The sequence below is a fragment of the Capricornis sumatraensis genome, chromosome 13 (genome assembly GCF_032405125.1).
Source record: "Capricornis sumatraensis isolate serow.1 chromosome 13, serow.2, whole genome shotgun sequence".
Taxonomy (NCBI): domain Eukaryota; kingdom Metazoa; phylum Chordata; class Mammalia; order Artiodactyla; family Bovidae; genus Capricornis; species Capricornis sumatraensis.
The window spans coordinates 55,972,611-56,044,699 of NC_091081.1; the positions used below are offsets into that span (position 1 = coordinate 55,972,611).

A 72,089-nucleotide genomic window follows, 5' to 3' on the forward strand; every position below is an offset into this window, starting at 1 on the left:
AGACCATCCAGCAGTGAGGAGACCTCAGGAACAGCCACAGTTCTCAACAGATAGGATGGAAGGAAACCTAAACTCCCTGCAGGGCAGCTCAGCAGGCAAAAAGAGGAACTGGGGAGTTGTGTGCCGTGCTAAATCCGTTCACTAGTGTCCGACTCAGCAACCCTTTGGAACGTAGCCCACCAGGCTCCTCTGTCCACGGGGATTCTCCAGGCAAGAATACTGGAGTGGGTTGCCATTCCCTTCTCCAGGGGATCTTCCTGACCCAGGAGTTGAACCTTTGTCTCTTAGCTATGTCTCCTGCATTGGCAGGGTGAGGCGGGGTTTACCATTAGCACCACCTGTACATCTTAAAATGCTCAAGTTCAAAATGTTTCCAAACAATGCTCAAATCAAATGGACAGAACCACAGGCCACAAATGTGCAGCTCCTGGGCATTCAGTTCAGTTCAGTCACTCAGTTGTGTCTGACTCTTTGTGACCCCATGGACAGCAGCACGCTAGGCTTCCCTGTCCATCACCAACTCCCGGAGTCTACTCAAACACATGTCCATTGAGTCAGTGATGTGATCCAACCATCTCACCCTCTGTCATCCCCTTCTCCTCCGGCCTTCAGTCTTTCCTAGCATCAGGGTCTTTTCCAATGAGTTGGCTCTTCGTGTCAGGTGGCTTAAGTATTGGAGCTTCAGCTTCAGCATCAGCACTTCCAATGAATATTCAGGACTGATCTCCTTCAGGATGGACTGGTTGGCTCTCCTTGCAGTCCAAGGGACTCTCAAGAGTCTTCTCCAGCTCCACAGTTCAAAAGCATCAATTCTTCAGCATTCCTAGGCATTAAGTCTTTCAAAAGTGGACATATTGCCTTAAGTTCAAGTCATACCCTAATATGAAGGATTTTAAGACAATGTGAAGCATAGTGTCTTTTAAAAACTAATGCCCCCTTGAAAGTGTGAACTTGGATTGGAATTTCTTAAAACTCGAAATAAACAGCTCTTTAAGTCATATTTTATTACAGAATTTCAATAAAGAATTTGTGTCAAAGTGTAAAGGTAGAAGGCATTAATATTCATTTGAATCTCAGTGACAAGATGATTTTTCTAATATTAATACCTACCTCTACTAAATCAAAACAATAGTTAATAGTTTCAGCCACCCCAGAGATCCATTCTGCTTAAATATTTGGCATGCTGTTAAGTGACTGGATGTTGAAATCCTACTTCCTTTTCCTTTTCTTTCATAGAAGAATATGGGCTGTGCACATCAAAAATCAGTGTCTCTAGGAAGTTGAGGGTTTGAGACAGTCTTCTTGGACACTCAATCCCAAACACATGGAAGGAAGCTATGAGTGCAGCCAAGGCCGTAATACAGTCATCCACCTTTGTGAGTCTCTCTTTTTCTAAATACAAAGAAAATTCACAGACATCCATGTTGAAAGGGTTCTTAACTTCTAGCACAGGCGTGGACACTTGCACCTGAATAAAAAAGATTACAGTCACTACCCTGTGGTACGTAAAATAGCTCAATAACACAATGTGCCTCAATTTAACCATGATACTACAATAAACGCACTTGTTACAACTTAGCATATTTGTAAATATGACAAAACATAACTAAAATAGGCCACCATTCTGCTTCAATATATTGTATTAAATATCAAACCAATGATCACTGACATACTGCATACCTTGTCATTCACGATGACAAAAAGGCTGGAATCCTCCCCAAAAACATCTGGTAGGAGTAAACAAGTGGCTGTCATCTTCATATCTGTCAAAGCAAGTCCACGTAAATGTTGTAAGTAAAGCCAGTATTAAAACGTGTGGGTTTTTTGTTGCTGTTACTTACCTTCTAAAGAACAAATTAGCTTTCTTATATCTTAGTTCCCCTAGTTTTTTTTTTAAAAAAACAACATCCCCTTGTAGTAAACATTCAAGATCTCCTGTTCTGCCCTCCATGTCATAGCCAAGAGGAGGTAAGATTTCTATACTCTCTATCCATCTGCCAGAATGATTTCATTATACTTAACCTGTGGTCTGTAAATTACCTTCTATATGAAATTAACAGGTTACCAGTTTCCTAAATATAATATTATAATATCATATGTACTTTTAAAATCTATTCTTAAGCTCCTTCTACTTAAGAAATTATTTTTTCTTCCTCACATATTTTTTCACTAAATTCTACAAAATATAGCTCTCCTCATTACCCTGAATTATACAGGTAACTGAGACCAGATCACCCTATCCCCCAGGTTTACTAACGTTTCAACATGTCTTCATCTGTGTGCTGTTTCATCTTTTCTTGCAATGCAATATTGATTGGGTTGTCCACCAAAGAAAGAGAAGCCAGTATATTTTCTGAATAGGATTCCAAAATGTGCCTTATTTTCTTATAAATATCTGTTCTTGTAAGAAGTTGGAATTCTCTGAAGAGCTGAAAAAAGAAAAAGATCACAGGAGAAGCTAACCTATGGACTGCAAGGAATTAAATTGCTCTGTAGAATTACAGTAAGCTTTGAAGGCTAGTTTATATACTAGATATTTGATTAGTTTTAGTGGCGAAGTAGACTTAAGACAGAGGAGGAGCAAAGAGTGGAAGCCTGAAGTGAACAGAAAAAGATAAAGAGTGGACATGGCAAATATCTGAGCTTGCAGAACTAAATCTGGATACAGACTCAAGCAAATGAGGGTAACAAAGTAATTGGGGGAAAGAGCAAACAAAAAAGAAATCCCTCCACAATGAATGCAATGAATATTTTGGCTGTCTGTGTTACCCAGCCAAGATTCTAGGATCTTACACTTCTTAACTACGTTGTTATTTTGGCACTCCAGGAAAAGGCACAAGAAGAAATCTATCCGATTTTAGGAAGCAAACCTTGAAAAAAATCCCTAACCCTATTATGCTAAAGGGAAAAGAGCTTTAGAGACATTGTAACATCAGACAGAAATAAAGGATGAAAAACAATCTAAATGTACGAGATTCGACTACGACATGAAAGCAAAACTGGTTAACCTGTATGGAAACCTCTTTACTCAGAATCACTTTTTCCTGCTACTGCCTAAATTCTTCTCTTGGGAGAATTCCACCACCACTCCCTCCCAATTTTTTTTTTTTTTTTTTTTTGACAGAGTGACATTATAAAACTCTTCATCACCCACACTGAAAGGAATTATGTAGTCATCACTTTCCCTAAACCTCTATAAAAAAGTTATATATTACCCACTGAGTCTCATTGCTTCTTGAATGTTTTGGTGGATCATAAATTGCCCAAAGATTAGGTGTGAAAGTTATCAGAAAACTGGAATGCACATCCTTATAAAGGCATAGCAGCTCTGCTATCAGGCAACCTTCAGTGGGCACTAATCTGTATTAATAGCCTAAAAAGAAACTCTCTCAGAGAGCAGGGAGATGTGAAGTGAAACACAAGGAGGGTAGAGAGTCCACTTTCTTGGGTGCAGAACCTAGGAATTTCTTTAACTTTTTTTTAAAAAAAGAATTTCAGGTTGACATTAAAGTTGCAGAAAGAGTAAATAGAGGTCACAAATGGCCTTCATGCAACTTCGCCCAAGGCTAACATTTCTGACTGATTTGAAAATAAGCTGTAGACAGGATGCCCTCTTAACCCTTAATTCTTCATTGCATATTATTATTCCTTGTACTTAAGAAATACAAGAACACTATCCTACATAAGCACAACATAGCTGTCAAAATCAGGAAAATCTAATCCACAGACCCTGTTTAAACTTTACAGTTGTTGCAATCATGCTCTTTACAAATCTCAGATTTAATCTAGGAACACGTGAGATTTAGATGTTTCTTTGGTCTCTTTCAGTCTAAAACAGCATCTCAGTTTTCCTTAAACTCCTCAACTTTTACTTGGGAGAACACCCTCTCATTCCAGGTTTTAGCAAGAATGCTGGCACTTCTCCATCAGGAGGATGGTTGTTGGTCCCATTATTGAAGATAGTAACTGATCACTTGGTTAAAATGGAATCTTCCAGGTTAATTCATATATATATATAATTACTACTAATTAAAATATAGTTGTATGTATTTTATGGGGTGATCCTTGGAGCTGATGTAAATATCTTGTTCTTACTGTAATTTTCATCTGCAAGATTTAGCATTCACCAATGATTCTTGCCTCAATCAACCATCTACTGACTCATTTAGCATTTAAAAAGATCAGTATTTCACTTGTATTTCACACACTGTACTCTGCTAGGTACTTTGGGAACTACCACAATGTTTAGAACATGCTTAGCTTAATTGGTAAAGAATCTGCCTACAATGCAGGAGATCCTGGTTCAATCCCTGGGTCAGGAAGATCCACCAGAGAAGGGATAGGCTACCCATTCTTGGGCTTCCCTTGTGGCTCAGCTGGTAAAGAATTTGTCTGCAATGCGGGAGACCTGGGTTCAGTCCCTGGGTTGGGAAGATCCCCTGGAGAAGGGAAAGGCTACCCATTTCAGTATCCTGGCCTGGAGAATTCCATGGTCTGTATAGTCCATGAGGTCACAAAGAATCAGACATGACTGAGCAGCTTTCACTTTCACTTTCTAACATTTTAGACTATTGGTTTAACAATTTTTGCTTTAAAAGTATATTTTATACATGTGTCAATCTGTCATACTCTTCTAACAGTTATTGCCAGATATTGCCTTTCCTAGCAACTGAAAGAGAATCAAGCAATAAATAAGGTAGGGTTGCTGAAAATGAATTAACTAAAATAATCCATGTAAAGCACTAAGAACATGCCTGCTATGTAATAAACATTCAGATGTTCTCTATAGACATTATTATTAAAATAAAAAATGCAGACAAATTCTTATTTCAGTTTTTTTTTGGGGGGGGGGCGGGGGAGAGAAGAAAAGCCTGTAAAACTTTTCATTTCATTTGGTTTCTTGCACCCATAGCATTCCTTCCTGAAATGCATTCTCAGATAAAACTCTGATGAATCTTTCATTATATACTACAGCCAAAATTACAGTAAAATTATAATAGGACCTTTAATGGCCATCTTAAATAAACTAAATGGAAGGATGTTTGATTTACCCATAAAAACTTCGTATATTTTAAGACCACTTAAAGAATCTATCTGCAATGTGGGAGAACTGTGTTCAATCCCTGGATTGGGAAGATCCCCTGGAGAAGGGAATGGCTACCCACTCCAGTATTCTTGCCTGGAGAATTCCATTGACAGAGGAGCCTGGCAGGCTACAGTCCATGGGATCACAAAGAGTTGGACACAACTGAATGACTTTCACTTTCACTTTATGGAATAATTTGGGATGATAAAGGAAATAGATTGTGAGTAATGCTGCAGGATAACAGCACCCTAATAATGCGTGCAAAGGGAAAATGTTTCCCACTGTCAAAGTCCCCCAAAGCAGGGGCGTGGTGCCTTGGGGCACCACTTGGCGACTCTTCAAATCTGATGACAGCCAGTGCGTGTTATCAGAATGATTCCAGAAATTCTTACCAAGTGCTCCTCATCGTGGCCCCTTGGACCCCACACATTTCTACTGAGATTCACACCCATCATCTTGCTACACAGTCAGTCCTGTTACCACTCCAAGAAGAAAGAGAGAAAAGTCCATCTGAACACACTAATCAGAGTATTATAGGTAAATACAGATACCTGATAAGGGCACTGCAGGAAAGGAAACATTTTAAGAACATCCTTCAGAGGTGTTCTGCCGCCAATCAACTTTCTTCTTATTTCCAAAGTCTGGCTCATCCTCTTATCAATTTCTCTCCAGTCCTTTTCTGTTTTCACATATTCTTGCTGGAACCAGTTAATATGTTCATCTATCTCAGAATCTAAACAAACAGCTTCCTCCTGCAAAATATTTTCAAAATATCATATGTTCCATGTTTCAGGTGGCAGTTTAACACTCCATGAAGACTTGAATTATGAGCTGTTGTTACACACTCAGTAATGCCCTCATACGTAGCATTATGTTTGACCTTGACTAACAAATGCTGTGAACAAATCTTTGATGCTGTGAATAAATCAAATAGTTAATTACCAACTATGGAGTTATAATCTGCTCTCTTGACAGATTTAAGAGCTATTCATTTCCTACACACCCTTTTACATGGATATCTAGATTATCCAGAAGTTTAACATGTAATAAGAATGTCATTTATTCTTATGCATTTAAATTTTAGAAGGCAAAATATTAAGAAGAGATAAGGTTTTTAATGAAGGTTTTGTTATTGTTTGTATTCTTCCTTTTTAAATGCCTATTTGGAGTTATAATACCATGCCATATAATCCAAATTCAAAACAAATACAGTGGGTATACTGTGATACTAAATCATGAAGTTGTCGATTATATTCCCTATACATTTGGGTACCCTGGATTAGGTGGGGTGGCTAAAAGGTACCCCACATATTCTCATTAAAAATCTAAAGTGAAAAAAAGGAAAAATCTAAGGCAGGCGGAACAAGATGGCAGAGGAATAGGTGGACATGTAGTACATCTCTCTCCACGGATACATCAGGAATACAACTTCAGGCACAGAAGTGGATGCAGAACACCAGCTGAGAGCAGACAGGAGTACCTGAGCAGCGGAAAAGAATATGTAGACCCACGCGAAACTTGGTAGGACAAAGGCACTAGGGGGAAAGACAGGACTGTTTCTAGGATGGACCTGCCCTTGGTGGGTGGAGGAACTGATGCAGGGGTCTGATCCCCACATCCAGGCAATTGTCTGAGTCAGAGGAGAAACATTTAAGGCTGTGAGCTGATCTGTGGCAACCTAAATGGGATGAGAATCAGACAGTCCTTGCTGCAGCCATACATACCCCGGACAGGGAGGCAGGTTCCCTAGAAGTGCAGCAGCTGGGAGCTGGAGTTTAGGGATTGTGGAACAATCCCAGGGCGAGGGCTGCTGTTGACTGTGGAGAGACAGATGGAGGGGAGGGGAGGGGAGGGAGGAGACTGTGGTGGGAAATGCCTGTGGAGGAAAGCGAGACAGCCATGGAAGCAAGGTGAGACTGCTGAGTCATGCGTAGGGTTGGAACCATCACCATAGCCTCTCTCTCCCCACACACCAGCATCTGCAGCTGAACAATAGAAAGGCTGGCCCATCAAACGCCTGAGCACTGAACAACAGAGTAGGACCCCACCCAGGGTGCTCCTTTCAGTGACTAATGTGCCAAACTACAGAGTAGGACCCCACCCAGGGTGCCCCTGTAAGTGCCTGATGCGCCAATCTACAGCATAGGACCAAGGCCAGGGAGACCCCTCTATGTACCTGATGCGTGGCACAACAGAGAAGGACCCCAGGCAAGGGAGCCCTCTAAGTACCTGAACAGGAGGAGCTAAAGAAAAAAAACTGGCCAAAGAGGCCTTCTGATCACCAGCTACAAGAGGCTTGAAAAAGACTCTGATAGGGCCATAACTCCTGCGGCGGAGACAGTCCATGTCCCTGCACACTTGGCGCCACCAGGATCCCCACAAGCCAAGCACCTGCGCCACCTTCACCCTCAACCCTCACTGGGTCAGAGCTGCCACAGGCAAAAAACGTTTTGCGTCTGTGCACGCAGGGTTACTCCAGTCGTGTCCAACTCTTTGCAGCCCTGTGGACTGTGAGCTGCCAGGCTTCTCTGTCAGGGGGGTTCTCCAGGCAAGAATACTGGCGTGTATTGGCCAATACTGGTTGCCATGCCCTTCTAGAGCACTATATTTCCTGCTTCCCTAACCGCCAATTCTGCTGAGTACCTGGTGCTGCCAGAACCCATGCAACCCAAGCAGCAGAACCACTTCCACACCTGGCCCTCACTGGGACAGACCCAAGTCTGCCAGGGCAGCCTCAGGAGCAAACCCTAGTGGACCACTCACATGCAGAGGTGGAAATAAAACCACAATTGAAACCCAGGAGCAGTGTGGCTAAGGAAGAAGACCCAAAACCTTCCCACTAGCTGTACAAGCTGCAGATTAAATCCACACGATCAACTAGGCGGCCTCTGTGTCTATGGAATACATAAAAGGACATTGAGAGCTCCCACAAAAGAAAATGCACTAGTTCTAATAGCTGTGGACATTGAAGGTAAGGACGCACAAGAGTAGGACAAATTAGAATCTGAGCTGCCCCCACAGCAGGTCCAGAAACCAGCACAGATTTGGAAGGCATCCTAGGGATGTAAGGTGGACTGTGACTCCCAGCGAGGAAAACCACTCTGACAGCAGTGACTCAAGAAAAACATTTATTATTCTTATGTTTTGACCTGTACTGTGGACTCTTTTGGATTTTTTTTTTTTTACTTTTTTCTTTTTTTCCCCTTTGCCCCCTGCTCTGTTGTCGTTGTTGATTTTATTGGCACTATGAAGTCTAATTAAGCTCTTGATTGTTGTTTTTTTTCCTCAGTCACAATTTTTATTGTTGTTATAAACCTCTGCTTTTATATTGGGCTTTTGCACTTCTATGAAGTTTTCCTTTTTTTCTCTTTTTAATTTTAATTTTTAAGCCTATTATTTTCTACATTTATTCCTTTGTTTGCTTTTCCTACTGTTCTTTTCTCCTTTGCAATTAATCTTTAATGTATATAAATGTTCTTCATCTACCTTTATTTAACTTTGCATATCTATTCTTTCTTTCTTTCCTTTCCTCTCAACATATTGGTTAGTTTTGTTTTCATTGCTTTATTCCCCACTTGGCACCTTGCTTTAGTTTTATCTTCCAGTTTGTGCTTTAGTTAGTGTTGTTCTTAACTGGTAGATATAATTTTTGATTTCCTTTGTTTGCTGGGTCAATCTACTGTACTTTATTGGACTCTTTTGATTTTGCTTATTTTACAGTCATCAAGACAGTATGGTACTGGCACAAAAACAGAAATATAGACCAATGGAACAAGATAGAAAGCCCAGAAATAAACCCATGCACCTATGGGTACCTTATTTTTCACAAAGGAGGCAAGAATATACAATGGGGCAAAAACTGCCTCTTCAATAAATGGTGCTAGGAAAACTGGACAGCTAAATGTAAAAGAATGACATTAGAACACTTCCTAATATCATACATAAAGATAAACTCAAAATGGATAAAACCCTAAATGTAAGACCAGAAACTATAAAACTCTTAGAGGAAAACATAGGCAGAACACTAGATGACCTAAATCAAAAAGATCCTCTATGACCCACCTCCTGGAGTAATGGAAATATAAACAAGTAAACAAGTGGGACCTGATTAAACTTAAAAGCTTTTGCACAGCACAGAAAACTATAAGCAAGGTGAAAAGACAGCCCTCAGAATGGGAGAAAATAATAGCAAGTGAAACAACTGACAAAGAATTAATTTCCAAAATATACAAGCAGCTCATACCACTCCATACCGAAAAAACAAACAACCCAATCAAAAAGCGGGAAAAGTACCTAAACAGACATTTCTCCGAAGAAGACATACAGATGGGTAACAAACACATGAAAAGATGCTCAACATTGCTCATTATTAGAAAAACGCAAACCAAAACTACCATGAAATATCACCTCACACCAGTCAGAATGGCCATCATCAAAAAGTCTACAAACAATAAGTGCTGGAGAAGATGTGGAGAAAAGGTAACACTCTTGCACTGTTGGTGGGAATGTAAATTGATACAGCTACTATGGAAGATGGTATAGAGATTCCTTAAAAAGCTAGGAATAAAACCAACGTATGATCCAGCAATCCCACTCCTAGGCATATACCCTGAGGAAAGCAAAATTGAAAAAGACACATGTATCCCATAGTTCATTGCAGCACTATTTACAATAGCTAGAACATGGAAGCAATCTAGATGTCCATCGACAGATGAATGGATCAAGAAGTTGTGGTACATATACACAATGGAATATTACACAGTCATAAAAAGGAATGCATTTGAGTCGGTTCAAATGAGGCAGATGAAACTAGAACCTATTATACAGAGTGAAGTAAGTCAGAAAGAGAAAGATAAATATTGTATTCTAATGCATATATACGGAATCAAGAAAAATGGTACTGAAGAATTTATTTACAGGGCAATAATGGAGAAACAGACAGAATAGACTTATGGACATGGGGAGAGGGGAGGAGAGGGTGAGATGTATGGAAAAAGTAACATGGAAACTTACATTACCATATATAAAATAGATAGCCAATGGGAATTTGCTGTATGGCTCAGGAAACTCAAACAGGGCCTCTGCATCAACCTAGAGCGGTGGGATGGGGCGGGAGATGGAAGCGAGTTTCAAAAGGGAGTGGATATATGTATACCTATGGCTGATTCATGTTGAGGTTTAACAGAAAACGACAAAATTCTGTAAAGCAATTATCCTTCAATTAAAAAATAAATAACAACAACAAAAATCTAAGGCAATCAGGGAATTCCCTGGTAGTCCAATGGTGAGGATTCTTTCACTGTTGAGACCCAAAGTTTAACCTCTGATTGGGGAAATATGATCCTGCAAGCCTCACAGCTCAGCCAGAAAAACAAACAAAGAAACAAAAAACCCTAAGGCAATCAACAGGCTCTGCTGCTGCTGTTGAGTCACTTCAGTCGTGTCTGACTGTGTGACCCCATAGACGGCAGCCCACCAGGCTCCTCTGTCCCTGGGATTCTCCAGGCAAGAATACTGGAGTGGGTTGCCATTTCCTTCTCCAATGCATGAAAGTGAAAAGTGAAAGTGAAGTCACTCAGTCATGCCCAACTCTTAGTGACCCCATGGACTACAGCCTACCAGGCTTCTCCATCCATGGGATTTTCCAGGCAAGAGTACTGGAGTGGGGTGCCATTGCCTTCTCCGAACAGGCTGTGAGGAGACAACAAAAAAACTCTTTCTCGAAAAATTAGTTGAGAGGACACGTGGCTGAACTACACTTGAATCAACAAGTTGACATACTGTCATCTGACTAAAATGTGAACAGAAAGTGAAAGTGAAGTCGCTCAGTCGTGTCCGACTCTTTGCGACCCCGTGGACTGTAGCCCACCAAGCTCCTCTGTCCATGGGATTCTCCAGGCAAGAGTACTGGAGTGGGTTGCCATTTCCTTCTCCAGGGGATCTTCCCAACCCAGGGATCGAACCCAGGTCTCCTGCATTGTAGACAGACGCTTTAACCTCTGAGCCACCAGGGAAGCCCAATGTTACCTATAAAAGATGGGAAAAATGAGGACTTTTACAAGTATATTAGGAAAGCGTTAGGTAGATCCACTATCTGTGAACATACGATGATTAGCAAGACACAGAACAAGTGAACAAATCTCTAGAAAAAAATGTAACATACCAGCAGGTCGAAAAGAAATTCCTACAACCTTATATAAGTTTAGTTAGAAAATAAAAGTCTTTCCACAAAGAAAATACCAAGACCTGAAGGTTTCACAGTTAAATTTTACTAAACTTTCAAAACAGAGTGTGTACCAAATTTACATAAATTCTTTCAAGGAGTCAAAGAAAAAAAAGAATTCTATGAAGTATTCCAGTCCACTCTACGAAGGCCTGTATGAAGCCTCTGTGATTCCTAAACCTGAAAGAACTGTATGAGAGAAGATAATTACAGGTCAATCTCATTTCTGGACAAAGTTGCACACATTAGGAACAAGGAAAAACTAGCTTGGATTTACCCCAGAAATGCAACAAGGGTTTGACATGAGTAAGCGGTCATGAGTCCTGCTAACTATGGTGTATACTGGAGAGTGTCGTTTAACACTTTAATTCCTCTAAGGTCATCGTCCACTCTAGAGTCATTGGCCACATGTGGCTATAGAGCGCTTGAATTGTGGCTAGACCAAATTAATACATATGATGGAAACACTGGATTTCAAAGACTTAGTATGCAAAAAAAGAATGTAAAACATCTCATTAACAAATTTTCATAATGATTACATGCTGAAATGATAATATTGGGTTAAGTAAAATATAGTTTTAATATTATAATTCCACCTGCTTTGTTTCACTTTTCTTGAATGTGACTACTAGAAAATGTTACATCATATCTTTGGTGCATATTATATTTCTATTGGAGAGTGCTATGTTAGATGGTAGGGTTTTCTTCATACCAAATTCCAGTCACCCCTGTTTTTACTTCTATTGTCATCAAAGTGACTTTGAAAACGATGCTTCCTTGTGTAACTTGAGCAGTTTTTTTCCTTAACATACAGTCATGTGTCTTAGTCAGCAGGGAAAGGGCTTTGACTTTGCCCCATGTTTCCAAGTGCACAGTTCAGTTCAGTCACTCAGTCATGTCCGACTCTTTGCGACCCCATGAATCGCAGCACGCCAGGCCTCCCTGTTCATCACCAACTCCCAGAGTTCACTCAGACTCACATCCATCGAGTCCGTGATGCCATCCAGCCATCTCATCCTCAGTCGTCCCCTTTTCCACCTGCCCCCAATCCCTCCCGCCCCTAATCCCTCCCAGCATCAGAGTCTTGTCCAATGAGTCAACTCTTCGCATCAGGTGGCCAAAGTACTGGAGTTTCAGCTTTAGCATCATTCCCTCCAAAGAAATCCCAGGGTTGATCTCCTTCAGAATGGAATGGTTGGAGCTCCCTGCAGTCCAAGGGACTCTCAAGAGTCTTCTCCAACACCACAGTTCAAAAGCATCAATTCTTCGGCGCTTAGCCTTCTTCACAGTCCAACTCTCACATCCATACATGACCACAGGAAAAACCATAGCCTTGACTAGATGGACCTTAGTCAGCAAAGTAATGTCTGGTTTTGAATATACTATCTAGGTTGGTCATAACTTTTCTTCCAAGGAGTAAGCATCTTTTAATTTCATGGCTGCAGTCACCATCTGCAGTGATTTTGGAGCCCCCCAAAATAAAGTCTGACACAGTTTCCACTGTTTCCCATGAAGTGATGGGACCAGATGCCATGATCTTCATTTTCTGAATGTTGAGCTTTAAGCCAACTTTTTCACTCTCCTCTTTCACTTTCATCAAGAGGCTTTTTAGTTCCTCTTCACTTTCTGCCATAAGGGTGGTGTCATCTGTATATCTGAGGTGATTGATATTTCTCCCCACAATCTTGATTCCAGCTTGTGTTTCTTCCAGTCCAGCGTTTCTCATGAAGTACTCTGCATAGACGTTAAATAAGCAGGGTGACAATATACAGCCTTGACGTACTCCTTTTCCTATTTGGAACCAGTCTGTGTTCCATGTCCAGTTCTAACTGTTGCTTCCTGACCTGCATACAGATTTCTCAAGAGGCAGGTTAGGTGGTCTGGTATTCCCATCTCTTTCAGAATTTTCCACAGTTGATTGTGATCCACACAGTCAAAGGCATTGGCATAGTCAATAAAGCAGAAATAGATGTTTTTCTGGAACTCTCTTGCTTTTTCCATGATCCCGCGGATGTTGGCAATTTGATCTCTGGTTCCTCTGCCTTTTCTAAAACCAGCTTGAACATCAGGGACTTCACGGTTCACGTATTGCTAAAGCCTGGCTTAGAGAATTTTGAGCATTACTTTACTAGCATGTGAGATGAGTGCAATTGTGCAGTAGTTTGAGCATTCTTTGGCATTGCCTTTCTTTGGAATTGGAATCAATACTGACCTTTTCCATTCCTGTGGCCACTGCTGAGTTTTCCAAATTTGCTGGCATATTGAGTGCAGCACTTTCACAGCATCATCTTTCAGGATTTGAAACAGCTCCACTGGAATTCCATCACTTCCACTAGCTTTGTTCATAGTGATGCTTTCTAAGGCCCACTTGACTTAACTTTCCAAGATGTCTGGCTCTAGATTAGCGATCAGATCATCATGATTATCTGGGTTGTGAAGATCTTTTTTGTACAGTTCTTCCGTGTATTCTTGCCACCTCTTCTTAGTATCTTCTGCTTCTGTTAGGTCCATACCATTTCTGTCCTTTATCGAACCCATCTTTGCCTGAAATGTTCCCTTGGTATCTCTAATTTTCTTGAAGAGATCTCTAGTCTTTCCCATTCTGTTCTTTTCCTCTATTTCTTTGCACTGATTGCTGAAGAAGGCTTTCTTATCTCTTCTTGCTATTCTTTGGAACTCTGCATTCAGATGCTTATATCTTTCCTTTTCTCCTTTGCTTTTCACCTCTCTTCTTTTCACAGCCATTTTGTAAGGCCTCCCCAGACAGCCATTTTGCTTTTTTGCATTTGTTTTCCATGGGGATGGTCTTGATCCCTGTCTCCTGTACAATGTCACGAACCTCATTCCATAGTTCATCAGGCACTCTATCTATCAGATCTAGACCCTTAAATCTATTTCTCACTTCCACTGTATAATCATAAGGGGTTTTATTTAGGTCATACCTGAATGGTCTAGCGGTTTTCCCTACTTTCTTCAATTTAAGTCTGAATTTGGCAATAAGGAGTTCATGATCTGAGCCACAGTCTCACTTGTAAACCTTCACAGTATTAGTAAATGTGCCACCTGCTGATGGCAGTAATTGCATTATATCCAGAATGCAATTAACTGTCAACGTTTTTCTTCAACTTTTGCTATCTTGTTCAGTTTTGCACCATGAGAGAAACAACTGTGGAAAAGGCTATAAAAATGATTAGAATATTATACATGTGTCAGGTGCAGTAAGAAGCAAACAGTAAATGCCCTAAAAGAAATTCAAAGGAACCTAGTAGATGTCCGTAGCATTTGACTCTCTAAGCAGTTTTTTCATAGCTTTCAAATCCATTTGATTTCTAAGCCAAGGAAAGCTAACACAGAGAACTACTAGTGACTTTCAAAGTCATGGGGTACATATTCTCCCAAATAAATAGAAAAATAAAATGTTTTAAGAGAAATGAATTATAGTATCCCCTCCTTATATGCAGGGGATATGTTCAAAGAACCCCAAAGGAAGCCTAAAACTGCAGATGGTATTGAACCCTAGGTACAGACTTTTTTCCCTTAACATAGACCTATGATAAAATTTAATTTATAAATTAGGCACAGTTAGTAACTAACAACAATAACTAAAAATAAAATAGAAAAATTATAATGATATACTATAATAAAATTTATGTGAATGTGGTCTTTCTCAATTTAAAACTTATGAATTCTTTATTTCTAGAATTTTTCATTTAATATTTTCAGAATAAAGTCCACCATGGGTAAGTGAAATCTCAGACAACTCAGACAACGAATCTCTATAAGTATAGTGCTTGTAATTTAACACCTAGCAGTTAGTTAGTTAGCTAGCTAGCTTCTTTATCTATTTAACTAATTTTTGGAGGACTTTGTATGCAAGGGCACCCCACAATCATCTATTAAATCCTTGTGTTGCTGTCCTAGATACAGCATAAGTTTTTTTAAAAAGCACCAATTAACCTCTCTATGGAAACTTCTGTGACATTCCCAGTATATTTTGATATTGCAAATCAGAATTGGGCAAAATATTAGCTTGTATTTTTCATACTCTGAGAAAAGTCCTTAGAACTCCATCACTTGATGAAGCTTGCCAGGAGCAGAAGAATCACTGAGATGTGGATCCAAAGCCTGACATGCCAAGCTTGGAGCTACTGGTACTTTTCAGGATAGGCAAGATGCTGCTGCTCTACCTAACAACCCCCAGATGTTAGCACAACAGAAGTTTACCTCTCATGGGACAGGCCCATCTCTTCATCCTCCTCATCCAAAAAATCTGGCTTTACCATCTAGAAAGTCAGTCACCACCGCGAAAGAAAGGGAGAAGATGGAGCACCGCATACTGGATCTTCAACTGTCTTGACACTCCTTCTCACATTTCGCTGGTCAGAGTCAGTCTCGTGGCCACATCTCACTTCAAGGGAGTGGAGAAGAACAGTCCTGCTGGTGGTCTGGAGGAGCCGAGCTGAGTAACTTGGTGAGCAGAAATCATATCCACACTCATCTTCCTCTGGATTTCATATTATGTGACACCATAGCTCTCCTTATCATTTTAGCCAATTTCAGGCAGTGTTGTCTGTTATTTACGGCCAAAACCATGATAACTGAATACTGCAGCTGCTGCAGCTGCTAAGTCTCTTCAGTCATGTCCAACTTTGCGTGACCCCATGGACTGCAGCCCACCAGGCTCCCCCATCCCTGGGATTCTCCAGGCAAGAACACTGGAGTAGGTTGCCATTTCCTTCTCCAATGCATGAAAGTGAAAAGTGAAACTGAAGTTGCTCAGTCGTGTCCAACTCTTAGGGACCCCATGGACTACAGCCCACCAGGCTCCTCCGTCCATGGGATTTTCTGGGCAAGAACACTGGAGTGGGGTGCCATTGCCTTCTCCGAACTGAATGCTAGAACACCCAAATCTCAAACCAGAAAAAAATCCCCTATATAAATTTTACATCCAGCAAAACATCCTTCAGATATGAAGGAGAGATTTAAGACATTCTCAGATAAATAAAAACTGAGAGAATTGGTCACTAGCAGATCCGCCCTACCAGAAATTCTAAAGGTGGTCTTGCAAGCTAAAATGAAATAACATGGACTATAACTCCAATCAACATGAAAAAATAGAGCACTGGTAAAGGTCACAACATAGGTAAATATAAAAGAGAATTTAAATCAATTTTCTGGTTGTAACTCTCCCATCTTGTTGGTTGTAACAACTGCATGAAACAATAGTTATAAATTCTGTGTTGAGGGACATACAATGTATAAAATTTAACTAACAGCACAAAAGGGAAGAAGAGTGTTGTTATACAGGGGCAAAGTTTTTATATGCTATTACAATTAAAAGGGTATGAATCCAAACTAGATTATTATAAATCAAGGTATTAGCTGTAATCTCCAGGGCAACCACTAAAGAAAGAACTAAAAATGTTTATTTACTAAGAGAACAAAACGGGGAATAACATTAATATACTAGGAAATATCTCCTTTAACACAAGGAAGGCAGTAATTGAGGGATAAGGGATAAAGTAAGAAGAGATGACATATATTAATAGAAAACAAATAGTAAACATAATTCCTACCTTATCAGTAGTCATATGAGGTAATTGACAGAATGGATCTAAAAAAAAGTATCCAACTATATACTGTCTGCTAGAGACATACTTTAGATTCAAAGTCATAAGTAGGTTGAAGGTAAAAAGATGGGAAAATATATATTATGCTAGCAGTAACCAAAAGAGAGAAAGAATAGCTATACTAATATGAGACAAAATAAACAACACAAAAATTGTTCCTAGAGACAAAGGAGGATCTTTTATAATGGGAAGAGGGCCAATCCATTAAGAAGATATAACAATTATCAACGTACACACACTTAACAACAGCCCAAATGTCATGTGGCAAAAACTGACAGAAGGAAGCTAGAGACAGTAATAGTAGTTGGAGATTTTAATGTCACTTTCAATAATGAATAGAACCACTAAACATGTGATAAACAAGCAGTTGGAAGACTAGAGTGACTGTTATTCCTGGAGAAGACAACAGGGATTGTAGGAATCTGGAGCTGGGTAAGGGCTTCTTGGCTGGCAAGAGTGGTAAAGAATCTGCCTGACAATGCAGGAGACAATAAGAGATGCAGGTTCAGGCCCCAGGTCAGAAGACCCCCTGGAGGAGGGAACGGCAACCCACTCCAGTACTCTTGCCTAGAAAATCCAATGGACAGAGGAGCCTGGCAGGCTACAGTCCACAGGGTCATACAGAGTTGAACAGACTGAAGTGACTTGGCATGAATAAAAATCATGCATAAAATGAAAACCTCCAAGAAAATATAATCAAAAGGACTTTTGAAGAAACAGATAGGATTAACTTACTTAAAATTCTAAAAAAATTAAAGTATAGATTAAATTAGCTGATAAAGATAAAATAATCTGTGCATTTAAAGATCACAGTAATAGCCTCCAAACTGAGAGAAGGTCATTGCAACTAGGAAAAAAAAAAAATAGAAAAGAAAAAGCCTTTGTGGGAAATTCAAAGTCCTTCCTGTACTGCTTCAAGAAACCAAAATAAATTTTCACCAGATATGCAATTCAGAGTTCATTTACTCCATAAAGACAGAGGAGAATCTTTTCAAAGTGGATGAAAATATCAGGTGCAGATATGAAGAACTGGACACATGAAAGATTCAAGCCAAGTTTTTTCAGAAAATCTTGAAGGAAGCAATGACTATTATCAAAGTCAGCTTATATCCCATGAGTAACAAGTTTATGGTAATAAGTTGAAGGCTTTACTGGCTGTAAGAAATCTCAATAATTTAAGAAAAGAAAATGTGTGTACTTTAGCCAAAAGAGCATTTCAAAAGTATATTTAGATCCTGATGTTTCAAATGAGGCATTTGGCAGAAACCCAAGAGGACCACCAATGAATCCTCGGGATGAAGAGATTCCCAGGAAAGGATGTGCGTCAGGCTGTCTCAATGTGAAATGCAGGATTCCTCCATACACCATCTTCATCTTGTCACAGCAGGCTCTTCATGAGCCAAGACAGAACTTATCCTAGTGTCCTTGCTCTGGCAGATTCTCAAAACCTTCCTTTGGTCCTACATCCACTTGCCCTCCCACCTCAGTACCCCTAGCCCAGGCTCTAGTTCTCTGTAAGAAGTCAAGTGCTACAAAAGAGTCCCAGGGACAAGTTCTTGAGAAAAGGAACCACTGTCCTTCTCCATATTCCAGAAAATGAGAGTGACCTGCCCCAGAAATGTCTATACACTAAGTGCTAAGTGATACTAAGTAATAAACATTAAGTAATCAAATGAATTATGGCAATGGCATTAAGGATAGACTGATAGACCAATGGAATAAGAGTGAGTGCCCAGAACACACTCAAGTCTTTTGGGGGGAAGTTAACATACAATTAAATTGCCACCATAAGCCAGAGAAAAAAATAATTGGTTGTAAGAGCAATAATTCTATGGAGATCCTTACCTAATGGCATATACAAAAATAGACTCCAGATGACTTAAAGATCTAATCATGAAAGTGCAAACTATAAACTTAATAAAAGAAAGAGTAGAATATCTTTGTGACTTACAGTATGGGAAGTACTGCTTCCTACAAATTAAGAAGAAAAAGATGCCAACCCATTAAAAATGGGGCAATGGAACTAAAGAGGTAATTTTCTGAAAGAAGGAGTACAAAACTCTAACAAACACATGGAGAGATGCTCAGACTCATTAGTTATCCAGGGAAATGCAAATCACAAGACTGAGATTACAGTTTATACCTATTAGTCTTGGCAAAACTCACAAGGCTGGTTAAGGCCAAGTACTGGCAGGAAGATCAAGATATGCAGTACTATGGGACTGAGACTAACAAAATCATTCTAGGAAGCAATTAGTCAAATTAAGTACCCATGCCGGTCCCATCAGTTCCACTTCTGGGTGGACAAGCCACAGAAATAACAGAACAGCTTCATCCATAACCAGCCAGGTATAATGGTGTTCTCTGTAGTACCATTCATTGTGGGAAGGAAGGGGTTGAAGCAAGGGCTTGTAAAAATTGCTACAAACATGGGGTAGAAATACACATGGTAACATAAATGAGACTTAAAAGTGTCAGTGAAAAAGTGAAATACAAATGAGGTAGAGAATGGCATTTGTGTGTGTTCTCAGTCATGTCTGATTCTCTGCGACCCCATGGACTATAGCCCATCAGGCTCCTCTGTCCATGCAATCTTTCAGGCAAGAATACTGGAGTGGATTGCCATTTCCTCCTCCAGGGCATCTTCCCCATCCAGGGATTGAACCCCTATCTCTTGTATCTCCTGCATTGGCAGGCAGGTTCTTTACTACTGCACCACTTGGGAAGCCCAGAATATCATCTACATTGAGTCAAATATATATAAACCCAAAATGATAGTACACATTTTAGAACACCTCACAAACAAAAAGATACAGATGAAACACATTAGAAGGGCTGCCCAAGAGCAGAGGTGGGAAAAGGGCATAGAAGAATGAGCACATGGGAATTCCTTGGTGGTCCAGGGATTAGGACTCCGGGGGCTCACTACGGAGGGCCCACGTTCAATCACTGGTTGGGGAACTAAGATCCCACAACCCACATAGCATAACAAAAAATAAAATTAAAATTAACAATAAGAGGACTCTCATACTTAAAAAAAATGAATGAGCACAAAAAGAAATGAATACAACAACAGAGAGGCCTGACACAGAACAATGATGATAATGTGCCATGAGGTGAGAGTTTGAGTCACTCGACTTTAACACCTTAGGTTTTCCACAAGAAAATATTACAGTACAAAGTTAATTCCACTACACTGCTGCTGCTGCTAAGCCAGGTCAGTCGTGCCCGACTCTGTGAGACCCATAGACGGCAGCCCATCAGGCTCCTCTGTCCCTGGGATTCTCCAGGCAAGAACACTGGAGTGGGGTGCCATTGCCTTCTCTGTCCACTATTACTGCATACATACAATTCCTATAAGCTTTTAATACCAACGTGTCTTCATCATTTAAACAGGATAATATTGTCAGCAACTTAAGAAATTACTCAGTTAAAACACAGACAGAAATAGACTCACAAACATAGAAAACAAATTGAAGGTTATCAAAGGGGCAAAGGGGTGAAGGAGGGATAAATGAGGAGTTTAACATATACATATTACTGTATATAAAATGCACAACAACTAAGGACCTACTATATACACAGGGAAATATAGTCAATAACTTGTAACAACCTATAATGGAAAAGAATCTGAAGAAGAATATGTATAACTGAATCACTGCTAAAACCTGAAACATTGTAAATCAACTATGAAAGTGAAAGTTGGTTAGCTGTATCTGACTCTTTGTAACCCCATGGGCTGTACAGTCTATGGAATTCTCCAGGCCAGAATACTGGAGTGAGTAGCCTTTCCCTTCTCCAGGGGATCTTTCCAACCCAGGGATCGAACCCAGGTCTCCCTCATTGCACGCAGATTCTTTACCAGATGAGCCACAAGGGAGCCCAAGAATACTGGAGTGGGTAGCCTATCCCTTCTCCAGCAGATCTTCCTGACCCAGGAACTGAACCAGGGTCTCCTGCATTGCAGGTGGATTCTCTACCAACTGAGCTATCAAGGAAGCCCTAAATCAACTATATTTCAATAAAAAAATATATTGCTCAGCTAATTCTACTGTTTTGAGAATCTACTTGTATCTGTTTATAAGTACTCTAAAAAGTATAATAAAAGGCAATTAAGCAAGTGAAACAGATTTATCAATTCACAGGGCTACAAGTTGCTTGGACCTAAAGCTAAAACTCAGATGCCTAAGAAACGGTGTTGCTTATGCTGCATTTGATTGAATGTACAACCAGCAGTGACAGGGGGTCGTGAGGTTGGCAAAAGATTTTTAAACATCACATTTAAATCCAGTATTTTTGGAGGATTGATCTAGAAACATAGCCTGGGATTCTGACAAGTATAGCTCTGCATACCATGGTTATAATTCCTTTTAGTAGCAGAATGTAAGGAACCCAGGCATTTTTAAGACTCATGGTGGATGCTTGAAGCTGCTGAAGCTTTGGGTTTTATAGGGGCTTCCCCAGTGGCTCATCTGGTAAACAATCTGCCTGCCAATGCAGGAGATGCAAGAGATGTGCTGGATCCGTGGGTTGGGAAATACCTTAGAGGAGGAACTGGAAACCCACTCCAGTATTCTTATCTGGAGAATCCCATGGACAGAGGAGCCTGGCAAGCTACAGTTTGTGGAGTTGCAAAGAGCTGGACATGACTGAGAATGTGTGCATGTGCACATGCTTGCACACGCACACACATACACAGAACATAGCTTAGGCAGTGCCCCGCTGACCTCGGAGATTAAGGGAGGAGGAGGGGTGTGGACAAAAGATCTGTGACCTCAGACTCATACAAATTCTGCAGCTGCTTAGTCATCTTCAGAAGCCCACATGACAGGAGTAAGAAACGCGCTGTCCTTCACTGAGGCATCTACCACCAATATTTTGGTAAAGTCCTTCTAACCACCGACGAAAAACAACAGAAACAGAACAAGTGAAAAACTCTGCTCCTTCCTTACTTATTCCCAAAACTTTTCTCCAGTTTAGCGAAACCCACTTCCCTGCCCTTGAGGGGATGGCCTGCCTCCTGGCTTGTTGCCCACATCAGCATTTCCCATCTCTCTAGCACAAAGGGTAACATTTTTTTCTATATTATGGAAATGCTGTTGTCAAAGTATATCTTAATCCGACTATCTTTAATCTTCAGAAATCATGAAGACGCTTATAAAGAGCTACAAGAAATTCCAAATGCACACTGGAAATAATTTAGGCAACTCATCTGAAGTCTAAAATCCCATGAGATAAGTGGTGTATTCACTGAACTTGTCCCTCTACTCTTCTTAGTGGTTTTCCATTTGCTTAGTCACTATGGAGGGTACAAAATACAGAAATACATTGTTTCTGTAATATTCTAGTGTAAACTTTTTTCCATCCTTTGAAGTATTTGGCTTTACAGAACATTAGGTCATAAACAGAGACATGACAGTGTTTAAAGAACCAGCAATGTGTAGCTCCATTTGTAAGAGGGAGAAAAGTAAATTTTTACCAATTAGATTTGCTTGGAAGGAAAAATGTTGCTGCCTCTTCAGGTGCTAACAATGACCCCTTTTTGCCCCAGCTAGCAGGAAGGTCAAAACTAAATTCTGTTGCAACTTAACTCATCTTGGGCCCTGATACATTCAATCCCTCTTCTTTTTGTAGCAAAGACCCCCTGCATGGGCTTTAGTAGGATTCAATTTAAGATGCAGGCATGTCTAGGAGACTCCAAGATAGGAACCACAAAGGGCACACTTACACAATGAACTGAGGTGGTTCTGAGAAAGAATAGAAAGATGACTGTACAGGCTGGGTCAATGATGGCTCAACACAAGAGAGGAGCTGCCATTTAGCCTGTGTCTCTCAGGGTGACCTCTGACCCTGTGGGCTTACCCTTGCTGGGGACAAAGACTGCTTTTCCAATTTTACTGTTCATCCCACTCCAGTGAATTTTGGTGGAACATGCATCAGAGGGAAAGAAATAAAACTGAATTTGTAAAATATTAATTCATTTATAAAGGAACTCCATTTGTAGTATGAGGAAAATCACATATTTTGAGAATACTTATGCATAATGTAATTATGTTCCTTTACAAAGTGGCTCTTTATTTTAAGAATATAAAATATATTTTTAAACAAATCTAATTCTATCTTATGATTTTAGTTTAAAATTGGAATATTGCAGTTGAAGTTTCTATAAAATCACATCTTTTAATTTATGTACCTTTCATCTGTCTTGTCTTTTCATCAAAGAGCAGATATAAAGTTGTATTACCTTAACTGGACTGTCATTTTGAAAACACTTTGAAATTTACATAATAAGATATTTAAAAATACATCTTGATCTAAAATTTTTCTTATGTAAAATATGTTTAAAATATGTTTAAAAAAATACTCCCATCCCCTGGGACTTATAAGTAGTGACAATAAAATTGAGATAATCTGATAGGCTGCTCTATTAATATTAAATAATTATACTAGCTGAAAAAGAAAACAGAATATTTACACCGCGTACATTCACTAGCATTACTGTGCCTATAGTGAAAAGTTAGATTTACATATTCATGTTGTGCTGTGTGAGCATTAGGTTGCTTCAGTCATGTCTGGCTCTTTGTGACCCTGTAGACTGTAGCCTGCCAGGCTTCTCTGTCCATGGGATTCTCCAGGCAAGACTCCTGGAGTGGGTTGCCATGCTTTCCTCCAAGAGATCTGCCCAACCCAGGGATCAAAACTGTGGCTCTTGCAGCTCCTGTACTATAGGTGGATCTTTTACCACTGAGCCACCAGGGAAGCCCACTCATTCATATTGGATTGAGGGAAAAATAGTATTTCGGGGGACATGAGATTTAGCTTCTTGAACTTGATAGTTAGGCCATCCTTCCTAAGGAGCTCAGTCTATTTTATTAGCAGGGGACGTTTTTGTTTCTGAGAGCATCTGGGGGCCATGAAGTAGATAATAGCTATAGAACCGCAGGTACTTAGGACCCACATCAACATTACGGTACAGCAAACCCACTGTAGAGCAGGGAATCTCCAGACCCTGCCAGGGGCCCTTGGCCTGAAGTTCCTCTCGGCCGCCTCTGTACAAAGCAAGAACACTGTGGCGTTTTATACCCATGTGTGTGGATTATGTTCCTCCCCGAACCTTGAAACCAGAGGCTACTTGACCCTTGCAATATGAGTATTAAAAACTTTCTGTAGTAATAAGAACAGTGAGAACATAGGACACATTTTAGAATGAGAGGTAAAGAAATTATTCAAAGATCCAGAACTTACGAGTTTCTCCAAGTCTTTTGAAGATTGTGAAAGAATGAACTTGAGATGTTCAATAAACCCTCTGCTCAGGTTTTTGGAAACCCTCTTCTGGAAGTATTCTCATCACAAAAGCAAAACAGATTTTCTTGGTTTCTGACCCACATGTTAAATTTTCGAAAGGATATTTTGTTTTGCTTTATTTTAGTATTTGTTATTCCTTAATCAGTCAACCAATAAGTTGTCAGAACAATTAAAGATTCAATCTTACTTTTATCTGGACAGTGTCAATTTCATTAACTCTTCTATCAGCAAGAGATTTCCTTGTCTGGCCTCTTCGGTGTCCAAATTTACACTTATTTCTCATCACTTGTTCATCATCTTCTATGGGTCTTCGAACATATTTAAAGCGATCTTTGAGAGCTCGTTTCCATAAAAACTGTGTAAAATTATAAAACAGGGCAGTTAATATTCAAAGAGGTTTGAATAAGCCTATATAAACAATAAAATTGTTGTCTATCACCTTTGGGCTTGAAAATATCTTCCCATCACAAATATTGGCCAGACTGAGAAATCTTGATCTAGTTAAAAGGTATATGGGTGTTCACCGTAACAGTCTTTCAACTTCTGTTGTAAATTTGAAAATTTTTGAAATAAAAAATTGTGACTATCAAAAGCTTGTAACAATCTATAATAGAAAATAATCTGGAAAAATTATATATATATATACACATACATATATAATCGAATCATTTTGCTGTACACCTAAAACTAATACAGTATTATAAATCAATTATATTTAAATTTTTAAAAGTTAAGAATAAAACTAGTCCTAAAAAGAACCAAATGCTTCCTCGCTTGTGTGCTTTCTCTCTTACATTAATATTCTAAGAAATTTTCTGCATCATCCACTGTTATATTAGAAACACAATGTCACATACACTTGTGGGGAGAGTTTGAGTAAACACCTACCATGCCCCAAAGTCTCCCCTTTCGCTGTATGTGTACAAACCTGGACCATAGTGTGCTAAGCAGTTTTGCAGGTCTCTTAACATTGAACTATCTTTAGTTAACATAGCTGGGAAAAGATGTGGGTAAAAAGCACACAGATCAAAATAAGCATTATTCATAACTTTCTGTTTGTCTCATTTGATAACCACAGAACTAAAGGTCAAAATGTAAGTAGATAGATATGTATTTGCTTCTATATATGCAAAGATTCTCTGGGAGGAAACTTTAATAATACTGGTTATTGGATGATTGGAGGATAGAGGTGGGAGGGAGATGTTCCCATTTATATCCTTTTATAGCTTTTGAACTCCATGAAAGTATAACTTACTGAAACAGCAAATTTAGACTCTTTCTTTAAAACACAACTAACTCTATAAACAGTAACACTAATTTTTGGCAAATGTTATATCTTAATAATAGAAGGAATTCATGTCATGTCAGGTAATTATCAATACTAGGACCCCAGGTTTGTTTGTTTGTTGAGAAAATTTGGTTTACTTTTTTTTTTTAACTTTTATTTTTTTACTTTACAATACTGTATTGGTTTTGCCATACATTGACTTGAATCCACCACAGGTGTACATGAGTTTCCAACCCTGAACCCCCCTCCCATCACCCTTCCCATATCATCTCTCTGGGTCATCCCAGCGCACCAGCCCCAAGCATCCTGTATCCTGTATCGAACCTAGACTAGCGATTCATTTCTTACATGATAGTATACATGTTTCATAGTGTGCTTCTGTACACAACAGAATATTTTAGAGAGGATATCATACTAGAAGCAAGGGTAGCTGAATACCAGTCTGACTTCAAAGTTACTGGTTCTAGATATGTCTTTTCTGAGTCTGGGTGGTAAAAAATAATCTTTAAGGCCCTCTCCCACTCAGGAAATTCTATGATTCTATCCATATATAATGAACTTTTTCCAAGAAAGAAAGAGAGAAAGAAAGACAAAAGCAAAGCAAGGGCGGGAAGAAAGAAAACAGAGGCCTTAAATATTATGTTCACAGATAGTGATATTTATTATTTGTTATTCAGATTGGAACTGATTGCTTAAATTCCACATCTTCAAGAAAGTACAGCAAAAAGTTTTTCTCACAGATGTCTGTGAAAATAAAGTACAAAGGACATTCATCTTATTTAGATACAACTACCAATGTATGCATGTCACCTAGAGATATAAGAACTAATAGGCATTATAGCTTTAGGTATAAAAGCTATAATTCTCCACAATTGTCCCTTAAGTCATACAGTTCCAGCGTCACAATGCACTCAAGTTTTTTTAACCACCTTGACTTTTTTAAGTGTACAGTTAAGGAGAGTTGAGTATGTTTACATTGTTGGGCAATGGAGATCCCCGACTTTTAAAGCCAAGGGACTTGCAGATCCAGAGAGCAAAGCTTATACGGAAACCTCTAGAACAGTGTTTCTCAACACTGGTTGCACATTAGAATCATCTGGGGTCCTTTTAAAGATGCAAAGCTTTTCTCTTCAGATCAACTAAATCAGCATCTCTGGGGATCCTGATGTGCAGCCAGAGTTGAGAACTGCTGCCCCAGAACACCACCAGGATCTTTTTTTGTCAGAACAGCAGAGCCGTGAGAGAATCAGGTGAGGCTGTGGGTTAAGCCCTCAAAACTATACAACTTCTGCTTGGTTCTAAACAGAAAGGCAAGAACCACTCTAGTGATGTGAAAGCATGAATGTAGGTACAGTCACAGCTTCTCTTTCTGGTATGGCATCTCTTGAAGATCCTTCCTAGAGACTCACGGTTAAACATGAGCTTCCAGATAGCTTTGAGAGAGAGATTCTGATCATCTTTCTAGAGGATAACATAGAGAGAGAAAGAAGACCAAGGAGGAAGCTGGGGAGGGATGAACAGGTGGAGCACAGAGGATTTTTAGCACAGTGAAAATACTATATATGATACAATAATCATGGATACATCTGTCTAAACACGCATAGACTGCACAATGCCAAGAGTGAACCTTAATGTAACCTATAGGCTCTGGGTGATTATGATGTGTCAGTGTGGGTTCATCAGTTGTAATGAATTACCTCTCTGTGGGGGATGTTGATAACGAGGGATGTTAGGGATGTGTAGGGGCAAGGGCTATTTGGGAAATCTCTGTATCTTCCTCTCAATTTTCCTGTGAACTTAAAACTGCTCTAAAAAATAAATCTTTTTTTTAAAGAAGACATAGAAACACATAGAAATCATCAAAAAGAACAGAGCAGAGACAGAAAGACCAAAACTAAGAACAAAATGGGGACGGAGAGCAAGAGACAGAAGAGATGGTCAAGGGAATGGAATTAGAGAGACCAGACAGAAAATGACAGAGAAAGAGAAACAGATAGAGCTAGATAAACAGGGAGAGAGACTGGGGAAAAGGGAGTGAGGCCTGAAATTAGTGGACAGCACAAGGCTCTTATTTTAAGGAGGGTTGAGAGTAACCGAATGGTGCCATGTGGTCACTTACAAAGCCACAGCCGTCCTCATCCAGGAAAGGGTGGGCCTGCAGTAGGGCACTGACCACGTCGTTATACTGCTGGGTGGTGGGGTACCTGTTCAGCGTGACAGGGAGGACATTTTTCAGTTCAAGAAGCCCGTGTTCCACCACATTACATTCACTTTTCTTCAAGTCTTTTATGTGATGATGTAGACACTCAAATCAGGGCTTTCCTGAGGGCTCAGTGGTAAAGATTCCGTCAGTAATGACGGAGATATAGGAGACCTGGGTTTGGTCCCTGGGTTGGGAAGATCCCCTCGAGGAGGAAATGGCAACCCACTCCAGTATTCTCGCCTGGAGAATCCCACAGACAGAGGAGCCTGGTGGGCTACAGTCCATGGGGTAACAGAAGAGTCAGACACAACTGAGCATAGCACATACATTCAAATATTGGGCAATGTTGGCCTTATTACCGATCTGTCATGCAAAATCTGAAGAGAATGGGTTCCAAATGATTTCAAGTCTATTCTGAAAACACGCCCTCTCCCAAGGCAGCAAGTCTGCTCTGTTATTACTCACAGTGAGCCTTCCAGATACTTGGTCATGTCTGCCTGGAGGAACTCAATGATCCTTATCCTCATGCTGTGATCGGGACACTTCTGTTCTGCTAGCATGCACTTGACATCATAAGGAAACTCTGGTAAGACGTAGGACTTAGTCCATTGTAAGGCTTTATTCCTTGCTAGAATGTGTCTCACGTTCCTTCTGTGAAATAAAAAACACAAAGAGTGAAATTCTATTTCAAATATATGCAACTTATTAATTCTCTGTACCCTGAGAGAATGGCTGGATGGCATCACCGACTCAATGGACATGAGTTTGAGTAAACTCCAGGAGTTGGTGATGGACAGGGAAGCCTGGTGTGCTGCAGTCCATGGGGTGGCAAAGAGTCAGACACAACTGAACGACTGAACTGAACTGAACTGATACCCTGAGAACTGATGATAGAAACCACATTCTTGAGATCTAAATATATGGACGTCATCAACCCATCTTCCATCCAGTCATCTATGTGCAAATGTTTAAAGGTTCATCAAGTATCTCGTTTTCTTTCCCTTTGCACACACACAAATACTTGTCATTCTGGAAAAAATATCATAACAACATAGGCTATAGAAGACAGTCTGAAGTTGGGAAGAATGTTGATCCATGTATCTTGAGGAGGCAATAGGTAACGCATAGCTTAAAACTGAACAAGATATCTAACTAAAAGACAGTAAATTGCAATTCAGCAAAGCAAATGAGGCATGTGATAAAGTCTTACTTAGCATCTGATTCAGAACCTTCTAATTAGCTGGCTGCAAAAGTTAACTCATTAATTCTAATTAATGTGTTATTATTTATTTCACTACAATAAATAATATTGTAGTGAAGTACAAGAGTCACTTAATGAGTCACTTTAGTTGTTCTTGGCTATTTTAATAAGGTAAACTTGGTCTCTAAATTTAAAATAAGTATTAGATATTCTGATCCTCTCAAATGAAGTTTCTACAAAAGGCTACAGAAAATGATAGCTACAGAAACCAGATCAGTGGTTGCCTGGGGCTGGGGGTGGGAGAGGAGACTGACTGAAAAAAGGACACCAGGGAGTTTTTTAGGGTGATGAAAGCGTTCCAAAATGGATTGTGACAATGGCTGCACACCGGCATAAATTTGCTAAAATTAACCGAGCTGTATACTTTAAACAGGTGAATTTTATGTCATGAAAGTTAAATCTCAGTACGTTTGTTTATAAAATTAAATATCGGAACCACTTTAAAGCCTTAAAATCAGTGACTGATCCAGTGTGTAAAAACTAAAATTTTCAAGCAAATTACCAGAGGCAAGAGGTAGCGTTCAGTCCATTTCAATAATAGGATTGACTGGGAAGGAAGTGAAGTAATAGAAGCAAGTCAAGCTGAAGACAAAGAAAGATTTCCTAAATTAACCTAAGTAGGTTAATCTTCTGGCACAAGCATGGACTACTTAGTAGCCCAAACAAAATTCAGATGAGCTTTGAAAGACCAGGTTTCCTTTAGAATTTTAGGTCATATTTTGTAAGAATGCAAGAGATATAACAAAACATGAGGAATAAAGGAAATTGGAGAAAGAATTCTGCTTCTGCTCTCTTTTCGTGATAAGATCTTTCTCCTTTTTTCCCCTTTGGCAATAACTATATTGGTGGTGAAAACACATCCCGGCTAAAACAAGCACACTGATAATTCAACACTTGATTCAATACAGCAACAGACAATTCCCAGAAGAAATTTGTGCCTCAGCCCAAACTATTCTCCAATATGTTCCCCTCTTATTTCATTCATTCATTCAAGCAAATATTTATTGGGAAGGTACTAGGAGGCAATTACTTATCTACAATCCCTATTTCCTTTCTTAGTCTCTTATTTCTTTCTCCCATGATCTCTCCTTTATCTACTTAGACCAAGATTCTAAAGTAATGGCAAGTTTCACTGGCTGTATTTTGTGCCTTCCCAAGATTTTGAAAGGTGCTATAACTGTGCAGGCATTAAATTTGGTTTCAGTACAACATTTTAACATCTAACTCCTTTCCCTATGAATTTCAAGTCTATTTAACTGCATGACCCCTTTAGACTTTTGAGGTTGCTAGTCTATACTATATATAGTATATATAGTATCTCATCAATGAATAACTTCTACATTCCAATGCTATAAAATAGGTCTTGAGGCAATTTTTATCTTCTTAGTCTATATATGTCTTTTCTCTTCAACATCAGGGTAAGAACTATATATATAGCATGTTTTTATTTCTGTCAAATGCCTAGAATGTGACTAGACACATATAGGCTCAATCAAAGCCAGACAGTCCATCTTGCTCCTAATTAGACAAAATCAGAGGCAACAAATTTTCCTTTTCTTACATTAAAACAACTTAACAAGATATTTTGGAAGTGAACAGAATACAAAGTATGCTAACTAACACAAGTCAAAACTAATATTATACAGAATACTAGAATCAGAAATTAAAAACACATTCTAATTGAGTGCAGATAACTGCAGGCACAATCACCACCCATTCATAAAACTATTAAAATTCAATATTTGCATTGTATTTTAAAAATCTTTACTCTGAGGTTATGATTATTCATATCATTATTGAGGTAGAGTTGAGCAGAACACTGTAGAAGTCAGCTCAAAGTAAGAACATGGAGCAGAAAACAGTCGCAAACTAAGAGGATGCTGATATTTCTGTTTCCACTTCAGAGTCAGTGCCCTTTAACAAGATAATATCAGAAAACAAAGATCTTTAATTCAATGGGTCACAACCCTGGGTTCACAGTACAATCATCTGGTAAGCTTTTAAAACATGTTAATGGCTAGGACTGATTCCCAGTCTATCTGAATCAGAGTCTACTGCACTAAATACTCAGTGTCTATGTAGACTTTATATTTGTCATAAAATGAAACTAACAATAAACTTAAGCTGACACATTTGATAATTATCAATATTATTACTGCAATATGTGCCAATTTAAAAAATTATGAGGGACTTTCCTGTTGGTCCAGTGGCCAAGACTCTGTGCTCCCAGTGTTTGGGGGCCGGGTTCGATCCCTGGATAAGAAACTAGATTCCACATGCCTCAATCAAGAGCTCGCAAGCTGCAAACAAAAGATCCACATGATGTAAGGGAGATCAAAGATCCTGCATACCTCAACTAAGGCCTGATGCAGCCAAATAAATAAATAAAGGTTTTTAAAAACTCATGAGATAGAGGTTCTCAGGAAGAAGCTCACTGACTGTAAAACTTTAACTTTAATAAGAATGAAAAATCATCAATTATTTTTACTCCTAAGAAACAGAAAATATGGGCCTCACCTAGGATAAGGGAGATGGCCCTATGCAGAAAAGGGCCAGTGGAGTTCCAGCCTGTTAAGGAAAAATCTCAAATACAGAAAACAGAAGTTGAGCCTTGGTAGGGATCAGGAGAGACATACATGTGGGCAAGGACTACTTGTTTTATCGCCAGGGTATATAACTTCTTCAGTAATTAGGACAGCTCATAATATAGTCCAATTTTGTGTGCCATTTTATTATCAGCTAGTATCCAATGTTTTTTCTCAGATCCAGCCAAGATTCAAGCCTTCTAAATCTCCAGGACACACTACGCATGTGCCAACAGTTGTTTCTCTCACCCCAAATGCCTTGTTTCCTTCATTCTTCTAGGTTCATCTTAGGTCTTCTCCCCAGGCAGATTCTCTTCCCCTCTCTCCTGGCTCTCTGGTGGTCTTCCTTGTCTAAATCCCCCACATGGCCTGGTCCAGCACTGGCCCCATGGGTACTCAACTATGTCTTGCTTTCTTACCTGTTCTGATTTCCCTAATGCCATTGTCGAATGAAACAGTTGTTCTACAGTTCTATAACAGTTATTTAACAGTTCTAGAACTATTCCTGCTATATAGTTATTTAGGAACAGTTCTATAACAAAAATGTTATGTAAAGTTTCAGGAACAAATATTAAATATAACATTCTATGACAGATAAACAAAGACAGTCATAAGTTGCTTAAACTTGTGTTTTCACACATGAAATTGACAACTTTTAAAAAGGGGAGTTCTATTATATTAAAAACAACCCACCCATGATAAAGGAATAGGAAGGCATCAAGCTGATGTGCTAGCGGAGAGAAGTGTGATATCACTAAGTCCTCAAGTTGGAGATATGAAAATGTGTGGGACCCAAATGTAAGAGAGGCAGATCTGGGGATTGGAGTAGAGTCCTCTGTATACACAAAAGATACCTAAGAATTAGACTGTGGCTTTGCAAACTTCATAATAATCAACCACCACTGAGAAAACCCTCCCAAAGAAGTTTTCTCACCAGGCTTTAGCTACATCCCATGTGGCTTCTTTATAGAACCAAGGGCAGACTTCACGTCATACTCAACTGAATCCTGGTTGACTTTTGGCATCATAGTCATGAATTAGGTCTGCTGCTGCTGCTGCTAAGTCGCTTCAGTCATGTCCGACTCTGTGCGACCCCACAGACGGCAGCCCACCAGGCTCCCCCGTCCCTGGGATTCTCCAGGCAAGAACACTGGAGTGGGTTGCCATTTCCTTCTCCAATGCATGAAAGTGAAAAGTGAAAGGGAAGTCGCTTAGTCGTGTCCGACTCTTCACAACTCCATAGACAGCAGCCTACCAGGCTCCTCCGTCCATAGGATTTTCCAGGCAAGAGTACTGGAGTGGGGTGCCGTTGTGTCTACTTTCCTAAGATTTGGGCCACAAATGACACTTTTCTCTGGGGGTCCCCTGCGTGGAGATAATCTGTTATCTTGAGGGACTGTGATGCTTTTCTAGTCTTGTAAAATGGTATTGCTTTCCGGTCCTTAAGGAAGAAGAGCATGAGGCAAGTGGAAGTCTTTGCTGTGAAGAACAGCCATTCTCACTGCCAGGCTTGGTCTTCACATGTAAAGACCCACCTCTATCAGCAGTAGCATTCCCAGCATCAAAAGAAAAAGCAGTGACAAATACTGTGCTCTCCAGGGACTTAATGGAAAGACTGTGTTCCACAAGCCTACATTCATTTTATTCTTTTCCACACAGAAACTTGCAGACTCTATACACTGAAAATGGTATATATATTGGGGTGCCCAGTTCTCTATTATCAACTCTGAAACGAAATGCCATGTAACCACATCTAAAAGCTTGTGTTTTGGGAACACAGAAGAGAATGGAGTCAAGTAAGAGAAGGTATAGACATCTGTTTAAAGAACTTGCTGTCATCTAACTGTAGGACATGAAAGGACCTTATAATACACATCCTCAAAGCAGGGATGGAAGTTCACCAAACTACAAAGCTCAACAGAAATGTTGCCTCTGTGTTATTAGGCCATACTCTGTGAATCACCTGCTTTGTTTTACCTGGGCAAGACTTCCACTGCTAAGAAAACAAAGTAAACAAGAAGTTTTTGAAAAGCCCAATAAAAGATATATGTCAATGAGCTAGGTGAGATGCCACCTCTGAAAATATAGAACGATGTCACAGCAAGATATGCACGGACTATGAAGGAAATGCTGTTCTGTTGTTGCAGCCATGAGTAATTCAGAAAATGTTTGCACTGCAACCACCAGTAATTCAGAAAATGTTTGCCCCACATTCTCATCATTTGATGTGTGCTTTTAATTTGTGTTTTATAGCCCTGGGCTATCACAGCTGCCATTTAATCTATGAAATTTCCAGAGGAATTTAGTTTCTGAAAGGCATGTGTGAACACGTAATCAAGCAGAAAGTAGAGGTAGAGATGTGGCTGGCATCAGGCACTGTGCTGTAACACAGACAGACAGAGAGTCACCTCTCACATCCTCCCTGTCCTTGGTTGCCAGTGAGAGATTCAAGGAGCCAGGAACTTTTGGGGTCTTGACTAATCAAGAAAAGAAGCATAAAATAAATACATCTTTTATTTCCCTGTTCCCCAATTCTTCTTGGTATTGACAGATGGACAAAGACCCAGAAATGTGACCTTACCCTCAATATTTATACTTATTAGCAGGGCAGTCACAAAAACAGATCTCATAGAGCTATCATGTCTGTGTCCCTCTTTTTCTTTTTTATTTCTCATTCATAAAAAAGAAAAAGTAATGAGACATTACCTATGCAGTTGTTGCAAAATGTTCAGTACTACAATTTTGTAGTTCATAATTATCAAAATCGGGTGGTTCAGGGCAGTTTTTTTATTAATCCACCTGTATACTACTATGTTTTTGAACCTTGACCTCATGTGAACAGTTTATATCCTCAGAGCATCTGCTGAATAGGGATGAGCCTGGAAAAATTCACTTTTCAAATCTGGCCCACAGTGCTGGTTTTATGTGACTTTTGGGGCCAAAAAAAGAGACTGACTTAGTCTTGTCCCAACTGTGTGCCATCTAGGCTGTGACTTGCCAGTTCCTCAACCATGCAGCTTCATAGAAATAAATTTTCCTATTTCTAAGGATTCAAGCAACTTGATTTATACCAAAGTACTATTAAACCGGGTGGCGTAAGGGGCTTCCCAGGTGGCATAGTGGTAAAGAACCTGCCTGCCAATGCAGGAGACGTGGGAAATGCAGTTTCGATCCCTGGTTTGAGATGATTCCGTGGAGCAGCAAATTGCAAACCACTCCAGTAATCTTGCCTGGAAAATCTCATGGACAGAGGAGCCTGTCCATGGAAAATTTCAGGAAAATGTCCAGGAAACTTTCATGGACAGGCTACAGTTCAAGGGGTTGCAAAGAGTCAGATACATGTCAGATATGTAGTCGATCTTACTGAGCAACTACACATACACACACGGGTGGCTTCAAGAACAAACATTAATTTATTATGGTTACAGAGGTTGGATGTTCCAGATCAGGGTGCCAGCAAAGCTGGATTCTTGGCAAATGTGCTCTTCCTGGTTTACAGAAGACCATCTTCCTACTGTGTCCCTACATGCCAGAAAGAGAGCAAGCTAGCTCTCTGTTCTCTTTCCTTTTTATAAAAAAAATACTATTTTTTTGGCCATGACCCACAGCAAGTAGGATCTTAGTTCCCTGACCAGGGATTGAACCTACACCCCCTTGCAATGGAAGCATGCAGTCCTAACCACTGCACCACCAGGGAAGTCCTGTTGGCCTCTTAGCCTCTAATAGGGACACTAATTCCATCCATATGGAGTCCATCCTCAGGGCCTAATTACTTCCTCAAAGCCCCTCCCTCCAAATACCATCATATTGGGATTAGGGTTTCAACATATGAATTTTGGAGAGGCACAAGCGTTTAATCTATTGTACACCCAGAAAAGCCTTGCTGTTACTGCAAAGGATAGTCGTAAGAGAACACTAGTATCACTTAGGGCACCTGTTAGAAGTGCTGGATCTCAGGTCCCACTCCTGACTTACTAAATTAGAACTTGCATTCTGATAAGATTCATGGATGATTTTTAATTGTGGTGGAGCTTGAGAAGCACTGGTATAGGGCCCTGATAGATTTCATTTAAGTCCTCCAGGAAATTCTAATGTACAGTCACAGTTATAGAGCACTGTCTTGTCCATTGGCACAGCACAGGGTCTTCTTGCCTCCTTATAACCACCCCTCTTCATTTCCAGCAAGTCCATTTTCTCTGCCTCTATCTCTCACATTCCAAAAGCACATATTCCAAATAGAATGTCCTATTCCATTTCAGGTGCCTGTACCTTTGCACATGCTGTTTGCTTTTCTGGGAATGTTCTTTCTTCTCCTGCTCCATTTTTCTTCAGATGAAATTCAAATTATGTTTCAAATCCTCCACCACCCCCCCCACCCCCCTCGCCACCTTCCATTTTTGAGAAGACTTCCCCCAGGGGCCTTCTCCATACTTACTTCCCTAAAAGTCTCATTTATCTTTCTTTCTGTGCTATGTCTATACCCTGTGCATTTCTATTTCTGTCTCTTTCTCAATATTGCAGTTATTAACTTCTGTATCTTTCTTGTCAGAATCTGAGTTCCCCTAGGCAAGGACAAAATTGCCCCCACTTCAGCCACTGTCTATATAATATCTAGTTCATGGTGTATACTCAGTAACTTTTGGACTGAACAAAAGGGAAGAAGAGACTAAAAATCAAGTTTACTTTGATCTCTCTGAAGACTTCTTATTAGTTAATAAGAATGAGCATGAGGCAGTGAGTTATTTATCAGTCACAGCAGCCTAGTTTTCCCTGCAATTCCTGTTTGGCTGTGTCCAGATATCCTCCACTGAAGGGAATTTGTGTTCTAACTTGATGAGCCAGTGTTCCTCGTTTCATTTCATTTGGGTCTCTGCTCAAGCAACCTCTAGTCAAAAGTCGAAAGACTGCCCCCAAAACCCTCCTGAAGCTAACACACACATGCACTTACACACACCATTTCCTCTATTTCCCCCTTTCTTCTTCACCTTATTGGCCTTCATAGCACTTAAATGTATTTACAATGTAATATCATAGGTATTTATTATTTCCTCACTATTTTAGAATGAGAACTCTGTGAGTGTGGAGGCTTGGTCTGCTCTGCTCCCCAGTGTATCCTCTGTGCCTCCCAGGGCCTGGCATCCAGTAAGCACTAAGTAAATGTTTACTATGGAATGAATGAAAGGACCCTGACTCAGGTAAGAAATCATTAAGTCAGCAGTTCCTAAGGTGGGTCCTGTGATGTTAATAGATGTTCCACAGAGAAAGAATTCTGGGCCAGACAGAGTGAAATGGGTTTTCTTACAGCGGGACGCTTTATAGCATTTACTATATCACTGTACAGACTCTTGAGAGTCCCCTGGACTGCAAGGCGATCCAACCAGTCCATCCTAAAGGAGATCAGTCCTGGGTGTTCATTGGAAGGAATGATGCTGAAGCTGAAACTCCAATACTTTGGCCACCTTATGTGAAGAGTTGACTCATTGGGAAAGACCCTGATGCTGGGAGGGATTGGGGGCAGGAGGAGAAGGGGACGACAGAGGATGAGATGGCTGGATGGCATCACTGACTTGATGGACATGAGTTTGGGTAAACTCTGGGAGTTGGTGATGGACAGGGAGGCCTGGCGTGCTGCGATTCATGGGGTCGCAAAGAGTCAGACAGGACTGAGCAACTGAACTGAACTGAACTGAACTGTACATCGGGAATCTCCAGTCAGGGAGTAGACTTGGAAGGTAATACGTCCAAAACACACAAAACTTAGGCATGGGTGTTCCATACACCTGTAGGCTAGGAGATGAGGGATGTAGCGCTGCACTCTTGTTTCACTGACCTGGGATTCAGCATCTAAATGTGACAATGTACCAGCTGGGTGGACTTGGTGTATTCTGAACCTCCCCTTATTATGTGATGGGTAAGATACACACACAAGGGTGCTGCTCCTTATTTCAGTTGTGTATATGGCATTGCCTACAAACAGTATGTCAAGTGTGGAACTACTGACATTTGCCCTCTTGAGCATAGGCAAGTGGGTAAGATCATTCTACAGTATTTTATAGTAGTAGCCAGACCCAGAAAAAAAGTCATCATTAAAATAATTTTAAAATATGCATGGAATTGTGACTAATTTATAATTATACCCAAAGGCTGAAGCAAAACATCTGCACACACATATATTTAAAGTTCAGGCCAAGTGTTTTTAAAGTGGCATTTAGGAAACCTCTACGTGTTTATCTGATTTCATGCCTTATTAGTTACCAAAAGGGAAACAAACAGTTTTAAACAGTGTAGAGGAAAAATAAAGAACGGCATTGTAAAAGAAAAAATATCTTTCTAAAGGATCGCCAACACATGCTGAGGATAGGACCTTATAAGCTTTCCATCAAGAAAGGGCATTTAAGCAATTCAGTAAAGAGCATGGGATCACCTATCACCAAAGAAAGCTGCTTCATGTCACAGCAGCGTGTGTTTCCTTGGAATTTGGAATTCATCCACTGGGACACACACATCGTTTCAAGAGTCAAAGTCACGTGAATGTCCTGCCTCTAGAGCCTTCTTTTACTTCTTTGCAAATGATCTGGATGGAAAACACATGTTCCTTTTAGGGAACATAGGAAAAATTATCACAAGAATAATGACAGCCACCTTGTATGGGATTATAACAGCTGCCAGGTACCTTCACTGTTATCGCACCTGCAGGTGGGGGGTCCCATCACACAATGTGCGGAGACCCACTGGACAACAAGTAACAGTCCGATTCCCACCCCAGGTGTGTGAGATCCCAATCCTGGCACTCGATCCACCACCCTTTCCCACCTCATTAAAGCACATGGCTTTGTGAAAGCCCTGTAGCCAAACACCAACTTGCTAGCCTGTTATGTATGAGTGGCCCATAAACTCCTGGGGTTGAATTCTGTTCAAAAAATGAGCATATTTAGCAGGAATTGTATCAAAAATGTCTAAAGAGAAATTGATGCTATTCAAATATTTATGCTGTCTTGTAAAGGTGTGTTCAGTCTTTCATTGGACCATACATCCTCATTTCAAAGAAAAACTCCTATTTAGCCTCTGTTTACCAGGTACTATGCCAAATGCTCTGCTCACAAGTGGAAAAAGGTATGGTTTTTGCCCAGGTAGCACTTCTATGGAGGGAATACAGACTTTAAAGTGATCAGTTCCATTATCTAGTCTTATAAGTAAAGAAAGGGGTACGTAGAGGATGCTACACAGTAGAAAAAGGGCTCCTTGCCTGAGCTGGAATATCAGTGGCAGGGGGTGGGTGGTGGGGGTTCCTTCAGAAAGAGGGATTTTTGAGCAGAATCTTCAATGATCAGCAGGTAGAGAAGAGAAGGGAAGAACACAGCCTGACACAGGAACAGTGCAATAGGCTCTTAAATCAACACCTGCTGAATGAATAGCACCCTGGGCAGAAGGGCAGGACATAGGTGATTTTTAGAAAATATTTGCTTATCTGGCTGTGCCAGGTCTTGGTTCTTAATTGTGGCATGCAGGATCCTTGATACTTGTTGCCACATGAGGATTTCTTTTTGTGGTTGTGGCATATGAACTCTGTTGCAGCATGTGAAATCCAGGTCTCCAACCAGGGATCGGATTTTAACTCACATGGCTGGATGACGGAGCCACTCTCTGAGATAGGATGTGGGAGGGGAGAAAATCTTCTATCCCTCCCCATTCCATAGCCCTGAATAAATGGCAGAACCAGAGCAAAACTATCTAAAACAGATACCTCTGCTTTGTCCTCATCTGCCCACACATAGCTGACTGCCCAGAAGGGGACATCTGATCTGCACTGGAACCCCCCTAGTTCCTCTTCTCCAGATACTGAAAGGATGAGTCTGTTACCTGGAATGATCTGAGCTCTTTTCATGGAGAATGTCCTGGAGGCAGTGCTGTGGTGAGCTTGCCATAGGCCAGCCAGTCTGAATGGAACAGAGTGTACATGAATAGTAGGATAAATCCATCCTCAAAGGAAGAAGCAAGGGCATGAGGCAGACGAAGGAAGCAAAAGAGAGATGGAGATGGCCGTCATGTGGCTCCATGAGAGTGAGGGACAGCTTGACCCCTGGCTTTCCAGCACCAGTGTCTCTACCCCTGTCACTGGGTTCTAGTGAATTTGTATTTCTTACACTTAAATATACACTAAAGCAAGAAACATGAGTTCAGTTTTTGGACATGTTTAACTGTAGTGCTTGTGATGAGCAGCCGGTTGGCACATAGATTAGAAGACATTTTATGATTAGAAGAAAGATATGAGACTCTGGTTTCCAAACTCTCCTATTTTTCTCCATTTCTAACACAATTCTGTTTTTTTTTTTTTTTCCTCCTCCATGACAGACACTATAAAGAATGAGAAATACCCCGAAGCACTGGTTGTGCTTTTGATCAGCCATGTGAAAAAACAGGCATAATAATCTGACTCAGCCAGCATTGCAGGACCATATAAGAATGGAATATCATCAGAGGGCTTAGGAAAAAGAAAGGACCCAGAGAACCTGTAGAAAGGGGCATCCTTGTCTCCCACTGGCAGCAAGAAGGAAGAGGAAAGAGGTCCTCAGCAAAGTGAGCTTTCTACCTGGAGCCATGCTGAGTAGACTGTGGGACTCTGAGTGCTTTCCAGGGCTTCCTGTGCTTAGCACTGAGCAGGTGTTATCTATCTTTAGATAATGGTCCTCACAGGAGCCCTGTGACAGAAGTATTTGTGGTTATTATTCCCGTTTTTCGGTTTGAATACTGATTCACAGTGGTGTCAGGGTTGGACCACTGGGGCTAATCGTCGCTCTTCCTGTCTCTACCGAACAATCAGAGAAGGGACTGGCAACATTTGGCAGCTTCCTGAAGGAGTAGTTGAAGACCCCCGACTGACTCCTCACACCTGGAACCACATCAAAGAATGGCACTGGGAATCAACAAGCACCGGTGAACAGAAAGGAGGTGAAGGAAGCCACCATTGAAACGTATTTACATCTTCTGAACCACAGTTCAAACCAGCAAGACCCCGGGGACCAAGCCCTACCTAGGATATTGTCTCTACCTCCTCGTTCATCACCCCCAAGTGGGAGCCAATGGTGTGAAGGAAGGTGGATTCTACCACTTGAAGAGCTGGAGCCTTTGAGCCCAGGGATGACAGTGCAAGGTTGCAGGTGGTGGAGAAAGAAAGAGAGCCCGGAGGCGAAGCCCGTTTGCAAGAGCTTCTGATCAAAGGTGCTGTTTCCTTGCACTCACTCACGGGGCTGCTGGGGCTGGGCGGCCGGGGGCTAAGGCTGCTGCCTTTGGTCCCCTGAACTCCCATGCTGATGGCAGTATATTCAGTGCTGAGGTGAGAACAGCCCATTTGGGAAACTAGATAGAAGCCCCTTGACTTTTCTAAATTTCAGTTTAACTCAATTCATAAGAAAGAGAGAATAATACTGACCTGACAGGACTGCTGCGTGGACTAGATGAGATGATAATGGAAAGTGAAACTCTAAAGGATGACACTCTGGCTTGACTATCACCTGATTATATGGTGCCAGCTGTCATCTCTCCTTTCCATGACAGTACACTTAAAGAAAAGCATTTGCTCAGCAGCTGCTGAAAATAATCGCCTGAATTGCACAGGGCAGGTGGCTGGGAAATCCTAGAATGACTACCATGACTCTTGGACCGTATCTTCCCTACAGTCCCCCTCAGGACGTTTAGTGCCACGTTCCTGGGTCTGTTTCTCTAGATATATAGTTTTCCTCTGTTCCAGTGTAGCCCATATGTTGAAATACTACAGCTCATAAAACCCAGTGTAGGGATATAAGGAAACATTTAACAAAGTAGTGCCTCCATCAGGAATGGTCAAGACTGTTAATTCAAATTAAAAAAAAAAAGACTCCACAAAAAGCTAATTCTTTAAGACACTATTTGCAGAACAAATTCCATCTTTGTGGCTACTGCCAATTACTCTGGACAGTTTATGACAGAAAAATCATCTTTTTCCTTAACAATATGCCCTTGAAAGATGCATAATATCATCTCAAAACTTAACTTGTTCAATGCAGAGATTTAAAAAAATTGACCTTCATCTCTTACCAAATATCTTCATCACTTGATTTACAAAAATCCCTTCCAGAAAAACAGATAGTTTCCACTTAGAAATACATTTAAACATGAAACCTCATAATAGATAAAGACAAATATTATCCATTGGCTTTAAGATGTTTAGAAGTTGTCCATCCCACCTCTGTTTCAGTACTCTGTGATCAATTAATCCATTATCAAGGTTGTCAGCTGGATAGAAAGATGGCATCTGCTCCTCACCACTGGCTGGACTGGAGGACTGTTCATCCCTGTCACCAAGAAAGAAAAGGTGGGTCTAGGGTATTCAACTGTTGCTGTCATGGTGACTCTGAAGGTATAAATCAGCCCAGAGTAAACACTATGATCTGTGTCCATTCCAAGCTCCACATTAGAGTCATGACTGAGAGGACTGAAAGAAAAACCCTCTGGGCCATCTCACTCACTACCAGTTAATACATGCCGGGAGGTGGATGATGCCAGTTCACTGTGCTGTTTTCACCCATCTATCACATTTAAAAATGGTATTATTGATAATCCTTTCCTTTATGAAACAATGGTAATAACAATATACCTTTGTTGATTAACATTATTATTTGGCAAAAAAAAAAAAATGAAACTCTATATCAGATCCTTTCTCTCTTCCCTGCCATCTAGGGGGACCTTTTATTATTTGTGGAATTTCATGATCTTTGAATCACTCTTCACTAACTCCCTCATCTTCTAAGTGATACAACTGAAAGGAAGGCAACTTGCTTACCTCCACAGGCTACTCAGTAACAGCACCCATTACCTCAGTTTTCCAACTTTCCAACTTCCTGTCCAGTGATTTTTCTACTAGCTTCAACAATAGCAACACAAAAGCAACTGGATATACTCCTGCCTGTTATATATTCCTGTCATTTGCCTAAGTCTGAGTTGGAGGCCAAGTATCCTGTCCATATGTGGCCTCTAAATTTTTTTTCAAAGTAACATACCAGGCAACTGTTAGCCACTAAATGAAATTTACACTCAAGTTGGAACCCATCTGTAAACTCTGATCTAGGCTGCCACTTTATAAACTCTTTAGAGGGAGTCCTAAGCATCATTTATTCTACCCACTTCATTTTACAGTTGAAACTAAGAAAAGTCAAGCAGATCTCCAAGGTTAGATGAGTAGCTAATATCAGAACAGAGATTCGTAATCCAGTTTTAATACCTAGCTTCTGGGTTCTTTTTACTACCCTAAATTTCCTATCTTTATTAAGAACTTATTAAAATTATTTAACTAAATAAATAGCACATTCTTATACATTTTTTCTATTACTATGACTCCCACATGACAATATATTTGTCAAGTGCCTACATATTTGACAATAAGCAAATATAGCCAATAAACATTTTAACTAACTATAACCTATAAACCTACTTGAAACTGCGATTTTGCACCAGAATAATTGAATCTGAATGTAAAACAACACAAACCTTAGAGTCAGCTATTTACTGGGTAGAATGACGTGTCCCCACTCAGCCCCTGGAAAACCAGTGTTCTAAGTCATGGTTACATTTCAAAATGGCTTTATAAACCACATTAATAATGCTTAATATTTAACAAAAAACTATATTTTAGTGTGGGAGAAGGAGGAGATATTTTCTCAAAGATTATGATACTCTGAACATCAGTGTGATTAACTTTGGAAGTATGTATTATTTTTCACAGCCTAGAGATGAAGCAAAAGGAGTGTCAACATTTAATGCAATCAATCCAAGTCAGTGGTAGGACCAGGAATGATGCCCAGACTTCCTGGCAGTCCAGTTAGTTCTCATTTACTAGAGAACATTATAAACTGCTTTGCAGTGGAAAAAAAGGCTGTCAGTTTTCTTCCAAGCTGTGTCTAAGGCAACATCAAGATTCCAGTCACCTGAGGGGAACTTCCAGCTCAAGAGTCCAACTCATCCAAGAATGCTGGGAAATTACTTTGAGCTCTGTATGAGGTTTACTCCCTCCCTGTGCTGCAAAGGAGTAAAGGCATACAATGGGAACTGCATCAAAAGTCACATATCTTTTGCACAAATGTATCAAAACAACATTTAGAAGAAATTCCTCAAATAAATCAAATGGTAGACTCTCCAGACCAAATGTGGGCCATTCCTTCAAGCTGACCTATCCCCCTCCTTGTCCCAAATATCCAAATTCTCTAGAAATCAAATTACCTCAAATTAACTAAGTTAGAGCTCTCTAACATTGCATTGCTTATAAAAAAGCAAGACAGAAACAGAGTTTTACAGATATACTGAAAAAAAAAAAACTAAAGTAAAACATGGAATGGATTTCATCAAACATCATAACCTTATTTAAAAAATTAATGAATGATCAGAATGCAGTAGTTATTTAAATTTAGAAATCTGGCAAAAAGTTTCAAATATCAAAAAAACAAATCAGAATGCCTAAATGATCCTGGGGAATATATTATAAAGTGAAATTTTTAATTTTATAATTTTTGTTATCATTCCTTTTTATGGCAGAAGTCAATGATTTTAAAAAAATAACATCAAAACCTCAAAACCATCACAAATTTTTCTACAAGACTTCTCTGGGATGCTACCACGGCATTCAGTGCTCCAAGAACACTCTTGAAATCCAGTGTAGCAAAAATCTTTAGCAAATCATATTATGAAGGCCTCTAGAAGAGAATATAAATTAGTTACTATAAGGAATCCTGGGCAAACAAGTAAATACACACATAAATAGCTTTGGGGAAAGTAAAGAAGCAGAAAAAGATGCCTTCTTCAAGTCCTAACTTTAAGACCTAAGCTCAGGAGTTCATTTCTGCTTGTGTTAAATTTTAACTGCTTGTTACAGAGATTTCTATACAGTAACTTCAGGCTTATAAGTCTTCCCTAACAAATGGAGTTGGAGTTTAAAAACCTGGTGCATTAAAAGAAAAAGTATCTTGATTCATAAAACTTTGCAAATAGTGTTACTGTACACACAAGCTGAAAATGGTCACAATTTTCAACAAAGTTTAAACTCCATATGCCATGCTACAGCCATCTTAGGGAAAGCACAGAATCAAAAATAAGGCCATTCATGAACACTTACTCTGCTTGTGTGACCGGGGCTGTTTCTCCAGGGGACTTCAGCTCTTGACTCTTCTGCTTGTATTTTTTAATTAAATCCATTAGAACAGCCTGGTGCCCAATTTTCTTTACCAATTGCTGAACCATCCGATCATTAAGTGCTAGGAGAGCAGCCCCACTTACTTCTTCCTCTGGGAAAAAGAGAAAAAATCTCTACCTGTCTGTTGGGTAAAATACTGTAAAGCACGGCACCCTGAGCAGGCAGAATTATTTCTCATGTTAAAAGGAGCATCTAAACTTGTGCTCTGCAGTTATAAAAATTATTTGTGTTTTTGCAAAAATAGAACACTAATATTGCATAATTCCAAATGTATGTCTGCTCCTAAGAAAGTACTGCAACATGGAGTCATAATAAAATTTTTTACATCCACATTAATGCTCCCCCTCTTCTGATTCTACCATTGTTTTCATAAGGAAAAAAATTCTTTTTGGAAGAGTATTCTTAGTGTACCTCACAGGCAATAAACAATGCTTGTAAATCCAACATTATACAAAGCTGCCTAAAAATGCACATCCTGGACAAAAGCAATATCAAATGTATATATCAAATATTTATTTTAAGTAACCCAAGATTTATTTTGAGTTCTTTTTGAAATAATTAGATTTTCTCATGGATACTAGGTCAAATGCAAACTCTGCTACAGTCGGTAAAGAAATGAAAGTTTCCTACTGTAGCAACTCCACATCAATGTTCACATGCATTAGGAGAAAAGAAATCAATGACAGAGGACACTCAATATCTCTACTGCTCAATTAACATTTTTGAAAGTATAAGCAACTCACCTTGAAACCTATGTACTAGCTCTCCTAAGTTTTTCTCCACCAGCCAACTGCAGACCTGATCAACTGACCAAGTTTCCATGGCTGTATCCTGTAAATACACCTGTAGAATAAAAAGAGGAGTCTTCAGTGTTTCTTTCTGACTGTTGTTCTGTTTAATTTTAGCAATCAGCAGTCTAAGCCTTTCCTTTGCAGACTCTTTGAGACTCTCAATACTAGGCTTCTTTAAAATTATTGTTTTCCGAATACACATCTAAAAGTTGCTAATAAAACAAATACCCGTTTTGAAAATGAGACCAGTTTGAACCTATTTCTTAGTCTCATTTTTCAAATTTCTTCACCTTCTCCTACTTTTTTTCCACAGGCATCCCTCAGGTTTACTAACAGGCAGCTAGAGACATACAGTGGTACTCAATCCTGTACCATTAACACCGTTTTCTTCACAAAGAAAAGAAAGGTGTGAAATTCACCACTACTAGGCTTATCAGGAAGTGGTTGACATTTACAAAAGGGGTGGGCAGGGGAGGAAGGGAGGAAGGATGGAAGGATCAGATAAAAGCCTGACAGAGATACTTAGTAAACCCAGACTGATTAACCCCTTGCAGCTCCCAATTCAGGAGAGAGAGCTTGTAACTGTTTCTGATTGCTTCCTTTTAGCAAGAGGACCAAGTAGGAGCCAGATTCTCAAGAGTCTGAATGTTTCCTTCCTTTCAATAATATTCTTACATATTCCACTCAGTTTTAGAACTTTATTGAAGACCATTATGATTCATAAAATAACTAGTATGAAATAGCACATTGAAAACCTAAAAAAAATTAGTTGGTAGATTCAAAATGGGAAAATGATTCAATATGTCAATAATTCTAAGTGAAAGAGGTATATTGTTTGTAAGATATATTCTTTATTCAGTTATACTGTCACTATTCTTTTCTAACCATCTGAAAACTTAAAACAAGTATGCCTATTGCAATAATTTTTCTAATTTCCCTTAGGCAGCCCATCTTGTTTTTTGTTTTTGTTTTTTAATAGTCCAATCCAAATGACTTAATGGACTGGAGAGAAACTGAAAACACTTAAAACATTTAAATTTTTTAACATTACTTTCGATTTCATCTTTCAAACCAGACGATATAAATTTCTTTGTACAGTAAGATACTGACTCTCCTATCAAAACAGAGGGAAAAGCTAATCTTACAGAAATGGAATCCCAAGAAAACATAAAAAGAGTCATTAAATCATGTATTTAAACTTTATTGCTAGAAGTTCTCCAAATAAATATTATTGTATTTTTCATTTTTGTGTATTTGAATAAGTTACAATTTCCAGCAGTTAGAATGGTGGCAAGGGAGAACCTGATTCCCTTTCATTCTTGGCAATCTGAAAAGATAACAGACTTCAAAAATAATTTTCTAAAAAACAAGGACACTTCAAAGGAATAAATCACATTCCCATAAGTATTCATGAATACCAAGTTAGAAAATTGAAAACAAGGGTTAAATGTAGAAGAACGTCTTTCCAAATTACAGCAGTGGATTTAATTTGCTACGACAACAGTAGCCACAGAACTCCTCCCCTAGGCTAAGCAGCAATAGCAGGGTGTGAAAAGTCATTATTTGCAAGACTCTGGTGTAAATTAAAAATCACACCTTCCTGTCACACTTCTGGCTTCCTTGTGAAGAGTAGGACTTAGGGAAAAAAAAATAGAAGAGAAACAAAAAAGACAGCAATTCTCTAAACTTCAAGATTAAAAGATATGCAGAGCAGAAGATACTGCCCTGCAGCCATCGATGGATAAAAGGCAATTTGAAAATAGAATGAATCCTTGAAACCCCCTCATATTTTTAAATTCCTAGATTCTGCAAAATCTATTTCTGGGAAAAACAGAACAGTTATCAGATTATAACCTCATACAAAATAATAAGATTAAAATTAGTATAGTATAACTCATTTGTTTTTCTGAACGTTTCATAAAATATACTATCACTGCCTAGACAATGTAACATTTTTAAGTACAAATCTTACGACTTCCTCTCACATAAATAATGGATATATTCTTTATGATCTTATGCATCATAAAGGAATAAAAGATATGTCAAAGGAGAAAAGACATATCCAGCAGCTTTATTGCATGTCCAGTATTTTCAGAAACATCTGAATATTTTGAAACATGAGGGCAAGTATGATCATTTTATAAGACACAATAGTAAAAAAGAAAATTAATAATAGCATTCTGTTGGGATACTCCTGCCAAATAATTCTCATGATTTGATTATATTATATTTCAATTAAATAAATTGGTATTAAATATTAAAGAATCTCATCTAACTAAAGCCAGGAAGAAGTAAGACTTAAGCTAAAGCAACCTAAATGTGGGCAAGTGTTATTTAATAAACTTGTTAAAACTCCAGAGGAAAATAATACTGCAAACCATGGATGTGGTTTATAATCTTCAAGAGCAATGTAACATATAACAATATCAGCCACAAATAAATACTTTTTTAGAAAATGCAAAAACATTTGTCTCTTTCCTTTCTGTTTGCATTTTTACTTTTATTTTCCCAGAGTTAAAAAACTGAGAAAACAAAAAGATTGTTAAAAGCTTTGATGGCAGCATCTGCCCTCTCTTGAATCAAGGCATCATCCTGCTCTGGGAAAGGACATCTCCTGCCATGGTTAGATTTGAAAGAACCAACCATTTAGCATAAATTTGGTCCTGATAGTAAAAAAGAAGGAAAACCAAGAATCAAAAATAAGGATGTGGCTGTCATATGGAGCAATGTCCAGGCAGTTCTGTTGGGCAGCAGCCTTGCTTTGACACAAGCAATGATATCATTGAACTCCACTGGAGCATAATATCTCATCTGCTTTAGACTGCCATCTATTGCAACCATCACCAGACAAGGAGGAATGAAAACTGGAATAGTCAATTAGAAAACCTTGCATACCTTAGTAATCAAAATATTTACTGCCTAGATATCTCAGAGATAAGTAACTAAAGATAGACCAAAGAAATTAGGTGCCCTACCAAGAAGATAAGACATGTACATAACCAGAATATAGAGTCAGTTATGATGGATGCAATAAATAGAGAGCTTCCCAGGTGGCTCAGTGGTAAAGAATCCACCTGGTAATGCAGGAGATGCAGGTTCAATCCCTGGGTCAGGAAGATTGCCTGGAGAAGGAAATGGCAACCCACTCCAATATTCTTACCTGGAAAATTCCATGTACTGAGGACCCAAGTAGGCTACAGTCCATGGGGTCGCATAGAGTTGGACATGACTGAGCATGTTCGCATGGTATAAATAGCACTAGGGGCTGAATTTTCCCATTCCCCTGGAAAGGAATGTATCTTGATTTAGAATCTGAATGAAAGACAAACTTTAGATGACAGTGAAGAAGGCTGAAGAAATTAGATCAATCGAATGAACCAAAAGTAACATGGCAGAAATAAGCAAGTTATGTTTTGGGACCTGAAAGTGACCACTCTTCCTAGAATGGTGAATATATTGTAGGGAGTAACAAAAGAGAGAATTGGAAAGATCACTGGAGAATTAGAACACTGAATTCCGAGTTTATAGATACAAGCTTTGCGGAAAAGGTCATTGTGTTTTAGAAAGATTGTTTACATAGCTAAGCCAGATGAATTACAGGAAAAGGTGTTTTTTAAGTAAATTGTATATGAGAATGAATGCTTTAACTTTTACTAAACATTCATAAAGGCTTCCCTGGTGGCTCAGAAAAAGAATCTGCCTGTAATGTGGGAGACCTTGGTTTGATCCCTGGGTTGGGAAGATCTCCTGGAGGAGGGCATGGCAACTCACTCCAGTATTCTTGCCTGGAGAATCCCCAGAGACTAATTTTTCTTCATTTTAGAAAGATAGATGTTTATGTTTATATTTATCTTTCTAAAAATTATGGAAATAAAACTTTAATTTTTTCATGTCTTGAGCAAAAGAGGAGTGAGATGTACAAAGCTGGCCAATACCAAGCAAGTGAAACACACCAAAAGGAACTGTCAGTATACATTAAGTTATTTCCTATAGAATCTGGAACTGCATCACCTTAGGTCAAACAATGAACAAGGAGGGAGCACAGCAGCACCCATCAGAAGACAATTGGATTAATGATTTACTGAGCATGGCCCTGTCCACTAGAGCAAGACCCATTTTTTTCCCACTTCCAGTCCCTCCCATCAATTGATGGTTTTGAACTGTGGTGTTGGAGAAGACTCTTGAGAGTCCTTGGACTACAAGGAGATCCAACCAGTCCATCCTAAAGGACATCAGTCCTGGGTGTTCATTGGTAAGACTGATGTTGAAGCTGAAACTCCAATAGTTCAGCCACCTCATGCAAAGAGCTGACTCATTTGAAAAGACCCTGATGCTGGGAAAGATTGAGGGCAGGAGGAGAAGGGGATGATGAGGATAAGATGGTTGGATGGCATCACTGACTCAACGGACATGGGTTTGGGTGGACTCTGGGGGTTGGTGATGGACAGGGAGGCCTGGCATGCTGCAGTTCATGGGGTGGCAAAGAGTCGGACATGACTGAGTGACTGAACTGAACTGAACTGAAGTCCCTCCCATCAGGAAGCTTGCACAAGACTCTATTCTCATCCATCACAAGGCAAACAGAAGAAGCAAGAACTACAATCCCACAGCCTTCAGAATGAGAACCATAATCACAGTAAGCTAACCAAAATGATCACATGGATTACAGCCTTGTCATGGCAAAGGGGCTTGCATAACTCAGTGAAGTTATGAGCATTATCATGCAGGGCCACTCAGGGTGGAGGGGGTCATGGTGGAGAGTTCTGACAAAACATGATCCACTGGAGAAGAGAATAACAAACCACTCCAGTGTTCTTGCTTTGAGAACCCCAAACATTAAGCAAAGCCAGATGAAATTGCCATTTCAAAAATATAAATTTATTTATTTGGCTGCACCAGGTCTAGTTGAAGCATGTGGGATCTTTAGTTGCAGCATGTGTAATCTAATTCCCTGGCCAGGGATCAAACCCAGGACCACAGCACTGGGAGCATGGAATCTTAGCCACTGGACAACCAGGGAAGTCCCAAAATGTCATTTTTGTACATACAAGAATCTAAGATCAATAATTCCTTATAGTGGAACGTATAGGTTGAATTTTGATTTTGTGAAAACTATTAGTAAGTGTTGGTTGATTCCTTTTGTTCAGCAAGACTTATCAGAGGTCTCTGTGATTCATACCACCTCTGAACTTTGAAAGAGAGAAGTGGTGAGCACAATAATAGTCACCTTAATTTTTTATTTTTACACTTATAACGAAACTAAACAGAAATGTACCTGGGAGATTTAATTAAATTAATGAACAAAAATAGCAATGAGCCAGAGTTAGAGGTCTTTGGAGATGTCTGGGTGACAAACACCCAGTCTTTTGGATTTTGAGTCAGACTTCTGGGGCATCCTTGCCTCTGGTTAGCTGACTGTCAAAGCTGATGATCAACAACATGAACTACATTATCTGGATTCTTGCCAGAGGTGGTAGCTGTGAGCTGCATTGTCAACTTCTATCAAAATCTGAATTTGTAACTGAGAAGATTTGATAGATGTCAACCCTTCCAGAATTAATCTATAAATTCCAATTAATATTTAAATGTGTTTTTGTTTTAACTTACTATGGTTCTGTACTGTATAAATACACAAAAGAGCTAGAAATGCTTGGCAAAGGGACTTGTACTCTCAGATATTCAAAAGTAACTTTAAATTATAATAAGTATAAAAGCATGGTATTGGAGCAAAAGAGGACAGATCACTGAAACAGAATAGAAACCTGGAAACAGAAATATATGGAAGTATTAAAAAGATGTTTTTTTTTCAAATTGGTGGTGAAAGAAGTGACCGTTCCACAAATTTTGTTAGAACACTATCTTGTATCACCTACAAAATAAATTCCTCAGATGAGATAAATAATTATTTCAAGCATATTTTCTGATCACAATGTAGTAGGATTAGATGTCAACCATCTAATAGTTTTATAGTTTTTTTAAAAAAACTATTAAAAATACAAACTAAACAACATGCTTATGAATAACCAACAGATCACAGAAGAAATAAAAAAGGAAATCAAGATATGCATAGAAACAAATGAAAATGAAAACACAACAACCCAAAACCTATGGGATTCAGTAAAAGCAGTGCTAAGAGGGAGGTTCATAGCAATACAAGCCTACCTCAAGAAACAAGAGAAACATCAAATAAACAACCTAACTTTATACCTAAAGCATCTAGAAAAAGAAGAAAAAAAGAACCCCAAAGTTAGTAGAAGGAAAGACATAAAAATCAAGCAGAAATAAATGAAAAATAAATGAAGGGGACTATAGCAAAAATCGACAAAAGTAAAAGCTGGTTCTTTGAGAAGATAATAAAATTGACAAACCGTTAGCCAGACTCATCAATAAAAAAAAAAAGAAGAATGAAATCAATAAAATTAGAAATGAAAATGGAGAAATCACAACAGACAACACAGAAATACAAAAGAACATAAGAGACTACTATGAGCAATTATATGCCAATAAAATGGACAATTTGGAAGAAATGGACAAATTTTTAGAAAAGCATAACCTTCCAAAACTGAACCAGGAAGAAATAAAAAATCTTAACAGACCCATCACAAGCACAGAAATCAAAGCTGTAATCAAAAATCTTCCAACAAAAAAAAACCCAGGACCAGATGGCTTCACAGGTGAATTCTACCAAAAATTTAGAGATGAGCTAACACTTATCCTACTCGAACTCTTCCAGAAAATTTCAGAGGAAGGTAAACTCCCAAATTCATTCTATGAGGCCACCATTACCCTAATACCAAAACCAAAGATGCCACACAAAAAAAAAAAACTACAAGCCAATATCACTGATGAACATAGAAGCAAAACTCCTCAACAAAATTCTAGTGAACAGAATCCAACAACATATTAAAAATATCATACATCATGACCAAGTGGGCTTTATCCCAGGGATGCAAGGATTCTTCAATATTTACAAATCAATCTCTGTGATACACCATATTAACAAATTGAAAGATAAAAACCAATAGATGCAGAGAAAGCCTCTGACAAAATTCAACACCCATTTGTGATAAAAACTCTCCAGAAAGCAGGCATAGAAGGAACCTATCTCAACATAATAAAAACCATATATGACAAACCCACAGCAAACATTTTCCTCAATGGCGAAAAACTGAAAGCACGTCCTCTAAAATCAGGAACAAGATAAGGGTGGCCACTCTCACCACTATTATTCAACATAGTTTTGGAAGTCCTAGCCAGAGCAGTCAGAGAAAAACAAGAAATAAAAGGGATCCAGGTTGGAAAAGGAGAAGTAAAACTCTCACTGTTTGCAGATGACATGATGCTCTACATAGAAAACCATAAAGACACCACCAGAAAATTACTAGAGCTAATCAATGAATATAGTAAAAGTGTAGGATTTACAATTAATACACAGAAATCCCTTTCATTACTATACAGTAACAATGAAAAAACAGAAAGATAAATTAAGGAAAAATCCCATTCATTATTGCAATGAAAAGAATAAAATATTTAGGAATAAATTTACCTAAAGAAATTAAAACCTATATATAGAAAACTATAAAATAGTGATAAAAGAAATGAAAGATGACACAAATAGATGGAGAAATATACCATGTTCGTTGACTGGAAGAATCAATACAGTGAAAATGAGTATACTACCCAAAGCAACCTATAGATTCAAAGCAATCCCTATCAAGCAACCAATGGTATTTTTCACAGAACTAGAACAACTAATTTGTATGGAAACACAAAAACCTCTGATAGCCAAAGCAATCTTGAGAAAGAAGAATGGAATTGAAAGAATCAACCCACTTGACTTCAGACCATACTACAAAGCTACAGTCCTCAATACAGTATGGTACTGGCACAAAGACTGACATATAGATCAATGGAACAAAATAGAAAGCCCAGAGATAAATCTACACACTTTATCTTTGACAAAGGAATCAAAAATACAAAATGGAGAAAAGACAATCTCTTTAAAAAGTGGTGCTGGGAAAACTGGTCAACCACTTGTAAAAGAATGAAACTAAAACACTTTCTAACACCATACACAAAAATAAATTCAAAATGGATTAAAGATATAAATGTAATATCAGAAACTATAAAACTTTTAGAGGAAAACATAAGCAGAACACTCTGACATAAATCACAGCAGGATCCTCTATGACCCACCTTCCAGGGTAATGGAAATAAAAACAAAAATAAACAAATGGGGCCTAATAAAACTTAAAAGCAAACTATAAGCAAGGTGAAAGGTAGCTTTCAGAATAGGAGAAAATAATAGCAAATAAAACAACTGACAAAGAATTAATCTCCAAAATATACAAGCAGCTCCTGCAGCTCAACACCAGGAAAATAAACAACCCAATTAAAAAGTGGGCCAAAGAATTAAACAGACATTTCTCCAAAGAAGACATACAGATGGCTAACAAACACATGAAAAGATGCTCAACATCACTCATAATCAGAGAAATGCAAATCAAAACCACAATGAGGTACCATTTCACTCTGTTCATAATAGCTGCCATCAAAAAGTCTATAAACAACAAATGCTGGAGAGGGTGTGGAGAAAAGGGAACCCTCTTACACTGTTGGTGGGAAGGCAAACTAGTACAGCCATTATGGAGAACAGTGTGAAGAGTTCTTAAAAACTTGGAAATAGAACTGCCACATGACCCAGCAATCCCACTGCTGGGCATACACACCAAGGAAACCAGAATTGAAAGAGACACATGTACCCCAATATTCACTGCAGCATTGTTCACAATAGCTAGGACATGGAAGCAGCCTAGATGCCCATTGGCAGACGAATAGATAAGAAAGTTGTGGTACACATACACAATGGAATATTACTCAGCAATAAAAAGAACACATTTGAGTCAGTTCTAATGAGGTGGATGAAACTGGAACCTATTATACAGAGTGAAGTAAGTCAGAAAGAGAAACACCAATACAGTATATTAATGCATATGTATGGAATTTAGAAAGATAGTAATGATGACCCGATATGCAAGACAGCAAAAGAAACTCAGATGCAAAGGACAGACTTTTGGACTCTGTGGAAGGAGAGGGTGGGATGATTGGAGAAAATAGCAATTAAACATATATATTACCATATGTAAAATAGATGACCAGTTCAAGTTCAATGCATGAAGCAGGGCACTCAAAGCTGTGCTCTGGGACAACCCAGAGGGATGGGGTGGGGAGAGAGTTGGGAGGGGAGTTCAGGATGAGAGGACACATGTACACCCATGGCTGATTCATGTCAATGTATGGCAAAACCCACCACAGTACTGAAAGTAATTAGCCTCCAATTAAAATAAATAAATACATTCTTCAAAAATAAGAAAAAAGAAAAAAATTAATTTTAAGTTAATAGAAAACTAAGTTAAAGAATTAAATGAATTTAAAGTAAGAATGTACAATAAAAATAGAGAATGATCTCAGTTCAATTCAGTTCAGACACTCAGTTGTCTGACTTTTTGTGACCCCATGAACTGCAGCACACCAGGCCTCCCTGTCCATCACCAACTCCCGGAGTCCACCCAAACCCATGTCCATTGAGTTGGTGATGCCATCCAACCATCTCATCCTCTGTCGTCCCCTTCTCCTTCTGCCCTCAATCTTTCCCAGCATCAGGGTCTTTTCAAATGAGTCAGCTCTTCCCATCAGGTGGCCAAAGTATTGGAGTTTCAGCTTCAACATCAGTTCTTCCAATGAACACCCAGGAATGATCTCCTTTAGAATGATCTATTTGACCACAAAAACTAAAACATGTAGACATACATATATGTTATATGAAGTTTTAAGTAACATAATAATATTTAAAACAATACAAAGATAAATATAGCTTAAATACTGATAAATGTTACTAATACACATGAAAAATCTTCAAAATATTCTTGTACTTTGGCCCCAAAATAACATTTCTAAGAATTTGCCCTAAGGATATTCACAGAATGTGCACAAAGATGTTTACAACGCAATAGCTAGAATTGCAAAGAAATCAGGCAAACTAAATTTCAGCAATAGGAATTGGCCAATGAATTGTGGTCTTTAAAGTTTAAAACAAAATACTATGTAGTGATGAACCACTGTGTTTTAGAGAAATAGTTGTGAAATACATATAAGTGAAAATAGGTTTAAAATAGTATGATTCAGTTTGTACAAAGCAAATAAAATCAGAACAACACACAAAGGTAACATAAAGACTGGGGGAACATACCTGAAGGTAAAAGTGATTCTCTCAGTTTGGTGCATTTTTGGTGCTTTTTTTTTGTTTGTTTTTTTTTTTGATTGCTACTCTCAAAATTGTTTCCATTAAAGAATGTTATTGTTATTTTCAGGAAAGTTAAGGTTTTAAAAATAAAAGGAAAAAAGTGGCTATTTATAGATCATTGCTGGAGTGGCCTCAGTCCATCTGTTTTCACACCAGAAAATTAAAAGAGAGAGCACTGGACCAGATCCAGCCTACTGAAGTAGTTTTAGTTCCTTTACTTTATTTTAAAAATGAATGATTTCACCTATAAATCTGGAATCTTGGCTTCTCTTGAAAAATTGGGAGTTCTTGCAACACTGAATTCATATTTCTGAACAGTAACTATTCAGGTCAATGCTGCTTCCTTAAAAGAAAAGTAAAACAGTCTGAGATGTGTTGTAGAGTATAGGAAGCATAGAGCAAGTTTGAAACAAGCTGAATTTTGGATAGCTAATGTCTGTTAACTCTTGAAAGAAGGAGATTTTGAGAAGAGTGATAAATATCTGTGTATACATGTATATGTATATGGGCTTTCCCCATGACTCAGTGGTAAAGAGATGCAGGAGACAGGGATTCCACCTCTGAGTGGAAAAGATCCCCTGGAGGAGGGCATGGCAACCCATTACAGTATTCTTGCTTGAAAGATCCCATGGACAGAAGAGCCTGGTGGGCAATAGTCCATTGGGTCACAAAGAGTTGTACACACAGAAGCAATTGAGCATGGCATACATGTATATACATATATTTGTGGGCGTACAATAATTATCTTTGAATACACTTAGTTCTTAACTAACTTTTTGTTATGTCCTAAAAGAAATAATATCTATCAGAAAAACATTTGCCATGCTTAAGGCAGATATAATAATAAGTATATTAGAATTTAGGTCTTAAATCAAAGGCAAGGACTCAAAGCTTTGAGTCAGAAAGCCCTAGTGTGTTGGGGCTTTCATTTTCCTGATGGCTCAGCAGTAAAGAATCTGCCTGCAATGCAGGAGCCACATGAGATGCAGGTCCAGTCCTTGGGTTAGGAAGATCCCCTGGAGGAGGAAATGGCAACCCACTCCAGTATTCTTGTCTGGAGAATCTCATGGACAGAAGATTCTGGCAGCTACCGTCCATGAGTTCACAAAGAATTGGACATGACTGAAGTAACTTAGTGCACACACCCTCATGAAGTAAAAGGTACATTTACTGATCACAGACACTGGCTTAGTTCAATTCTTATTACGTTTCTCATCTCAATGTGTGTGCAATAGCACAGGTGAGAATTGTTTATTTTATAGCTCTGACTGGTGGCAAGAGCTGAGGCTATTAAAACATTGCAGTTATTAAACTGTTTCTTCAGAACCACTCATCTGTTAGAGCACATGACAATTGATTTCTGAAGCCTCCTAGAAGGCTTAGCTGGTAGAGCCAAGCTGGGCTCTTCTGATCTGTTATGCTAAGTGTTGGTCTGGCTTTATGGGTCCCTTTTTAGAGGATCTTCTTAATGCCATGTCGCTGAAACCACAAGGAGGGCGATGTGGGGACAAAATAGGCACAGGACTCTAGTTCTCCTACGAGATTTCTATAGGTTGAGTGACTAGTGGTCATGCTTCTGCCAGGTCTGGGTTTTTCTGAAGACAGGCTCTAATGTTCAAACTTTTTGTTGATACCAAGCTACTCTTCCTAAAATATTGGCCAGAAAAGTAAACATGGTACCAAGAGGTAATCTCTGGTTGACTGGCTAGTCTGAGTGTGTGTACTTGAGATTTTGTGTATGTGCGTGTGAGAGAGAAAGGGAATGAAAGCAAGACTAAGCAAGGGAGCAAGACAGCCTGAGTAAGGAGGAGAAGAAAAGATTATCAGTTTATCATTTGTTGTTCAGCTCCTAAGTCATGTCCAACTCTTTGCAGCCCTGTGGACTGCAGCACCTCAGGCTTCCCTGTCCTTCATTATCTCCAAGTTTACTCAAACTCATGTCCATTGAGTCTGTGATGCCATCCAACCATCTCATCCTCTATCATCCCCTTCTCCTGCCTTCAATCCTTCCCAGCATCAGGGTCTTTTCTAGTGATTTGGCTCTTCACATCAGGTGGCCAAAGTATTGGAGCTTCAGCTTCAGCATCAGTCCTTTCAATGAATATTCAGATTATCATGAATGATAATGAATAAATGTTGTTACTGAGCCAAACTTGGGTCCACTGGCTCACTCACAGTAAAACCAGTCTTCTGACACTGGGCACCACACAAGGAGTTCAGGGTAGATACTTAGTACTCAAAAAGCCTGCACTCCCCATGGGTTTCAAGATAGCATTTTTTTTAAGGCCGAGTGAGAGAGGGGTGTCCCAGGATGTATACTCAGCTCATGCACATTCTCTGATTGGCTGATGGTGTGGTAATGGGGCTGTGTAGCAGGGGTTAACATTATCAATCCCTAGGCTCCAGGAAGCATGGAGGCTACATACTCATGGTCGTCAAGTAGTTACATCTTTCATTTGGGTTTTCACATCTCTAAAACAACTTGGGGAATGTGCATCAGATACTAATATGGAAGTACTTCAGAGATGAGCTAGGGCAGAGACTATGGGGGAGGAGTTTGTACCAGGAAGGTCCCAGAGGGTCTTCCTCAGTAACAATAAGATAATTGTTCCAATACTGGATATAAAGACTGTCAGTTCAGTTCAGTTGCTCAGTTGCATCCTACTCTTTGCAGCCCCATGCAGCACGCCAGGCCTCCCTGTGCATCACCAACTCCCGAAGTTCACTCAAACTCACATCCATTGGTCGGTGATGCCATCCAGCCATCTCATCCTCTGTTGTCCCCTTCTCCTCCTGCCCCCAATCCCTCCCAGCATCAGAGTTTTTTCCATTGAGTCAACTCTTCACATGAGGTGTCCAAAGTACTGGAGTTTCAGCTTTAGCATCATTCCTTCCAAAGAATACCCAGGACTGATCTCCTTTAGAATGGACTGGTTGGAGCTCTTGCAGTCCAAGGGACTGTAGGAACATAATAAAGCATTCATGTTAGGCAGAGGTAAACAAATTTTTAAACTCACCTAGAGCAAGACATCCTGGAATGTGAAGTCAAGTGCACCTTAGAAAGCATCACTATGAACAAAGCTAGTGGAGGTGATGGAATTCCAGTGGAGCTATTTCAAATCCTGAAAGATGATGCTGGGAAAGTGCTGCACTCAATATGCCAGCAAATTTGGAAAACTCAGCAGTGGCCACAAGACTGGAAAAGGTCAGTTTTCATTCCAATCCCAAAGAAAGGCAATGCCAAAGAATGCTCAAACTACCTCACAATTGCACTCATCTCATACACTAGGAAAGTAGTGCTCAAAATTCTCCAAGCCAGGCTTTAGCAATATGTGAACGGTGAACTTCCAGATGTTCAAGCTGGTTTTAGAAAAGGCAGAAGAGCCAGAGATCAAATTGCCAACATCTGCTGGATCATGGAAAAAGCAAGAGAGTTCCAGAAGAAGATCTATTTCTGCTTTGTTGACTATGCCAAAGCCCTTGACTGTGTGGATCACAATCAACTGTGGAAAATTCTGAAACAGATGAGAATACTAGACCACCTGACCTGCCTCTTGAGAAACCTGTATGCAGGTCAGGAAGCAACAGTTAGAACTGGACATGGAACAGACTGGTTCCAAATAGGGAAAGGAGTACGTCAAGGCTATATATTGTCACCCTGCTTATTTAACTTCTATGCAGAGTACATCATGAGAAACACTGGGCTGGAAGAAGCACAAGCTGGAATCAAGGTTGCCGGGAGAAACATCAATAATCTCAGATATGCACATGACACCACCCTTATGGCAGAAAGTAAAGAGGAACTAAAAAGCCTCTTGATGAAAGTGAAAGAGGAGAGTGCAAAAGTTGGCTTAAAGCTCAACATTCAGAAAACTAAAATCATGGCATCTGTTCCCATCACTTCGTGGGAAACAGATGAGGAAACAGTGGAAACAGTGTCAGACTTTGTTTCTTGGGGCTCCAAATCACTGCAGATGGTTATTACAGCCATGAAATTAAAAGACGCTTACTCCTTGGAAGAAAAGTTAAGACCAACCTAGATAGCATATTGAAAAGTAGAGACATTACTTTGCCAACAAAGGTCCATCTAGTCAAGGCTATGGTTTTTCCAGTGGTCATGTATGGATGTGAGAGTTGGACTGTGAAGAAAGCTGAGTGCTGAAGAACTGATGCTTTTGAACTGTGGTGTTGGAGAAAACTCTTGAGAGTCCCTTGGACTGCAAGGAGATCCAACCAGTCCATTGTAAAGGAGATCAGTCCTGGGTGTTCATTGGAAGGACTGATGCTGAAGCTGAAACTCCAATACTTTGGCCACCTCATGCGAAGAGTTGACTCATTGGAAAAGACTCTGATGCTGGGAGGGATTGGGGGCAGGAGGAGAAGGGGACGACAGAGGATGAGATGGCTGGATGGCATCATTGACTCAATGGACGTGAGTTTGGGTAAACTCCGGTAGTTGGTGATGCACAGGGAGGCCTGGTGTGCTGCGATTCATGGAGTCACAAAAAGTTGGACGTGACTGAGCAGCTGAACTGAACTGAACTGAAACAAATTTTAAAAATTTGTTTCATTGTAAATTTGTAAAACTCTCTACATTTCAAACTTGACTCTTATTCTAGTCAGGTCTACCATACTTTGATTGCATTTGAGAACAAATGTGGCACACCAAGGTAAAGGTGAGAGTAGTTTGGAAGAAGAGGAAGAAAAATAAATTGGATTCAGAAATTAGATCTTCTCTAATAGATTAAAATATGAAAAAACAGTTGATATTCCTGAAGCCAAGCCTAAAACTAACTTGTCATTTCAAATTCCTTGGCACTTAGAATACAGCTTAAGGAATGCTTGCCTGGGCACTTGTTCCTCATGCAACTAAGGAGAGATGCCTAAGTGAATTAAGCCATCAGTCTGCTATTGGCTTAATCCTAGCTTCATTGACTACTAATCACATTAACCTTTTAATCCAATTGCCCAAATCCCCTGTTGAGTTATCCACTTCAGGTTATTCTGTTTCTGGTACAGTTTCCATCTGTTGCTGCAAACATATTTGCAGTAATTCAGCACAGCATCAACTTTCCAGAGAAAAGGTATTAGTGAACCTGTCACCTTGTGGGGCCTAACAGGTAGACCAAGGGTGGAGAGGGGTAAGAGGTGTCACTGAGGGGTGTCTGACTGCTGCTGATTCCTGCCTCTCTCTCAATTGAATTCAGAATTCAGAATTTAACTCAAGAAGTGTATTTCCCAACTTATCCAATATAATAGTCAACCAGGGGTACTACATGAAGATATTGATTCCCAAAATTTTCCCAAAAGATTCTGGTTCAGGTGGCTTGGGGTGAGTCCCTGAAATAAATATTTTTAATTATTTACGGTGGTTCTTCTGATTAGCCAAGTTTGAGAAACAATGGAAATATTCATCAAGATTTATTTCCAATGTATAGGGCCCCATTAAGTCAAAGTTTATAAACTTTGTTTATAAATGTTATAAACCTTTGTGACATGTCATTGGGTTTCCCTGGTGGCTCAACGGTAAAGAATCTGCCTGCAATTCAGGAGACACAGGTTTGATCCCTGGGTTGGGAAGATCCCCTGGAGAAAGAAATGGCAACCGACTCCAGCATTCTTGCTTGGAAAATCCCATGGACAGAGAAACCTGGTGGGGTAAGGTCCACTGGATCACTAAACTGTTGGACACGACTTAGCAGCTAAACAACAACATGTCATTAGGCATAAATTATACTGTTGAGAAACTTTTTAGCAATTTATCAGGTAAATATCACTGGAATTAACATAGTACTATTGTATTAAAAAGGATTTTTCATAAAACTTAAGAATGTAAAATAAATGTGGTAACCTGATTTTTTTCAACATTTTTATTGTGGTTAAATATATGTATATAGCATAAAATTTACCATCTTAACCTTTTTTGTGTGCAATTCAGTAGCAGTTAGTAAGTTCAGAATGAATGGAAACATCACTATGAACTATTTTACCATCTGAAACTGAAACTCTCTACCTGTTAAATAATAACTCTTATCCTTCACCCTGATAACCACCGTTCTACATTCTGTCTCTATCAATCTGGCACTCGCTCCTTGATATATGTGGAATCAGAATATTCTTCCTCATGTATCTGTCTTATTTCACTTAGTATAATGCTTTCCATGTTGTAGTATCCTTCCTTTTTAAGGCTAGATAATATTTCATTGTTTATATCACAATCTATTTATCCTTTCATCTATTGATCAATGTTTGGGTTCTTTCCCCTCATTTAACAGCATTTTGTGTATAATGCTGATTTGAACATGGTTGTGCAATACTGTTCAAGTCCCGGTTTCAGTAACCTGATTTTCATGGTTATAATCATTCAACATACCCTGACTTCTTCCTACACCACTAGCAGACATGGAGACTTTACATGGATCTTCCAGATCTGGCAAAATCCCTCTCTTATCCTAGATGGGGAAAGAGGGGTTTCAGAAATGCTAAGTGACTTGCCCAAGGATGCACAGCTGTTTGAATGAGGATGCATTTTTTATCAGGTCCAGTAAGGCAGATAAAATGAGTTCTATTTAATGAGACTTACCTGTAAGTTACTTTCATCCTAATAAAGATAGGAAGACCTTGTATGGAGATGACTGTCTTCACTTTTGTATTCCCTGTGCTGATCACTAACAATACATTGTAGGACTGCAAAGCTTTTCAAGAAAAATGCATAGATACACTAAGAATCACTGTGCAAATATGCTTTGAAGGAAAAGACATACAGTTTGTAAATACAGGGCAGATATCTGTTTTAACCCAGAGTTACGCAACTGCAGTGTCTGAACACACTGGTTGCCTCCAATCTACTGACAGGTGGTTAGAACTGATATCTCTTTGCCATAGATAGAACTTCTTCCAGGTGTACAGAGGTTTCATATAGTTTCATGCATTAATCCCTTTTCTCACTAAAAAAATTTTTTTTTCTCCATATGCCATGATATGGAAAAGTTTGAAAAACAGTCAGGCTAGCAATATTGAGCTCGGAAGAAACAGGAGGAGATGGATATAGCAATGTTTCAATCATTACCTTTGACTACATGTTAGTCTCTAGGCGGGCTATCCCCAGCTTCTACACCAGTCCAATTAAATGAGGATTTCTGGAGCAAGGATCATAGGCAGTAGCATTTTTTAAAGCTTTTCTAAGAGATTCTGATGTGCATCAGAGCTAAGAACTGATGGTATAAAGTGAGGCAGAGGGAATAAACTTCCAGAAACAAAAAAGACTTTGCCATGGAAACACTTCTCTCGCTCTTTTTTTTTTTTTTTGCCATGTTGCATGGCATATGGGATCTTAGTTCCCTGACAAGGGATTGAACCTGCCCCTCTTCACACACTCCCATCCCCTCACAATCCCTCACATCCGCCAGCCCATATTGGTAGCACAAAGTCTCAACCACTGAACCACCAGGTAAGTCCTATGGAAACACTTTTGTTGAGCCTCCTCTTGAATTGTAGCCATCAACTCAAGGCTGTATATTGTCAACCTGCTTATTTAACTTATATGCAGGATACATCATGCAAAATGCTGGGCTGTATGAAGCACAAGCTGGAATCAAGACTGCCAGGAGAAACATTAATAACCTCAGATATGCAGGTGGCACCACCCTTATGGAAGAAATCGAAAAAGAACTAAAGAGCCTCTTGATGAGAGTGAAAGAAAAAAGTGAAAAAGTTGGCTTAAAAATCAACATTTAGAAAACTAAGAATATGGCATCTGGTCCCATCACTTCATGGGAAATAGATGGGGAAACAGTGGAAACAGTCAGAGACTTTATTTTCTTGGGCTCCAAAATCACTGCAGATGGTGACTGCAACCATGAAATTAAAAGACTCTTGCTCCTTGGAAGAAAAGCTGTGACCAACCGAGACAGAATATTAAAAAGCAGAGACATTACTTTGCTGACAAAGGTCTGTCTAGTCAAAGCTATTGTTTTTCCGGTAATTATGTATAGATGTGAGAGTTGGACTATAAAGAAAGCTGAGCACTGAAGAATCGATGCTTTTGAACTGTGGTGTTGGAAAAGACTCTTGAGAGTCCCTTGGACTGCAAGGAGATTCAACCAGTTCATCCTAAAGGAAGTCAGTCTTGAATATTCATTGGAAGGTCTGATGCTGAAGCTGAAGCTCCAATACTTTGGCTACCTGATGCGAAGAACTGACTCATTGGAAAAGACCCAAGGTAGGAGGAGAAGGAGATGACAGAGGATGAGATGATTGGATAGCATCATCGACTGGATGGACATGAGTTTGAGTAAGCTCCTAGAGTTGGTGATGAACAGGGAGGCCTGACATGCTACAGTCTACGGGGTCACAAAGAGTCGGACATGACTGAATAACTGAACTGAACTAAATTGAACTGATTATATCTTATTATGCTTTTATGTTGCTATTATTACACTCATCACATAGAAATACTATTGTTTGATAATGGTCCATGAGGTCACAAAGAATTGGACATATCTTAGCCACTGAACAACAATGGACCTAGGTTTTCCCCATTTTATGTTTTTTGATGATAAAGACTATGTCTTGTCCAGCTTTGCAGTTCTAGCATTTACTATGCCTGGCACAGAGCAAGCCATCAAATAATGATAAATGATAAATAATAAACTGCATTGCTCCTTTTGAGCAAATTCATAGCTAGCAAACTGAGTAGCTAGCAAAAGACAGAGCTAGTAAAATGAAGAGATTCCTGTGAGTCAATGACCTGCATAGCTAGTACAGGAGATACTACAAGAAAAACAGTCAGAAAACTCCCCTATAGTGTCAGTTTTAATGATTATTAAACAGATTTAACTGCAGACTCTGATATAGGCATATTTCATGGCTGGAGAAATTATTTTACTCTAGTCATAATTCATAAGACAAGTATCTGCTCATACAGATATTATCAAATGTTTGATAATAAGTTGTGATCTGTTTAGCAACTAAAGTTTAAAGTAAAGAATTACTCCATTATATCTTATTCATGTAGTCAAAGCTGTGATTCAGAATAGTGTTGATTAAATTACTGAAGAGAGCAGATTTCTTTCAACCAAGTTCCCTAAAGAGTTCCTAAGAACCTAAACCCTGAAGCTATTCCTTTCAATTTGTTAGAAGAATGGTATGATATTGGAACTCTTTGCACTTAGAGCATTAATGTCAAACCCAAAGGACTTTTTGGTGGGAAGTTTGGGCAGGCTGGGCCCAGGCAGGGACAGGAGGACAGAGGACTGTCTGAGCTGTTCCAGTTCACCCAGGACCAGGAGTCTGCTATGCTCATAGCTATGGTAGAGGTTTGTTCACCTCTCATATGCACAACCCTGGAACCCTTCCTGTTCAGGGCTATGGTAGAGGTTTGTTCATCTCTCATATGCACAACCTCAGAAACCTTCCTGTTCAGCTGGAGGATGGCTCCTCAACAAATGTTGGTTGAATAAGTTGAATGAACAAACAAATTTGGTCCTGGTTGCCTGCATGTTAAGTCTCATCAGTCGTGCCCAACTGTGTGCCCACCAGGCTCCTCTGTCCATGGGATTCTCCAGGCAAGAACCCACTGGTGTGGGTTGCTGTGCCTTCCTCCAGGGGATCTTCCTGACCCAGGGATCAAACTCTCATCACTTACATCTCCCGCATTGGTAGGCAGATTCTTTACCACTAGTGCCACCTGGGAAACCCAGTCCTGGTTGAAGAAGTCTTATTAACATCTTGTGATCAAAATATAGAAATATGGGTTGGGTGCCAAGATAGTAAGAAATTTTAAAAATGTGTGAATAGTCATAACTGAAAAGTTCTGATAAGGCAAAATCGTACCTGGGGGGGAAGATCTTCAGTGTCTGTTGCCGCAGTTCAGCCTGTAGTCCCATTCTATTTAAGAGCATTATCAATGCTTTAGAAAAGAAAACAAAGATTTTGAAGACCTTGACAATTGTGTGTATACGTGTACCATTTTTCTTATGACTATAAAGATAACATTATCATTATAAAGATATATAGTATATGTATATGTTTTAATATAGTATAGTGTATATAATTATACTATAATGTATATGTTTAATATAGTAAAGACTAGAGTACACAGTTTTACTTTTTGTTATTTTTATTTCTCCTGATATTAAAAAGTTTTTGCACATTATTCAATTACAATAGAAGAAAAAATAGACAGTAACCTCTTTAACATTGATCTCAGAAATATTTTTCGTGTGTCTCTATGGGCTAGGGAAATAGCAGCAAAAATAAATGAGACTACATCAAATTAGAAAGCTTTTGCACACAAAAGGCAGCCACCAACAAAATGAAAAGGTAATCTACTACTGAATGGGAGAAGATATTTGTAACTCATATATCTGATAAGGGATTGATATCCAAAATATATACAGAATTCATACAACTCAATATAGCATAAATAAATGGGCAGAAAACCTGAATAAACTTTTTTCCAAAGAAAACATGCAGATGACCAACTGACACATGAAAACATGCTTAGTATCACTAATCATCAGAGAAATGCACGTCAAAATCACAATGAGAGACCACATCACACCCGTCAGGAGGGCTGTTATCAAAAACACAACAAAGAACAAGTGCTGGAGAGGATGTGGGTAAAAGGACACTGTTGGTGGAAATGTAAATTGTCATTGGAAAAGACCCTGGTGCTGGGAAAGATTGAAGGCAGGAGAGGGGATGATAGAGGATGAGATGGCTGGATGGCATCACTGGCTCAATGGACATGAGTTTAAGTAGACTCTGGGAGTTGGTGACGGAGAGGGAGGCCTGGCATGCTGCACTCCACGGGGTTGCGAAGACTTAGACATGGCTAACGACTGAACTGAACATCACTATGGAAAACAGTATGGAGTTTCCTCAGAAAACTAAAAATAGAACTACCATACAATCCAGGAATTCCACTTCTGGGTATTTATCCAAAGAAAAGGAAAGCACTAATTTTATGAGATAGATGTACCCTTATGTTCATTACAGTGTTATTTGCAATAGCCAAGATATGGAAGTTACCTAAGAGTCCACTGATAGATGAAAGGATATGAACAAGAAGTGGGGTGTGTGTGTGTGTGTGTGTGTGTGTGTGTGTATGGACGGCAGCCCATCAGGCTCCATTGTCCAGTGGGATTCTCCAGGAAAGAATATTGGAGTGGGTTGCCATGCCCTTCTCCAGGGGATCTTCTGAATCGCAGGCAGATTCTTTACCATCTGAGCCACCAGGAAAGTCCATATACATAAATACACACACAATAGAATATTGCTCAGTCACAAAAAAGAAGGAAATCTTGTCATTAACAGCAACATGGCTGGACCTGAAGGGTATTATACTGTGTGAAATAAGTCAGAAAGAGAAAAACAAATACTGTGTCTTCCCTTATACATGGAATGTAAAAACAAAACAAATGAACAAATAACACAAACAGCTTATAGATACAGAGAACAACCTGATGATTGCTGAACGAGATGGGCAGGGGACAGACAAAGCAGGTGAAGGGGATTAAGAGGTACAAAGTTTCAGCTATAAAATAAATAAATCACATGGATGTAATGTACACATTACATCATGCAAAACAGTACATCATGAAAAATGCCAAGCTGGATGATTCACAAGCTGGAATCAAGATTGCTGAGAGAAGTATTAATAATCTCAGATGTGCAGATTATACTGCCTTAACGGCAGAAAGTGAAGAGGAACTAAAGAACCTCTTGACAAATGTAAAAGAGGACAGTGAAAAAGCTGGCTTAAAACTCAACATTCAAAAACAAAGATCACAGCATCTGGCCCCATCACTTCATGGCAAATAGATGGGGAAACAGTGGAAACAGTGGCAGACTATTTTCTTGGTCTCCTGAATCACTGCAGATAGTGACTGCAGCCATGAAATTAAAAGATGCTTGCTTCTTGCTTCTTGGAAGAAAAGATATGACAAACCTAGACAGTGTATTAAAAAGCAGAGAAATCACTTTGCTGACAAAGGCTCATATAATCAAGGCTATGGTTTTTCCAGTAGTCATGTACAGGTGTGAGAGCTGGACCATAAAGAAAGCTGAGTACTGAAGAATTGATGCTTTTGAACTGTGGTGTTGGAGAAGACTTTTGAGAGTCCCTTGAACAGCAAGGAGATCAAACCAGTCCATCCTAAAGGAAATACAGTCCTGGATATTCATTGGAAGTGCTGATGCTGAAGCTGAAGCTCCAGTACTTTGGCCACCTGATGTGAAGAGCCAACTCACTGGAAAAGACCCTGATGGGAAAGACTGAAGGCCGGAGGAGAAGGGGATGACAGAGGATGAAATCGTTGGATGACATCACTGACTCAATGGACATGAGTTTGAGCAAACTCAGGGAGATGGTGAAGGACAGGGAAGCCTAACGTGCTACAGTCCATGAGGTTGCAAAGAGTCGGACATGACAGCAACTGAACAACAACAATGTACACATAGGAATATTTAACAACTTTTTGTGGTGGCTAATAGTAACATTTTATAATGCATAAAACTATCAAATCAATTAGGGAAAACTGACACATAGCATTAATTGTTATTTTATTACCTTTTTGATAATGGTGTGGAGCAGCTATTTCCTTAGTGGGCCAACTTTGTGTATGAAAAACTGGGATATCTTCCAAGCTATTTAACAGAAGAATTAGCCAGTGGGAGACAGAGCATTTCTACCAGTGTGGCACTGGTCTTGGGTCATTCACTGTGACACGAGCTGAACTTGTGCTGTTTCTGATAAGCAAAGACAGACCTGGCTGAAGGTTCAGAGAACAGTGCAATGAGTTTGTCAGACCACAAGGTGTGAAGGCACAGTCCTTCATAAGACTGATCTCACTTAAGAACCAGCTATAAGTTCAGGGGTTCCTAGGGCCACCCCCACTTTGTAGACCAACTAGCTACACAGTTTTAAGTTTCCACAACCTCTTTAGGTTCCATAATTCACTAGAAAGATTCACAGAACTCACTGAAAGTGTTCTATATATGATTACAGTTTTATTAAGGCAAAGGGATTCACATTAGAAGCAGCCCAAAGAAGAGACACATAGGGCACTGTCTGCGTGTATGTGCTCCATCACTCAGTTGTGTCCAACTCTTTGCGACCCCGTGGACCATAGCCTGCCAAGTTCCACTGAACATGGGATTCTCCAGGCAAGCATACTGGAATGGTGCCTGTTTTGAAGTGCCATTTCCTTCTCCAGAGAATCTTCCCAATTCAGGGTTTGAACCCGGGTCTTTTGCATCTCTTGCATTGGCAGGCAGATTCTTTACCACTGAGGCACCTAGGAAGCCCAGGCACAATCTGGGAGAGTTCCAGATACACAGCTTCCATCATCCTCAGAACCTGGTCCCTACCCAGTATTGACAATACTGGGTGACAATAAGGGTGACAATACTCAGAGTGTTCCTGACCAGGGAAGTTTACTGGATCTTTGTTGTCCAGAGTTTTATTGAGGGTTCATTATATAGGCAAGCTTGATTGAGTCCCAACAAAGACACGCCTATCACTTGGCAAATTCCAAGGGTTAGAAGTTAACTTCCAGGGACAAAGCCAGCCAAGTCCTTTACAACACTGATAATAATTCGACTGACGTTCAGTGAGTCCAGGGGGTCCATAATCAGTGGGAGATAAAGCATAATGTGTGGACCCAGGGCCCACCTCCCTTTTCACTCTGAAAGCTTTTGATTTCAAAGACTAAAGTGGAAATAACAGGAGAACTCTATCACAGTTCACAGAGGACCACAGCTACGAGACCCTTCATAAACTCCTGAAAATGATCTAAGCTTGCCACATTGCATGGCTGAGCTGACCCAGACACAGGCCTGGGGAGATGTTGAGAACCTTCTTTATATTCTACAACCTAACTTACCCTTGAAATTCCCTGAACCCAAGTGAGAAAACAGGCTAGTGAGGAACAGAAGAGACAGGAGGCAAAATAGACACCTTTCCTTTCCTCCGACCTCTTTCAAAGAAGCAAACACTATCAAAAACACTAGCAACCAAACTCTGTCTATTGATACCTAAACTCAATTGGAGGTATTAGGTGAGTTCTTGGGGCGATTTACCTCCATATGTCTCCTAGGGATCATCCTTTCTGTTTGGGGCCAGGAGCCATGTTAGCACACAAATTATTCTTAGTCAGTTTTGGCCCAGCATGGGGATGGCCCAGGCTGGTTAGGAGTTTGGATCTGCACAGTGAAAACTGGTAGGAAAAAAAAAAACTGTCACCAAATGGATTTGTCAACTTGTATGAAGTCCCTTGTTATTCAACAACCTTAACACTCTGATTTGTTAATGATCACTCACACTGTAAATTTCAAGCTCAAAATGGGAAGGATTTGATCTAATGTTTGGATTAATGAAAACCTCACACTGTCCTCCCAGCCATTTAATGATGTGAATGAAGAGCAAATGAGGTCATCAAGGATTCCAGGTTGAATGGAAAAATAAAAGTCAAACATTTGCTTGAGTTTCTATTCAACAGGGATTTTTTTGGATCAAATCACTTTATAAAGCAAGATTGGCTGAAGGTGACATTTGGCCTTGGATGAAGGTTTTCCTTTTTAATCAAAATCCTGAAGTAAATCGCTTGATTTCTATTACAATGAAAGCTGACTTGCTGAAGATTATTCTAGTCCTTGAAAAGTAAAAATCAACTTTATTTTATTTCTAAAAATTTATTCACTTTTTGGCTGTGTTGGGTCTTAGTTGTGGCACGTGGGATCTTTAGTTGCAGCATATGAACTCTAAGCTGTGGTTTGTGAGACCTATTATTGTTCCCTGACCAGGGATCGAACCCAAGCCCCCTGCATTGGGAGCACAGTCTTAGCCACTGGGCCACTGTGAAAGTCCCCAACTTTACTTTAAAAATTAAATTTGTAGAACATTCAGTTCAGTTCAGTTCAGTTACTCAGTCGTATCCGACTCTTACTCTCTAATATATGCTAGTTACTTTTGCAACTGAGACCAAATTGAAGTGAAAGTGAAAGTCTCGACCAACTCTTTGCAACCCCATGGATTATACAGTCCATAGAATTCTCCAGACCAGAATACTGGAGTGGGTAGCCTTTCCCTTCTCCAGGAGATCTTCCCAACCCAGAAATCAAACCCAGGTCTCTGGTATTGCAGGCGGATTCTTTACCAGCTGAGCCACAAGGGAAGCCCAAGAATACTGGAGTGGGTAACCTATTCCTTCTCCAGGGGATCTTCCTGACCCAGAAATCAAACCAGGGTCTCCTGCATTCTAGGCAGATTCTTAACCAACTGAGCTATGAGTGAAGCCCTTAGACCAAATCACTTCCTTTTAGAAAGTGATGTTTGCGAGTAAACTTTTCATACATTTCTATAACAAGACTATAAACCCTTTCATATTGTCATTCTAGGATAATTCTGTAGGTTTTTGAAACAAAGTTTTGTTGTTTAATTCTATTTAGATATGCACACTGATATGCCCCTCAAAATGCCTAAATTCTTAGGGTCTCTTTGGGAAATAAATCTTTCATTAGGGATTATAATTACATGAATTCTGAATCACAGTTAATCAAATAATGTTCCCTGATTACTAACAAATCTATATAATAGGCACTTAACATAAAATGACCCTTTTTTATTTTTAATACATACAAAATATAACAATATTTTTGATATAGAAATGTTTGTGTGCATGCTTAGTCACTCAGTTGTGTCTGAGTCTTTGTAACCCAATGAACTGTAGCCTACCAGGCTCCACTGTCCACAGAATTTTTCCAGGCAAAAAATACTGGTGTGGATTGTCATTTCCGACTTCAGGGTATATATGCTTACTTATTTTAAAGATAAATAGTATAATAAATATAAATAAATCTATTTTCCCTTTCCTGGTCCCATCTACCAAATTCCTCTTCCTTACAAATAATCTTGTTTATTCTATTCTATTCCTTTTTATTATTTCTATGTGCAAATATAAGTAATGAAAATATATCTATGTTTCTCTATAGTTTCAGAAGCACTTTCTTATCTGAGCAGCTGTGCAGTACACTGTGTGGATGTAGCATTGCTTCATCAGCCAGTGTTTTAGTGGTTCATCTGGGTTGTCTCCAAACTCCTGTGAAAAGAAACAATGGTGCACATTGGTGTATGCCACTTTCTGTGAGTTCAGCTATCTATTGACTGCATTCCCCAAAGAATGCTTGCTGG

The 72,089-nt window shown here is 39.4% G+C and overlaps 1 protein-coding gene across 1 annotated transcript; it reads right to left on the minus strand.

Annotated features, from left to right (window-relative positions):
* Positions 1 to 1,186: 1,186 nt before the first annotated feature.
* Positions 1,187 to 45,622, minus strand: SAMD3 (sterile alpha motif domain containing 3). The gene is made up of 10 exons (XM_068985505.1): positions 45,544 to 45,622; positions 44,723 to 44,891; positions 41,805 to 41,912; positions 28,201 to 28,386; positions 27,652 to 27,736; positions 24,432 to 24,599; positions 5,638 to 5,838; positions 2,258 to 2,429; positions 1,681 to 1,763; positions 1,187 to 1,468 (listed from the first exon to the last, which is right to left on the minus strand). Exons 1-10 carry the CDS (start codon positions 45,620 to 45,622, stop codon positions 1,187 to 1,189), a joined length of 1,533 nt encoding a protein of 510 aa, XP_068841606.1.
* Positions 45,623 to 72,089: the final 26,467 nt, after the last annotated feature.

Coding starts and splice junctions, on each gene's coding strand:
- SAMD3 (XM_068985505.1), bottom strand. CDS start 45,622: ATGGAAACTTGGTCAGTTGATCAGGTCTGCAGTTGGCTGGTGGAGAAA. Junction 24,600..27,651: donor ATGAGGACGGCTGTGGCTTT/GTAAGTGACCAC, acceptor AATTTTACACAG/TTTTTATGGAAACGAGCTCT. Junction 1,764..2,257: donor AGATGAAGACATGTTGAAAC/GTTAGTAAACCT, acceptor TTGCTTTGACAG/ATATGAAGATGACAGCCACT.